Here is a 72,089-nt window from a genome sequence, read left to right on the forward strand (position 1 = left end):
AGAAGATTTCATGTAAATCATTCCGTATTACCTGGGCGTAATTGCAGTATATAAAAAGGTGTTCCGGTGTTTCTATATTTGAATAACAAAAATCGCACAATGAAGACTCTTTTAATTGGATTTTAAATAAACGGTCGTTTGTATATATAATTTTATGGAGGTATTTAAATTGAAAATTTTGTAATCTAGTATCAGTGCTCGTTTTATAGACCAAATTGAATATACATGAGGTTTCACGTTCTTCAAATATAAAACTATTCTCTTCTTCCCATTTACTTATTGCTAATGGTTTACTATATTTAGAATCTACTCGTATTGAATAAATGTCTTTTGCTTTAATCTTATCTAGTGATTTTTTATATATATTTATACAGTTGTTATTAATAATGTCAAACACGCTTTGTTTTCTTACTATAGGCGTAGGTTCGTAGTCGATTGTATCCAAAAACTCTTTAACTGCTAAGCAAACGCTTTTCATTCTTAATATTTTATTACTATTCATTATCCTATTGATTAAAAAGTCTTCTCTACAGTCAACCAAAAATAAAATATTATCATTCATCAATTCTTTATCTATTAAAGGTTTTTTGTTAATCTTTATATGCTTATTGTTCCAGATGATTTGATTTTGAGGGCTTATTAACATATCGATTTTTGAGGTATAGATATGGAACCAATTATTGAAAAGTTTTTGATAGAAGGGAGATAATTTTAAAAAAGATGTTGCATAATTACATGCCGGTAATATTTGTCCGTCATACTCGTTTAATATATAAGCGTACGGAATTTTCCATGATTGAACATCGTGTGATAGTATCTTTTTTATCCAGAATACGCTACGGCATATCATCATTTCTTTCAAGTCAATCATATTTAGCCCCCCTTTATTTATATCTTGATTTATAACTGTTCTCTTTAGTTTATCAGGCCCGTTCCATATGTAGTTATAAAATAATTTATTAATGCCTTTAATTACATTTTCAGGTATAGTTTTAACTGATGCAGGGTATAATATTTTAGATACGCAGAATGTTTTTATTATATGGATTTTCCCTATTAAACTTAAGTTTCGTCTTTTCCAGGTATTCAAAGTATCTTCAATTTGGTCTATACAATTTTCAAAATTCATTTTTTCCGAAGTTTTTTTGTCTAGTGAATAGGTAATGCCTAATATTTTTATATAGTTCTCACGGTAAATAAAGCCTAAACCTTTAATATTATCAGGTAGTTGTGCGTCGCCACTGTTTAGATCGATCGCTTCAGTTTTAGTAGCGTTAAATTCTAACCCAGAAACCTTACTAAATTTTTTTAAAACCTCAAATACAGTATTTGTGCGTGCCTACCGATTAGGAAGCTTTGAGACATATAAATTAAGATCTGAACTGTAATTTTCTACATGTCAAGTTGTTATTTAAATTCCATGACTCTATATCAACCGCCTATATCACGAAACTGTTTTGTCACTCCCGAATCTTCGAGTTTCCGGAGTTTATTATGAGTTTTCACACATATTAAGCCACCCAAAAATGTTAATGACTTGTATGTGTATATCTTATGTACCCGAAAGAACATTGTATCTACATACTGATTTAATAATTATTTAATTTAAACAGTTAAAATTTCACAAATTGTCATTTGAAAATAAATAAACTATAACTGACTCCGCCGGCGTTCTGAGGAATGCAACAAATTTAGTGGTCCTCAAGCGAATAATAACGAAAATCTATTTTTAAAGAATAATTAATGTAAACGTATTGGTTTTAAACGAGTCCTTATATACGCGTTTTACCTGTATCCATTCATTTCTAGTTTGTAGCCTCGGGGAAAATGTACAAAAAACTGTTATTTAAAAGGTTTGTGTAAACATAATGAACCTTTAATATTTCAAACATAAAGTAGAAAATTTAAAATTTTATTTCAGAATATGTAAGTAAGTTTCCACGGATCTATAAACCAACTCAAATAATGAAAGTGGGGGTCATCTTTCTAAATAATTACAATGTAGACTGATCTAAATGTTTGGTTTGCTAGATTATAAATTGCACTGTAACCTAAACATGTTTGTAAGAATTGCCCGTGGACTTTAGGGCAGATGAGTGCTAATTAGATTTCGTACTTTCTGGTTATCTGTATGTTTTAAATACATATCTCTATATATCCATCAATGTATTATTTTTGTGTAACATTTGGTATTATTTGGCATTAATCACAACCAGGATGTATTGTTAATTTTTAATAAAGGTTATACAGAAATAGTTGTATGTTTTGTAGGATTCTAGTAACAGTTATGTACATGTATATAAATATTTATTACTCCAAGACACAATCAGTGTTATTGCTTCAGAAGAATAATTATTATAGGTATCAACGGTCATATCCAACAAAACACTGATTGGAAATTGTTAGACAATAAAAAAAATTATAGAAATAGCAACTTACAATAAAATGTAGAAACAAGAGTAAAAAATACTCCCAGCTTGACCAACATCCTTAGCATTTTATGTGCATAACAGAAGCTTAATGCAACAAGGAAGTAAATTAATATAATATAATAAATAGACACGATATTTCATTAAATAAATAAATGGAATAAAGAAGGTGTTCACAATAAACTTGCCATACCTGTATAGTATGATTGACAGTATCCCATTTAATATTATAATTTCTATACTTAAAAACCACTCAGACCAACAAGCTAGACATGCATGAAAAAGGTGGATATTGGATTATAGTTAGACACCTTTACATCATCTTCAAACATGTAGAAAATAAATGTTAATCCCGAGCAAGTATTTAAGGAACACATACTGCTATTTTAAATTACAAAACTTATGGCTCGCATGTACACGCATTGTGATGCATAATAGTATGTATCGTCTCCACATAGGTAGAAATACAACGTATAAACAACACAAGATAATTCTCTTCATGTCAAAAAATATTTATTTTACAAGAGTCCCTATAATTTACAATATATTGTGAATAAGACGTCAAGGTTTATCTTTGTCCAGTAGAACAACGACTTCTATCTATAGAAATGAGATGTCCTCACTGAATCCCCTTTACATTATTCATTATGGAATTATTGAAACAAATTGTATTATACTTTTGAGAAAATGTATCCTGTTTTAGCTAACTTTTGGATAGATTTTATTTTAATAATTCACGACAGCATCTGGTGGGGGAATGGGATGTTTTTTTTTTAAAGTCTCGTCAGCACAATAAGTAAGTAAATAATTGTTTATTAACGTGTCACACATTGGATACAATAAAATACATACATCTTAAATTTATATTAAATAACAGCAGTGTCCGAACTATATGGACCCATTTATCACTGCTTATTAAAATCAATTCATTAAAACGTCAATAATTAATAAAATACATTAAAATAAAACTTATTCCTGGTCTTAACGTGTTAAAAGACAGTTTGCAAGGATAATGTTATTATTGACAGTTAAAATACTTCAAAATCCTTCTTCTGAAGAATTATATTTACAAACAGTTTGTTCAGGATATCTGTGTAGACTCACAGTCAATTAAAAATAGATTTCGTTGTCGACACATGATGAGCACAAAGGACACAAACAATTATTTAGGAGGATAGTAGGCTGGTTACAATAGAGATCCGTTTCTATTGCTAAAGGAAATATGACGCATCTGTGTTTACTAATTACACTTCTTTGAGATCTCGCCCTGGATTCACAAAGCATTTTCAGACTAAAAGAAACATTATTCAAGAGCTAAATCTGCTTATTGCAAGTCTTTCTTCAGACCTTAAATGTTATATAAATTATTAATTAGGCAATGATAACTTGCCAAGACCATAATCAACTCTCGATGCCATCTGATCCTCGAGGTTTTCAACAGATTTAAATATGAATGACAGGTAATGATTTAATTTACAAATGGATAATCTTAACAACGATAACAATCGAGACTACACTGTTCTTCTAACGGCGATAACTCGGCGAAGAATGAAGTAATTTGACGGAAATTTCCAACATATTCCCTTTTCATTAACGCTTTTTAAAACTGTTATAGCGAGGACTTACATACATCTTACATAATGTCTCTATAAATTAAGAATTTACTCAACTTTCAATTACTGTTTATGTGAAATATCTTTGAGAAACAAGAAAGGTTTCCATAAAGGACTATATTTTAAATAAAATAAGGCGAACAATTTTGAGTAAATTCTTAACATAAGTCTGACAATGTCTTTTTGAAATCGGGACCTGTTTATGTCACAAATATAATCCTCAACTCTTAAATCTTTTTAAAATAATCTTTATGTTCTCAATTTATTCTGGTTTGTTGAGTTTCGATCATCCCACAGTTTAAGAAACCAGCTAGATTCTTTAATTATAAATATTTTTTACACAATTTTACTACCGTTACACCGATTTTCTACTGATTTTAATACGTTCCTTTAACAAGATTTTGAACATCTTTCAGACCATCTTCCGTAATCGCAATACTGAGAGCAACATGTATTTTGTTGTTTGTATGGTTACGTATGCAATGAGAGCTACGAGAAATCTGCCGACACTACAGCTTCTCCGTCCCCTCTTCTTTGATTTTCCGATATTATCCCAAATCTTAATGGAATATAATCCCTCTTGGGTTGTGGGTTAACCCTTTCGTTTATGATGCCCGACTATAAATTCAAATACGCTGGAAATTACCGAAATATAAGGGGGAATGCCGAATGTCAGCTCGCGCTTTATCGAAATATTAGTACATGTATAAAAGGTTTCAAAGCACACACTTAATTCAAATATTACAATTCTTATAATATTGCAAATAAAAATCAAGCTTTAAAACTTCCCAAAAAAAAGAGAATATTATGAATAAGAGAATATTATAGATGCTTAAAATGGTGTAACATGCAATAAATATGAAATATAAAATAAAAAAGTAAAAATCTTCAAATTGCAATGACGTTTCCTAAAATAAGACTGTTGCATACGTCTCTAAAATACTCGAAACTTCAATAGAAAAATTACAGAACAAATACTTTAAAGTTATTGTAAAATACATTAACAACGCCTCGACACCAGCTTATCCAAGCGGAAAACATGGATGTTGACCAAATTTCGACAAAGGGGGTGAGGGGGTGTGCTGAATATTGATATGGGTAGTCATCTCTAATGACCACAATTCTTCAGTTAAAATGTGAAAAGAATCCATTAAAAGCTGTAACCTATATTATGTTTACAGGTTTTTTTGCAAAAAAGGGGTGGGGGATATATCCAGATGGAAAGGTTCCGGAACGCTGAATATCGGTAGGGTTCCTCCTCTTATGGTAACAATGCTTTACACCAAATTTGAAAAGAATCCGTTAATAACTTTTTTGTCAAAGCTTGGGTGGTGGGTGTACCAAAATATAGAACAAGGTTTGAGATCGACCCAAATGCTTCCACAAAATCTTGAAAAGAAAAAACGCAGCCCCTATCGAGTTCACAAGTTTCGACAAAGGGGCATACCGGAAAGTCACGGAACACTGAGTATTGATAGGCTATGTCATATCATGACCCCAATGCGTACCACCAAATTTGAATAAAATAACCCATTTAAAACTGTAGCCTCTATCGCATTTACAAGATGTTTAGCAAAGTGGGATAATTTCGGAACGAAAGTCACCGAACGTTGAAAGACGATAGAGTTCTTCCTCTCACACCAAATTTGAAAAAAAAAACCCATCTGTTAAAAACTAAAACCTGAATCGCGTTAAGAAGGTTAAACGGAAAGGGGCGGGGGGGGGGGGGTTCTTGGCACCAAGAATCCGCTAAAAACCGCCGCCATCACACGCGGACTGATGGACGGACAGACGGAGTGGTGGACAGCGTGCCAACAAAATACGCCTACGCTGCAATGTGTTTGTATAATAAAAAATAAGTTATCGATTTTCGTTCTTTATACAAAATACGTGAATTTGTGTCGAAACTTAAGTAAAAATATAATGCTATTAAGTATAATACAATAACGTATAGTGCTATGAAAAACTATGCCTGTTATCTATATCAATAAGTAACTACCGAGTGTTATATCGACTAGGTTGTTTTCTACGTATGTTATGATGTAACAGTAATCAGAATATTAATATATATTCTATAAATTAGCATATACACTAGATGATTTCACGTATTCTGCTGCAAATCTGTGTAAGCTGAGATACTCATCCTGAAATTCAACAAGAAAAATTATCATATTAAAACCCAATACTGCAGGAGGTTTTACACACTATTTATTGCAAGTAGTTATTAAGAAAGGGCCTAAACAATTACTTTAAATTTGTTTAGAAAAAATGAAATGAAATGTGGTTTAACGTCCTACTGATCAGCTCCGACTGGGCTAATGAAGACGGGCATACGTCATATAGTGTGCTATGAGGGAAATTTTGCCCGGATAGTTGCGCTACGGACTACTCTTCTTTTGAATTCCAACTGTCAAGAGATCTTTTACGTGCACACCAATGTGTAGACGGTTCTCAGGCCCTCTGTCCTGCACCACTGACAATCGGAAACCACGCCGGAAAATCACGATGAACGTTCTCGGTCAACACCGGAAGCGAACCCGCGCCCTCTAGGCTAGCGAGCCAGCGTCTTAGTCACTGAGCCATCGTGGCTCCCGAATTTGTTTAGAATGCCATACTTTTAGTTTTTATATATATGAATTCAGTACATCCGGAAACCAAGTTATTTGCTTGTTCTGATTTCCTTACTCCGGGAGCTTTAAACATACTATTTATTGCAAGCAGTTTTTAAAAGGGTGTGAACAATTACTTTAAATTTGTTTAGAATGCCATACTTTGAGTTTTATATCGATGAAAAATAGGGTGTTTATTTTTATGTATATATTAAGAACATCCGAAAACCAAGTTAGTTGACTGTTCGGGTTTCCTTACATTCAATGAGCGTACGAACTATATTTGATTCAGAACCGATTTATATCAAGATCTGGGTCGTAAGAAATGAAGAAGTCAATTACAAGCCAAACCATGAAGGTAAAGGTTAACACAGGCTGTAATATCTCACCTCCGATTTTACCAAGCAAGAGATCTGTTGATGCATTTTTCTAACATTTTCAAATATCTCAACTTCATTGTCCAGTTTTATTCTCTGTATGATATTTCTTATTACACAGAATAATTGACCAACAGAAGGTTCACTGAAAATAAACGACAGCCATGAAAATACTAAAACGTCTTAAAGACGACTTCAGATTTCTGAGATCAGTATGTTAGTAAGGACAAGTAACATTCCACTTACTTAGAGAAGACAGCAATCGGGTGATTAGCGTCACAATGTTGAATATCTATCTGTTCAATCAACTCTTTCATCTGTTTAGCCAATGGTAAAAACAGCCTTGAGTCACGAATATTCATTATTAATACTTGAACAGATTTTGCGTCAGCTCCCTTGAATAAAAGAAATTTGAGAATTCATAATATTCTATAGTAAATAATTAATGTCATATTATAGATTTAAAAATATGATGTGATCATCGGGGTCATGATAGAAAACGAAACTTCAACGTTCATTGAATCTATCTCCACTAGACGCAGTACACATCAACGTTGCATTTCATCCATATTAACATATATATTTATTACTAATTAATATACGTACTTCTTGACAAGTTGAAACACAGATTATGTTTAAATCCTCTGATATACCGACATCAGTTTTACTTTCAAGTTTTAATGACCCAAAAGTTTCTTCTGTACCAGCTTCTGGACATATAGCCACTTCATTCTGAAACGTAAATAAGGCACAACACTGAGGTTTTTATGGACTCAAATTTTAGCTTTTGTCAATTTAACTATGAATGACGACTATCAAAACAAATGAAATGAAATGAAATGAAATGGGGTTTAACGTCCTGCTGTTCTGGTCCTAACCTGGGCTAATGAAGACGGGCATACGCCATACAGTGTGCTATGAGGGAAATTTTGCCCGGACAGCGGCACTACGGCCTACTCTTATATCGAATTCCAACTGCCAAGGGATCTTTTACGTGCACGCCAATGTGTAAACGGGACCTCGGTTTTTCGTCCCATCCGAACGACTAGACAGCTTTCCTTGTCAGCCCCTCCGTCCTGCATCACTCTATCAAAACAACAAACAAAGAACTAAGCATATAAAGTAGACATTTCCCATGGGCAGTTGACTATGTGTCTTCTATACCAACTTCTGGACATATAGTTACTTCATTCTGAGAAAAAAAAATCGGTGGTGGTTTTATTTATCGTTATTCGAAGTATAATGGAGCTCACAGAAATAATAAATATCCAATCTAGTCTGGGACAATTACTGATGAGTTTTAGAACCCATCAACGCCAATAAGTATTTATAACAAAATGATTTTTTCTTCTTTTGAAGAAAGCTGAATTCGCGCTTTATTAAAGACTAAATGAAAGTATAAAGGATGCACACAATTGACACATCTTTCGCCAATAACCTTAAGTGTCAAAACAACAGAAACGGGCATTTCCGACCCATAGGCGAAACCTATACACAAAATTTCACAATCTACATTAATATAAGATAGTAAATCAAGGACTGATTACCTCACTATTCAGTAAAGCCACAACAACAGAACACTGTTTATTTTGTATCAGCTGCCATATTGATTCTGTATTATATCCATTTAGAGCAGCCACAATATAACCATTCAGATTTGTTCTAGACTGAAAAAAAAATCATACTAACTCTCCGTTTCTGTCGTAGGGATTGGGCAGGGGGTGGGGTATTAAAGGGGCTGGGGGTCTATGAAGTCATCGTCTGTCTAATCTAGTTGTTTCCCTAACTTCTCTACTTCAACCGCGATTGCTAAAGACGTCTACTCGTAAGTATATTATTATATTAAAATTTACATACGTTTGTCTCAAAATGACCTAATATTTCTTTCAAAATTCTATTCCTCTTCAAGATAATGTAGCTTTATTAATCAAGACGTTTTCCAGTAATAATATGAATTACATAGAAAATAAAAGCCGTTTGATCTTACGGAAAATGAAACTGGTAATGATTGAGGATGACTGTCCAAGGAATCTGTGCTCTCTGAAAGTAGAAATCAAGAATAGTAAACAAAACCGCAGCTGAACATAATTCCAATAAGTCAATCTAGCAATATAAGAATATTGATTATTTATCGATATAACAATATTATGGATATAAGAATATTGATTATATTATATGGATATAAGAATATTGATTATATTATATGGATACAAGAATATTGATTATATTATATGGATATAAGAATATGGATATAAGAATGTGGTTTCAAATAATCTATCATAACGGTGAAGCCAAATATTAGTTTAGTGAAATTTTTATAATTAACAATATTTAGAAAAGCTGATAATCAAATCAACCACAACTTACTTGTCTCGGGTTTAATTTGTCTTAAGTATTCATATTGTGTTTTTAGAGACAATGTTCCATCCTGCATAGGTTCTTGTTTAAAATCGAATTTTGATTCATAGACTGCCTTGTTTGATCTAGTATCGCCATATTTAAATCCTTGGGTTAACGCCTCGAACACAAATTGAAACTGGCCCTAGAAGTAATCAAGAATAAATATATACCAAAAATAAATATAAATTGAAAATAAATGAACGGAAATATATTTAACAAAATATAAAATAATAACTTTAAAATCTAATGTGTTATAAAACGGTAGCATTGCACTTACCGCTGTTTGTATCATACCCTTCCTCTGATTTCTCATTGTTTTAGTAAATTCAATAACATCAAAGCTTCCTGTCTCTTTTCCTTGTTTTAATCCACAATCTATAGCTATATATGTCCCCGTTCTACCAACACCAGCACTGTAATATAATAATATAATCTATAGATATATATGTGTTCCTGTTTTACCAACATCAGTACTATAATATAATTATATAATATATAGATACATGTTCCTGTTCTATCAGTACTGTAATTAACCAATAGATAGCAATGTTCTAGATCTACCAACACCAGTACTAATAATATAATCTATGACTATAATATTATCCTGTTCTACAAGCACTGTATAATAATATAATCTATAGCTGTAATTGTGTATATAGAAGATAATTATGTACGTACCTACAATGAACAATCTGTGGTTTATTTGAATTAGGTTTATGTTTATTAACCATGTAGAGAAAATCTAACAAATCACTGACATTAGGAACATCATGATCAGGCCAGCTTGTATAATGGAAGTGGTGAAACTTGTGTGTTTCAGTACCCTGGCAATCAAAAGCAAGTCTAAATGTATTTTTCTTCATGTAGAAGTTTTCTAATACAAGTCACGGCAATGGGATCATGAGTGGGATAATATTTCTAGTGGTAATTTGACGTTCATGAAGATTCTGCACTTATGTACTTATCTATTCTCGTAAACCATTTATCATTTATATACCGTACGATATTTTTTAAATCCCATATTTCTTTGTCTTCGCTGACAATGACAAGAAGTTAATTAGTTTGAAAAAGTATAATTTGGAAAGAAAGGACACAAATAGCTTCATATTACCTCTGGTGATAATTAGCAGAAATATATATGATTGCATATAATGTAATATTTATTCTAAAAAGAATAATAAACCAACATTTCAATATTACCTTACTCATAGTTATACAGCGTACAGTGAAGTCAGCTCGCGCTCTTTCCTCATTTAATGTCAGATTTATTTCTCCAAATTTTTGAGATCCTTTTTCTGGCCAGTACTGTTCACATTTGATCTGAGAATACAAGGCAAGATGAACATTCTTCATATGAACAATTTATATAACTTAGAAATGTATATATTGTGTGTAATTAGCCCAAAACAATGTCAATTTACCCTGTGCTTAAAAAAAGATATCCGTGTCTTAAAAACAGATTCCCGAAATTAGAAATGGAATTGCAACAATATATGTGATTAGGAGGTACATGTATTTAAGTTTTCATGCATCTCACATGAGGACTATTCTAAATCATGCGATAATGTCTTTCTCATAAGGACGTCGTATTAATTGCATCTGAAGAAAATAGAGTTTTCCGTAATAGATTAAAATATATGAGTTTTCCGTGAACCCTACAACAGGTAAATATGTGCAACTAATTGAATATTTCACACGCCTTATGTGGGAAGAGTATATGTTAAGGCGTATATATTCAATACAATCATACTCTACCACTGTATAATTTACCAGACTTTATCAAATATTCAAGTTTTATAATAATCCCGTGAACTCATTATAATCAATGTTTTAAAATTACACTAAAACAATTGTTTTGTCAGTGCTTACTTTTCCCTGTTCTTGTACATTAGTCAACATGACAACTTTATCACACTTCTGTTCCCATATCATTCTTACAAAATCGTATATTGTAACTTTGGTAGCACCTGCAGAGAAATAAGCACCATGGCTTCAATATATTGGTTTATTATAGTTTCTTCTCGATGCAAAGTAATGCTTTAAAATGGCCGATATTAATAATGAATTATTTTAGATTAGATAAAGAACTGACAGTTCTCGCTATAGTATAGTTAAACAATCAATAATGAAAAGGGAATATGTTGAAAATTTCGGTCAAATTACTACATCCTGAACGGAGTTATCGTCGTTTGCAGAACAGTGTAGTCTCGATTGTTATTGCTACCGTTGTTATGATAAAAACAAAGTCTAGATTATCCATTTTTAAATTAAATCATTAACTGTCAGTCGTATTTAAATCTGTTAAAAATCAAAATCATCCGAAGATCTAGAGAGTTGATTATGGGCCTGGCGCGTAAATAAATGTCTAATTAATGAGGTCAAACGATATGCGTTAGGCAGATTTAGCGCTTGAATAATGCATTAACCATCACTGTACATAAACATAATAAAGTATTTAGTTAATAAACAAAACTTGAAACTGTTATGTTATCCTTACCTTGTGCTGCTATATAGGCCTTCGATTGCTTATAGCCCTGGAAGCAAATTCATACGATGAATTATTACCGCATTTTATGATCGGGTCATAATCTACGAGATGCAAGTAGTGATTAAGCACATTATACACCCAAATGAAATATCATCACTGGTTTATTAAAGTATACAAGTCGCTAACTCAATATCATCCACTGTCTTCGACATTGCAAACACGACTTATTGGTCAAATTAAATCAACCTTAATGTTGTTATCTTACCGTGAAAAGATGGGATTCTGATATCCAATATTTGAGACAAAATGAAAATTTTAAAATTGGCACATGAATCGCGTGCCAATTTGCTTTCGAGCGCCAATTGTAATGGACGACTTGATGAACGAGGCTAAACATACCCCACAGGAGAATCTATTAGCGTATTTCGCCGAACATAACTGATCAGAAATTACAATAAAAACAGAAACGATTGAATGTTAATCAGTTCATAATATGGTAGCAACGCATATAAAAATGTATTATATAAAAATGTACTATGAATGTATAATATACATTCATAATACATTTTTATATGCGTTGCGACCCATTTGTGTCGATTTCTAGGTGCCAACGAATATAGATTTAGCTCCTTTAAATGGTGCGACATTTTGAAACATGTGCATGGAAACGATAATAGAACACTTGCCGATACGTCTTTATTTTTGGACTGGTTTAAAGATAAAACAAATGAACATATTGCCACTATCTGGTATTATATTCCGATCAATATAAATAAAATGTTCTGCCCCGACTGGGCTAATGGCGACGGGTCAATTATTTATATTGAGAGATAATAAAGATAGTTTCTATATGAAATGGATTTTCGAATGTGTATTATTGTATTTAAATATTGGTTAATAACTATTTTTGCGAATATCATACTTACATCAATGTAGTTGGCATTAATGTAATCAGAATGTGGATCTGTTTTGGATTTTTGGAGTACAACTCGACTGTAATCATCTATTACAATATACAGAAAGAATTTGATAAATGAATAAAATATCAAGACTTTAAAGTCAAAAGCATGAAATAATAAAGGTAGTGTTAGACTGACTAAAGTTCTTATGATATTGCTGAAATGTATTCGAAAGAAATTATCTAATATTAAATTTACTCATTTTGCAATAATGAACATAAGACTATTTAATGACAGTCTTAGATTAGACTATTTAAAACTCACAAGGATAATATCCACGAAATCGGTTCTTAGATCTGTTTTCAGGTTTCTGTGATATATCATAGCTAGCAGTAAAGTCATTTGGCAAAAACTGAAATAAATATGTATGTTGGTAACAGAAAAGTCGTAACACACGCGACATTTTATCATTTCGTGAATTATGAATTTTTCACAATTAAAAAAAAAGAATAATAATAATATACCCCCCCCCCCCCGAAAAGAAAACAACCAAAAAACAACCTAACAGAACATAATTTAAAACTTTCTGATAATTTCGCCCCAGCTCCAAATTAACAAAACAACAGCTATCAGGTAAGGAATATTGCAGCAAGCAAGCAGAATTTAACATACCAAAAAAATATGTTTAAATCCGTTGACATCTTTTGTTTTAATGACGAATGATTCAAACTGATCTAATTTTAGATCGGTATTAATATTGAGCAGATTATAATAATTAGAGTCTTCTGATTCTATTGGTGGATCTGATGACCTTTCAGCTTGAACTTCTGTTGGAATATATGTGTCCATTGACGCTAGAGATTTGTCATCATCGTCTATTGATACTGTTTCATAATGGTTGGCGCTCGTAACAGGGTCAATTTCTTTGTCAAAGTTAGTTACTTTATTTGCTGGCAACTCAAGCTCATCATCATTTATGGTAGCATATACTCGTATGTTATGATGTTCTAAACAGAATAAATATGCACAATAAAAACAAAAAAATATGCATAATAGATAAAGTTGAAAAAAATATGCAAAAAAGAAAAACAGATTTTAATTTTGTGAACAGTGGCACCATGCGTACTAGGAAGAATGACCACACCCTGCCTCATGCATGTCTCTGTCCCCTAGGTCCAGATTTCAGAAGTACATGTAGAGGATAAAACAGACCAACAACCTCAAACATAATACTAAATCACTGGTTTTGTGTATCTGGCTAATATTATTTAATAGGGGTTTACACCACATTGATCGCTGTCTAAGTTATAAGCAAATTCAACCTTCATAATCCTTTTCTCGCGGACGTCTTGTTGGCTGAACAATCGCTAATCTTGGATTTGTAGTATCTGCAATATTGACACCATCCACGTCTTTAGTCTGACTACCGGTGCGTCTACGTCTTCGTCTACAATTAATATAAAATTTTGCAGTATAAGATAGTGTTACAAACTATAGTCAAAATTCCATTCTTAAGATCTAAAAGACACAACACTTAAGTAGATCGGAATTGACCAAAATAAAATTTATCGAGTAACTATATGGTACATGATTATGGTACGAGATGTGGAGTTATTGTTGGCAAATCTGTCCGCCCGTCGGACCACCATCTTAAATCCATCGTCCGATTGACTGACATATGACTGTATATCCATGAAATGTCGGAAGTGTTCAAATTCAATTACCCATGAAATAGCATGTGAACGCCATAGCCTTTAAATTTCGGTACCCGTATGATCTCAACCGAACTTGAATCAAAACATCAATCTACAAACATTCACATGGTTATTGACCTTGGTGGCGCTGTGAACATAATCATGTCAGAAATAGTTGCTTTCGCCGTTTAAGACTAACTCCCAAAACAAGCCCCCTGTTACCTATATTTCCCGTGACGTACATGTCATGTATACATATATAACTAGGTACCTGATTAAGAGAACAGTAATAATAAAAATAACCAATAGGAGTACAACAACACATGTAGCAGCTGGAGCTATAATTTCTACAGGAAGTGACATTCCGTCATGTTGTTTTTCAGCTACAGAGTAAAAAAAAAAAAAAATTAAGAACATTATTATATGTCAGATATCACTACATGCATCCAAACTGCCATAAGGGTTGGTATTTTCGAAAACATTTTTTAGTGTACATGGATTAATTGCAAAGCTTTCAATAACTTTTTAAAAATGAATGTTTTATTAAATGAATCCGGTCTCGTCGACACAGATGACGTGTTCAAATTGATAATTGGGATTGGCAGTAATTGCTTTATTTCTTGCCTTTATTGTTTTAACATGCGCTTTCCCAGATTTGATATCGTAGAAAATACAGTAACGTGTTTATATTATTTTAAGTAATTAATAGATGGAGATTAATGAACCAAATATTGATTTGTTCATAGAATATCCCTTGTGTATTGGTTAACCATACATTCATACCCTTCTTCACAGCCTTTATCACACTCGCCACTAATATGGTCACATGATGACGTAACATTCAGACATTTTCTCTCTGAACATTTATAAACACAACCATCACCATAAAAACCAATTTCACAATCTAAAATAATGAATATGCCGATCCGAAAAGGGTCTGGAATCCGAAAGAAATGGAAATCGGGGTTCTTCGAATTACTACAATAGGTGGATTGGTTTCTTTTATTGAATGTGATTTTTTTTGCACAGGATTATAAATATATTAACTGAAGTTTGGGTGCATTTGGTATAATTGCAATACGTACTTCTTCAAAGAACCAAAACGTTGCTGATAACCATTACGAGTAGAGAATTCAAATGCTCATATTGAGGGTTTAATTCTTATTATTACAGTTCTGAAATATGTTGTTTCATCATAATAAATCAAGTAATGATGATAGTTTCTGATACAAACAAGAAAAATCCAAGTTGTATTACCTAGAGTACAATCATGTGATGTCCAGCCAGCTTTACAACCACCAACACAAGTTCCATTCACGTGATCACAAGTTGAATCACTTGATTTACAGTTTCTATCAGAACACAGTTTTTGACAGCTTTTACCATAATTCCCTTGTGAACACACTAAAATACAACAACAAAATCATCGAATATCAAGAGGAACCACGAGGAGTGGCTTATGTAGCATAAACAAACGATGCCCTATGTCTCGGTGTTTACACAACAATCTGAGTGGACTCTAAATACTCAGGCTCGGACACGTGAGTCATCCGTCGGAATATAGTATTATAAAGTGCATGATGATAGATGAAACTCTTATTGTATGCCATCGCATTTCACATTAGGTCCATCAGCTTGAAAATGACATATTCGTGTTCCGCATATCCAGAAACTCATGAAACAACACACCACATGTTCATATTTTTGCAGATATTGACAGATTATTTTTCTCGCCAATTTCGGTCGCCATTTTGGGTTATGGGATGGATAGGGAACTGTCAAACAACAGTCTGCCCCCCCCCCCCAAATATATTACACAATATTTGTCAAGCTTAATCTCAGACCATTTCCTTTCCTCCTGAAATTCACCCATAGTTTTCTGAAGTAGCAACCGTCGTGGCTTCATGAATTTGCACTACCATAGATACAAATTAATTTATTAGTTGATTTTTATATCACCAGATATGCATGTATTCCCATACCGGTATATTACTATGAAATTATGTGAATTCTACTCCACTATACCCTGGGTTCATTTACGGGTGAGACACGACACATAGTCAATCTATTCGCAATTGATATTTGTGTTATTTTTTATCGACCAATCGAGGAAGTAAATCACATGTTATTATAAGATTATTGTGGTGAACGTAAACAATGGCGCTAAGACTGGTATGAAAAAACTGTTTTTTAATTGGTTCGTTTGAATTCGTGAAACCCCATTAATGACCCCTGAGTATGGTGGAGTAGAATGGAACGATATCACTGGGGATACCGAGGATGCAATTCTACAGGCTGCACCATCTATCTATATTACAAATAATTATTATGATTTGACTTAAACACTCGATGCATGGACAAGCTCTTTATTAATCAAATATTGCATTCATGTTCATTTTCCACCAACAAAAAGTAATTTCAAATCTTGTAGCACACGTAGAGTGTATTTCAGACCTGATTTATAGAATTTGTTTTATTCAAAGGTGTAATAAAGTTTTAGTATTAGTTTCATAAGCTCGAAATTAAAAACACTACTGACAGTGACAATTACGCTTCCTACTTGGATCTGCGTCTCGATTTTGACAATTGCCATAAAAACCAATTTCACAATCTAAAATAATGAATATGCCGATTCGAAAAGGGTCTGGAATCCAAAAGAAATGGAAATCGGGGTTCTTCGAATTACTACAATAGGTGGATTGGTTTCTTTTATTGAATGTGATTTTTTTTGCACAGGATTATAAATATATTACTGAAGTTTGGGTGCATTTGGTATAATTGCAATACGTACTTCAAAGAACCAAAACGTTGCTGATAACCATTACGAGTAGAGAATTCAAATGCTCATATTGAGGGTTTAATTCTTATTATTACAGTTATGAAATATGTTGTTTCATCATAATAAATCAAGTAATGATGATAGTTTCTGATACAAACAAGAAAAATCCAAGTTGTATTACCTAGAGTACAATCATGTGATGTCCAGCCAGCTTTACAACCACCAACACAAGTTCCATTCACGTGATCACAAGTTGAATCACTTGATTTACAGTTTCTATCAGAACACAGTTTTTGACAGCTTTTACCATAATTCCCTTGTGAACACACTAAAATACAACAACAAAATCATCGAATATCAAGAGGAACCACGAGGAGTGGCTTATGTAGCATAAACAAACGATGCCCTATGTCTCGGTGTTTATTTCGGTCGCCATTTTGGGTTATGGGATGAATAGGGAACTGTCAAACAACAGTCTGCCCCCCCCCCCCAAAGATATATATTGCACGAGTTATTTCGTCAACAATATTTGTCAAGCTTAATCTCAGACCATTTCCTTTCCTCCTGAAATTCACCCATAGTTTTCTGAAGTAGCAACTGTCGTGGCTTCATGAATTTGCACTACCATAGATACATATTAATTTATTAGTTGTTTTTAATATCACCAGATATGCATGTATTTCCATACCGGTATATTACTATGAAATTATGTGAATTCTACTCCACTATACCCTGGGTTCATTTCCGGGGAAGACACATAGTCAATTTATCCGCCATTGATACTTGTATTATTTTTTATCGACCAATCGAGGAAGTAACTCACAGGTTGTTGCAACTAAGATTATTGTGGTGAACGTAAACAATGGCGCTAAGACTGAGCATGAGCGAAAGGAATTCTTAGATGTTGACAAAATGTAATATGATCTATTGAGTTTACAAGATTTTCTTGTAATAGATAATCTTTGATGGAAATCAACAGGATATATCCTTTCTGATTCCAATGCCAATGCTTAAATAGGGTTAATCGTCTCACAGTACTAATGATTCACACATAACTTATTTAAAAAATCATATGTGTTAAGATTTGTAGTCTTTAACACGAGAACATTGGGTGGGACGGAAGCTGAATAGAAGTTCACGGGACAATGAATATCAACTGGATATTCTCTGGTGACCACAATGCTTCGCAACAAATTTGAAAACAATCCTTTAAGAAATGTAGTCTCTATGGTGTTTACATGATTTTCGGCAAAGGGAGGGGATGTGGGGGTGACTCTCGAATCTAAAGTCGTGAAACGGTTAATATCGATAGGATTCCTCAGCTCATGATCCCAATGTTTCAAATGAAATTTGAAAAAAAAAAGTCTGTCGAAGTCTTTCGCCCCTATCACTTTCACAGGGCAATTGTTGGCCGACCGAGGGACAGGGTGATGACAAAACACCCCAACACTGAAATGTGGACGTATAAAAATATTTCAAGATATTGTGGATAACCGAGGCTAAAACAAACGCACCCCCTTCTATCGAGTGGATATACATACATTTAATTGGAGTTAAGTTACACACAGTTCGTTTTATCTCTTTAAATTAAATCCCTCAAGTTCGTAATAATATTCAACCGGATGGTCCCAAATGAAACGCATATTCTTAAAAGTGGGCCTTTATGTCCATAATATGTAGGCCATACAATTACTAAACGTTCAATGGTTGTTGTTTACTTTAACTAATACATAAATATTCGATTCTGGGTCGTAATTATTTTGAATTAGATGAAACATTATGATTATACTGACTTCGTCAAATGTATCCAAAATATTGCCCACCAACATAAACACTTCTTACACGAAAAATATCATGGAAATTAGTATGTTAATGAATACATTGGATGTAATTATGTTTACCTCTTGTACAATCTTGACTTTCCCATCCGTCTTGGCAACCATATAAACATGTTCCAGTCACCTGATCACAATCTGATGTTCCATTACATTTTCTCTTATCACAATCAAATTTACACCCATCACCATAGCTGTTTGTATCAGAACAACCTTTAAGTATAGAAATTTGACATATACACAAATGGTTTCAGGCAGTCAATAAAATTTTCCTTAATACCCAATTTAAAATAATGGAAATGGGACATATATACAGTGTCAAACAGTATGACTTCAATTATAGGATAATTAATAATCCATATTAATTTATGTGTATTCTAATACTAATAGGTCATCTTAGTTTTCGTTTTATATTTATAAGATTTTAAACTCCGGTCCATTCTACAATTTACATGTTTTATTCTTACTTTTATTACAGCTGTTACCATGCCATCTTGGTAAACATCCATCTTTACAATACCCGGTGATGTCATCACATCGTGTGTACTGAGAACAATGGCAGAATTCCGTACAGTTTGCACCATATGTACCAGCTGAACAGACTAAAACCAAATAAATTATAAAGAACACCATAATGTGGCATATAATATCCACGTCAATAAATTGTAGATAATTAGACTTTCGGCGTTTTGTTTATTTTAAATGTAATTACAAGAAATCTAAAGGTTTAGGTTTATGATTTTGTGTTATTGACCACACTCCCCACCCGACAATTCAGTACCAAAGTTTTAGTTGTTTAGAATTATAAGAAACATCATCAATGAATGTTACTTTAATTAAAGCTAATAAATAGATAGTTTATTAAATAGAATTTATAGTTACCGTATATTTCCACTTCGCTTAAATTTAGAATTGCTTTGTTGGTATCACTAGTTATATTGACATAACGACCAGTGCTATTACATCGTATCTTATATACAAATGTTAAAGTTTCATTGGTATGATGATAACATAAAGTTGATACTAAATCTTCATTAATAATATATACATAAAACCCTCTTAACCTGTGTAACACTGAAGTAACAAAACAAAACACATTATAACACAAACACAGATGACATTATGTTTACCGGTTCTCTGAATTGGTGCAGCCATCTCTTATAGAATTATATGACACTATATGTCGACCATTTTCTGTTAAAATGCATGGAGTGATAATCATGCAAGCTATTGAAAGGGAGTATTTGTAAAAACACAGTGAAAGCGTTGTTGAAATAAATAGATATAAAGAAATTATTTACAATTAAATAAAGTTTATTGTTTATTATTGTCATTATGTATTCTATAAGTATAATCATTCCCGAAAATGATTTAAACATCTTCATAAAATTCGGAATAGACGTACGCAAGTTATTTCCATGGCCATGTTGATGGAATACATCACCTTGTTTTTCTTTTTAAACTGTATTGCCTATTAGGATTAGGATTAAATTCAAAATTTAAAATTAACATGCTTTTCAATTTTCTTAAAAAGTTGTTAAGGAAGATCTAAACCCGAACATCACAGGGATGGTTTATGGTAGAGTTTTGTATACTGAAAAGTCATTTTCCTTAAACAAATGAAACTGACAATCCTTAGGTTACCGGGATCAGTCTTTCACATGAAATGGTATTCATAGATGCCTGATGCCCAGGGGTGTTGAATGGTCGCTTACGAAAGTAGATGTGTAAGGAATCATTTACCAATTTTCTCTACATAGAATAAAGCGTGCTGTAATCTAAGTTGCATTTCATTAACCGAGAAAACGTTTGCTAAAATAAGCACCAATATCAGTTTGCTGGGCTATACAGCGTTATAATTTGCATTAGATTTACAATTATACATTCGTAGAATGTCTAGAAAAGGCCTGCAGCATTCATTAAACTTGGTTGCTGCTTTATGTGATGAATTTGAGTTAACAAAAGGTTGCAATGCTGTATATGCATCTGCAGATGCGGATGTCGGCATAGTAAGGGCAGCTAATGAAGTGGCAGAGTTGTATTCCACGGTATCTTCTGATACTGCTGCTGTATAATGCAAACACCCGTGCAAATGATTTTATTTCGTTCCGACATACAGAGTTCTAAATATTTGATAGTTTGTCTCAAGAAACTTCTGGGATCTTGAGTATCTTTCCAAATCTTTTTTCTTCACTCGTTTAGCGGCTGTTATAACACATACAGCACCCAGTATCCATGGCATTGGCAAAAGATCGTTGTTCCACAAGCTTATTAACAGAGCCCCTGCAATAATATAACTGTGCGCAATATAGACCGTGTATGACGCCACGTCTTCCTGGGAATGATCATTTAAAGCTCTATAAGTAATTTTCTCTCGTCCCAAAAGGAACCGTGTTCATGAACTATCATGCTAATATTTTCAGTGCGGTTTACAATAGCAAGCTTACATCCATAAAAAGACATGGCGTAATAATAAATCCTAAACAGTTCATATTTCGTCATTGTTATTTCAGGTGTATCTTTTTATGTACTAAAGACTATTCAGTGTCATGTTCCGATAAGCCCAATTACGGGAATAGAGCCAACAGTTTCAATGTTTTATTACATAAATGTACCGGTTTTCATAGTGTGTCATTATATGTCTATATGGCGTTATACTGCATTTAACGGACTAATTTGACATTTTGTTAAATTCCCGTATGTTTATATGGTCTTTAACCAACCGTTTAGGATTTTCTGGGCGCAACTGAGGTTTCACTATGCATTGAAACATTTGTTTCAATATATATATAATATATATATATATTTTATATTGATAATATCAATAACATGAAGGACTAACCGGATTTATTTATTTAATTCATTACATATATAGTTATAACTGAATCATAACTATATAATTATATATTTTATATATAATTATAACAGAATGTTTGCTTACACGGATTCATTTATGTAAATTTTATATTATAACAGAATGTATACTTACACAGATTTATCTATCCATGTTATTATATATATAATTATAACAAATGTATACTTACATTTGTTTCTGTGATATAAAGTGATATCTGTTATTGGATAATTTTGTAGTAAATCAACCAGCCACCAACCTTGTTTAGATGCCATCATATCAATAAACGTATTTATATCCCCATCAACACCTCGTGAAGATGGCCAGTATGATTTATAATAAGAACTCTGGTTAGCTGGTTTATGGAGAGCTACATTTTCTGAAAGTATATAGTTAGCAAATACATTTAAGGTTCTTCATGACATTAAAAACTAATAAGTCAGGACACAACAATCCAACATATTCATGACAATAAATCTTTTATGATAATTTCAAAAAAAACAACCCTAACAATATAATGACGTTTATAGTTTGCTTGTAGCTGGTCAGTAAGAGGATGATGATGATTAAATAGGGTTTAACGTCCTACTGTTCTGCTCCTATACTGGGCTAATGAAGACAGGCATACGCCATACAGTGTGCTATGAGGGAAATTTTGCCCGGGCATCGGCACTATCGCCTATTCAATCTGTCAGGGGATCTTTTACGTGCATTCCAATATATACACCAGACCTCGGTTTTTCGTCTCATCCGAAGGACTAGACAACTGTCCTTGCCAGGCCCTCCGTTCTGCACCACTGACAAGGGGAAACCACGTCGGAAAATTCCGATGAACTTTCTCGAACACCCGACCTCCAGGCTAGCCAGCCAGCGTCTTAACAACCTAGCCACCGTGGCTCCCCAATAAGAGGCAATCATGTTTCAGTTATATTATAAATAAAGCGCTAGTAACACCTTCTCGGTATTTGACCCCAATGCTGCTACGGTGAGCAAATCCGTTTAAATCGTTGTGACCGGAGGCAGGACCGTAATAAAATTGGGGGGAACTAGGGCCATCCGCGGATAACCGTTGCACTGTCGTCAGTCACTGTGAGGCTGTCATGACAGAGACCATAGTTTATCAAGATAGGACAACGGTAACTCATACATGTACTAAATTACGTGACGACCCGTGGAGAAACCGTGGAAGCCCGTAGTGTCTCCTTGGCGAAGGGTGACAAACCGTAATCAAACCTTGACAAACCGTGGTGATGCTGTTGCCAAACCTTGCCTTGACAAACTGTGGTGATGCTGTAGCCAAGCCTTAAAAAACCGCGGTGACACACGTAATCGAATCTTTACAAGCAAAGGGTCATGGTGGCAGACAGTGATATAGCCAAACCATGACAAACTGTGGTGGTGCTGTAGTCAAACCTTGCCTTGACAAATAATGGTGATACTGTAGCCAAACCTTGGCAACTCGTGGTGATGCTATTGTCAAGTATTGGCTTGACAAACCGTGGTGATACTGTAGCCAAACCTTGTCAAACCGTGGTGAAACTGTAGTCAAACCTTTACAAAGACCGTGATATAACCGCAGTAGTACCTGCAACTGTCGAGGCTACGCGGTTGAGTCAAAGTAGACAGACCGTAGACACTGTTTGCCGCCACCAAAATGGGAGAACCTGAGTAAACGAGTGGCCAATATCAAAATGGATCTAGGCTTTAGACGCGATTATCCCGCTTAAATATATCTCTATCAATGTCCACATGACCTTTTTACTAATGCTAACCTATTCCGTATGCATATGATATTGTTTGTAGTTATATAATAGCAAATATACAAACCTTTTTGACAAGTAGGACCAGACCATCCTTGTTTACATCCTCCAGTACTACATATACCAGAATCTTGACAACTTTCTTCACAGTTACAGGTTAAACTGTTGTTATAACCAAACGTACTACCTACAAATATAATAACAGTTACGTGTTAAACTGTTGTGTAACCAAACGTACTACGTACAACAGTTACTTGTAAAACTGTTGTTATAATCGAACTTCCTATCTAAATAATATAAAAGTTACATGTTAAACTGTTGTTATAACCAAGCTGTGTACCTGCAGACAATATTACACTTAAATATTAAACTCATTCTGAACATAAGAGATACGTTTCCTGCGAAGACGTATCTCTGAAAATCGTAACACGCCATTATAGTCCGGGGGCTAAGTGGGTTTTTTTCAACATGGAAGGTGCGGAAGGGTTGGGATGCTAGTGGTGTACGGCTTGGTTAGGAGATCCCAGAAACCCAATTCTTAAGTTGCACCAGTGGTGGGTGTGGTAGGTGGAGTCACCCATAGTACCCCCCAAAACTGGTTTATTCAACATAGAAGGTGCAAGTTCCACTTCAGTGGCATTTGATAGAGGAATGTGGCCTGAATTAGAAAATATAACTTAAGAATGAGATTTTTGGTGGAAAGGTCACTTAAGAAGAGGCCAAAGGTCACCAATTTATAATTTTTCGGTTTTACTCAGAATTTTTTTCCCGTTATCGCGTGATCTATTCCAGGTATGTTACACAAAACTACATGGACATGTTTTATGGAGCAAATGTATTAGATATAAAGATAAAATTAATGGAATTATATCTATAAGTATGACATAGTCTCAAATATAAAAATAATGAAGTTTTAGATATAAGTATGCTATAATCTCAATCAACATGAAAGGTGCGAATGTGAAACCAAGTCAAATTTAGACGTAATGATTTCAGAAATCATTATTATATATCAACTAGAAAATGATATGTCTGGTGGTCAGTGTACTTAAGAAGAGAATAATGCTGGTTTGCACCGAATGACTCCTAATTAGAAACTTAATTAACATGAAAGGTGCTACATTGGAACCAGGAGTAAAATGTAGGGAATGATCATGGGATTCACAAACACAAACTTAAGAATGAATATTTTGGTAGTAAATGAACTTAAGAACAGCAGACCAATGCCCATAAACGATAAGTGACAAACAGTAAAATACGACCAGAATGCTAAGTGTACTCGTGATTTCTGATAGTAACAGTGATATATTAATTTCTACCCACTTCCTTCATTTTAATAGTCATTTAAAACATAGATCTATTTCATGTCATTGCAGACATCAAGACCCAATCAACCAGAACCTAACTTAGGAGAGGCAACTGTCTTCATCAGAGGAAGCAATGTCGAAGTCATTATCAGAGGTATTTTTCGAGAGATGGATAGAGAACAAGCTAAAAAAAAGTAATTTTTCCTACAATCAGGGGCCATAATTCAGGAAATTACAATTCGATATAGGCAAATATCGAAAAGAACCAAGATCTTTGTGTTATAAACTTACATTTCAAGTTTCAACAAAATCGGATAAAAATTGTGACCTCCATAGGATCCACAACCTTGATATACCATATTTTTACGCTATTTGAGAACGAAGGGCGGCCATTTTGTCTGTCAATTTTGGGCCGATTTTCACGAAATTCAAACTCGGTCGTCCTTAGGGTGTAACCAGACCCTGGCTTTCGGCATTCCTTCGTCTGATGAAAACAGTTGCCTATCCTAAGTCAGGTTCTGGTTGATTGGGTCTTGATTGGTGTCTGCAATAAAATGATATAGATCTATATTTTAAATGAGTACTAAAATGAAGGCAGTGGGTAGAAATTAATATATCACTGTTACTATCAGAAATCACGAGTACACTTAGCATTCGAGTCGTATTTTACTGTTTGTCACTGATTTTTTTTATGGGCATTGGTCTGCTATTCTTAAGTTCATTTACCACCAAAATATTAACTCTTAAGTTTGTTTTTGTGAATCCTATGATCATTCCCTACATTTTAATCCTTGTTCCAATGTCGCATCTTTCGTGTTAATTAAGTTTCTAATTAGGGGTCATTCGGTGCAAACCAGCATTATTCATACTTATTTCTAAAACTTCATTAATTTATATCTCATATTTGTGCTCCTAGCAGTATAAAACATGTAGTTTTGTGTAACATACCTGGAATAGATCATGAGATAACGTAAAAATAGTTCAGAGTAAAATCGAAAAATTGCTAATTGATGACCTTTGACCTTTTCTTAAGTGGCCTTTCTACCACAAATCCCATTCTTGAGTAATATTTCCTAATTCAGGACACATGCCTCTATCAAATGACACTGAAGTGGAACTTGCACCTTCCATGTTCAATAAACTAATTTTTTGGGGTAATTTGGGTTGCTAATCCTACCACACCCAACACTGGCACAACTTAAGAATTGGGTTTCTGGGGTCTCCTAACCCAGCCATACACCACTAGCATCCCAAACCTTCCGCACCTTCCATGTTGAAGAAAACCCACCTAGCTCCCGGACTATTACAAGGTCACGGCTCATTAGGTAACGCACTCATTTTCCTAGCAAAAAAGTTATTTGTAAACAAATGGAAGGTTGTATTGCAGGGCTGAATGGCATGAATAGAATATAGAACTGATGTGAGTTAGAGTTGTTTTATAAATTGACATCTAGTTCATCTTTTCGCAGTTAGAGTTGTTAATACCCAAACTATTAACCGTGTGAATGTAAGCTTTTTTTGAAACCAACCTATGTTATTTTCCTTTGAAATCTGTTTAGTTTCGGGTAGTGAGAAAACCAAGAAAGAAAATCTTTCGATGAAAGTTTGTACAATAACATGAGAATTTTGACTGGACATTATTTTGAACGTCTGTCAACCATCATTGCATCTTTATATTCTAATGCTTTATAATAATAATAATAATAATAATAATAAATTATGAATTTGTAGAGCGCAATTCTTTCCAGTAAACTGATCAAGAGCGCTAGTCATATATTTGCTTGAAGATTGATGTCTTTAGCTGTGATTTAAAAGTGCTCAATGTTTCGGATCTTTTGATGTCTATGGGAAGTCTGTTCCACAGAACTACACCACGTCGCAGAAAAGCACGATCTCCATATTTGGTTCTTGATTTTGATGGCACTGCTAGCTGTAGTTGCTCGACTGATCTTAAAGCACGCGATGGTTGATAAAAGGATAACTGATCTTGAAAGTAAACTGAGCCAGTAGGCCCTACCAGTTGGGACATGGATACTTCTCGAAGTTTGTAATGAAATCTAATCGGGTGAAATATGTATGCCCTTTTTGCTCCCCCTATGTCTTCACATTATTTTGTTATTAATGGAATACAACATGAACACAAATTGATGTATTTTATTTCATAATGTACAAGCATGAGACCATGCGACATAAACGAATTTTAGGAGATTAGATAGACAATGACTGTAAAGACAGCACAGCCAATAAAATTTAATCAAATAACACAGTGTGCTGTACACCACGAGAAACAATACCCAAGTGTAAAAGTAGATATACACTGTTCTTACACGACACTTGTCACAATTTATAGAGAAATGGAATATAGATTTCGATTACTCATGACCCCAAGGTTTCACACCAAATTTGATAAAAAAAAAAACAATCCGTTAAAGGCTATAGACTCTATCGCGTTCAGAAGTTTTTCGGTAAGGGATAGGGAATATATGGGGTGGGGTAACTCGTGAATGAAAGCTCGCAGAACCCTGAATATCGGTCTGTTTCGGCCTCACATGTGACACTAACGCTTCACATCAAATATGAAAAATATTCAGTTAAAAGCAGTTATTCTATCAAGGTTTTCGGAATAGGGAGTGCAATTCTGGAAATGAAGGTATCCGGAGGATTCAACGTTTGATAATTGGAACGTTTACGTTAAAGTTGGAATAGGTATAGGTCTTTAATCCAAATACAGCTGTTTTGATAGTGTGACGCCACCCTCACAATTTAAAAGAGAGAAACGGAAGTATATTAGAATTTAGTGATTTCAACTTATAGGCTGTGGAACTATTGTGCTCTTAATTTCTATCTGGACTTGGGGTAACGATATTTTTATCAACTACCAACTGAACTGTATCTATCTTTAACTATTTAGTTTGCAGTTTTTGTATTTCCGACCTTATAGATTTTTCAGACTTTGTCAGTTTCAAAGGATGGGGGCTGGGGGGAGGCTGTAATCTAAAACGAAAAAAATACCCGGACCCTATGCAAATAAAGCATACTACACCAATGTTAAGATTAGTGATACTATTGAATTAAGTGAATTATAACCACACAAAGGATCATATAGGCGTGCACAAACGCCATACATATCAACCGTGAAAGATCTTATCTCGACATAACCTTTGATCTAAAGAGTGAAAGGACTGTGTGTAATAAACAACATGCCACACAATAAATGTAATTTAATGGCTAATACCCGATTGTCTACTAACATACGAATTACTTTGTGAATGTACGACATTACTGATTTAACAAAATATTGACATAGGTATCTGAAATATATTCAATAATGTTATAAGGGTGAAGGTCACAATACCCTTTGTTTTATGCCAATGATGCACAGGGCCCAACATGATTATTATAATCTATTTATAATATTTGTTACCAACAACTAAATATAAAAGAAGTTTTAAAATTCTTTTAGTGTTTACAAAATGTACAATTTGGCATTTTCATGTTGCTTTTTTTCCCACAATTTTTATAGATTTCTGTTTCAATTCTAAAAACAGGGTTATCAAAGAGGATCCTTTTGTTGGTTAATCAAATCGTTCAAATTGCCCATTTTGCATTTCGCGGAGAAATGTGGAAGTAATCCAGATTTGAAGAACGAGGCTGTGTGATAAATCCTGGCCAATTTATATTTGTTTTGATCGCTTTATAAATTGCAGTCTATGAATTTATATAGATAAAATAACTTACAATATATTGTTGAAATCAACATTAGACCTATTCCAAGAGTACTTAACGTCGTAGCCATCTTTAGGTAAATAATACTTTGTGTTCAACAAGGAAGTAAATTGATAGTATTTGCCCAGTAGTAAAGTAGGCTAAATGATATTAAAGGGTTGATTTAAGTATTGTATACTACTTTTTTTCCAACAGGATGAAAGTCTATTTATATTTTAAAGGTAATACCATCATTTCATAATACGCACAGGGAAATACACTGTAATTTCTTCTCACATATATTTATTAAATATTTTTAAAATGAAATTCTCTTAGCCGAGAAAGATAATTGCATACTATTAAGGAAATCTTTCACATGGGCATACAATCTTTAGAAAAAAAACCCAACAAAAAACCAAAAAAAACCCCAAAAAACAAAACCATTCGCCATTCGAAAATGCAAGATGACGGCCATTTTCTAGATGGCCACTCTTTAAGGGTACAAACTATCTCTTTGTGCAATAGAATCACGCTAAATTGTCCTATTTGATAGATTTTGGGGTTAAAGGCCTGGGTAATGGACAATGGTAATTGAATGTAATCATTACATTTTTGCAGTAATGGCTATGTAATGAGTGTTTGAAGATTTCAAAAGTAATGAGTAATGGAAGATTTCAAAAGTAATGAGTAATGGAAATGTAATTAATTATATTCCAAAAATCATATAATCATCAATTACATTTAAATTACTGTTCAGTTACATGTTATGACATATCAATATTTCCAGCTAGTACAAGCTTCAATACATTTGTCAAAACCAAAAAGTTAATGTATACAACAAAAGTTTTTTGTCACAATTCCCTCACTTGAAAATTTGCATTTGCTTTAATGTGATATTGAATAGCAAAAAAAAAAACCAAACAATTTATACCGACAACTTTGTTAATACAAATTCAAGATCGAGCGCGATTTCAGAAAAATAAGGTTAACTTTTTAATGTCTGTAAAAGGGTCTTACGTGTATTTATGTATTCATTACTTTTAATGTAATGGGCAATAGTAATGCATTGCATTGCTAAATATCAGACTGTAATTGTAATGATTAGGCCTACATTTAAAAAGTAATGTTAATGTAATAATTGCATTCCCAATGTAATGGCCCAAACCTCATTAAACAACCAAAAATTAGATTTAGAGCAGTCGAATCACATTGGCCTATGGAAGCTGCTTGTACGTAGCATTGACCTGTCCACATTCGCCTGCGAGTGTTGAACACACGGTGATTATGTGTGTTTTGTAGTATTTCGGACACCGGTACATCGATAGTTGGCTAGATGGGATTATCAATTACCGAAGTTTATCAAGAGAGTCGATATCCAGGCGCAACCAAGGCGCATTGGCGACACTACTGTTGCATGAGCTTACTGATCAGTCATTGCTTATAATAAGCTAGTTTAGCTGTCGGTACTAGAGATTATAGCACTCTCAGGTCCGTAGGCGCCCTTTCCATTGGACGCAATACGAAGCCAACGACCAACGTGGCCATATCAGTATGATCGGCCCATAAAATTTATCATAAAAGTCGATATGCAGGCACAACCAAGGCGCGTTGGCGACACTACTGTTGGGGAACTGAGCATGACTTTACTCTCATTGCTTATAATAAGTTAGTAATAGTAGTTTGGCTGTCGGTTCATATCAACCACTGATGACGTTGATGATCGAAATAATACAAAGAACACAGAAATAATTTTTTATTCTTTTTACAATTAATTTTTTTTATGCTAAAGTTTGTAGCATTCGGCAGCGAAATAGACGGCGCACTTAGCTTTCAGAATTTTCTTTTCGTTCACATTTCGATTATTTCTCCACACTCCAAGACTTGAAAGTATTTATGGCTCAAGAGTTCCTTTGTAAAGTATTTTTTGGCACAGTCCACTTAACACAGTCCGTCAAATCCTTCTCTGAACATACCAAAAACCTTCACGGTTCACTGTTAGAATTATCGGAAAAGATTGCCTTTTGATGCAAATTTTCTTCAGCCTTTGACTAGCAACTAGTAGATCCTCATCGGAATTTGCATTCACATCTATTCCATCGTCAATCTATTGGCTAAAAAGAATTGATTATTCGTCTGATAACGTATTACTATCCATTTTGTTTTTGCTTTCAATTCAATTGAACTTATATTTACTCCAAAATGGCGACAGTATAAACAATGCATTCACGTGATTAATTCGGTAATTTTCGTTATTTGGCGGAAACTATGGAGCAATTATCCAATCATTGTTGACTTTTGATGGAAGATTCCATTTAATTTAAGAGTGATTAAAAGTATGACGTATTATTTGTCGGGTATAAAACTTCTCTCCCTCGGATGTATATGATAGAGAACACTCGGGTAGATTAATATCCTATACTTATAGCACTCTCAGGCCCGTAGCTAGCGGTGTGTGTGGGTGTGTGTGTGTGTGTGGTGTGGGGGGGGGGGCTGGACAAAATCGCCGTGGACTATCAAGTGTAGGTACATCAGAGCCCCCAGAAGCCCCATCGGCGCCCCAGAAGTCCTTGCCCCCCCCCCAACAAACATGTTTTGGCTAGCTACCATTTCATATCTATGCGAGTTCATGTGATTAAATTCACAATTAGTACATTATTTGTCATATCTTTATTATGTTAATACACAATTTAACGTAGGTAATCTTTACATATTCTTCACAATTAAGGTTTTTGTAAATGAATTCAAATCAACATTTAACATTGTTTAGACAAATGAGTTTCTTGTGTATACAACGCGCTGTGTAACACTTTCAAATTGTTTTACTTGACTGATTTCTGATCAGGCCTTAGATACAGACACAATGTATTATAATATGTGTACATTTTTCTCTCTCATAGACCTTTTAGTAAAACAGTTTAAATTGTAACATGTATCGTGTATACAAAACGTGCTTTCATTGTGTACCTTTGATCTACTTGCTAGGTTTTAGAGACGTTTCTTAGGGACTGCACAGGTACTTATTCACATCTGTATTTATAAAAATTGATGTAACCTATTTTACTCAATAAATTTGAATAGAGAGTAAACTGCATCTCTTACAATTTTAAGAAAATCAAATAGTTCTATACAAAAATAACGAACTAGTGACGTGTATGTATACTCAGACTATATAGAAAGGGTCCTATATATGTAACACAAAGCCAGTATAATATTTTAGTCGTTTAATACCCGCGCATAACCGCGTATAGAAAAATGAATGCCAACAAGACAAACATGGAGACCAGATATAAGTAAACAATTGTAGAGAACTATGAAAATGAGTTTAAGAAAGGTGATTTTTTAATAAGCTCACCCTGTCCTGTGCACTACACCCGCTAAAGCTATAATGGAATATCCCATCAGTGTTGCTGAAATGGATATGAGCTATTGAGTTATTAGGAATGGTATTACAATATCATTGCTCGTTAGAAATACAAGTTGGTGGTTAAGGATCATGATTGCATTCTTTGTGTGAGATATAAACATTTAAAATATAGATATGACGTCACCCTTTGATGTTGGCGTACCATTATTTCAAATAATCGTACGGTCAACTTGCCGATCGTACATTTATACTAGTGAAATATTGGACTCGCGTGACGTATTTCATTGTAAAAGCACATGTGGAGTGTTTGTATTTTAAGTTGTTTAATGTTCTCGAGCTTAAGATATTGCGTAATATATTAAAACAACACTCGGGCCTCGTGGCCCTCGTGCCGTTTCAGTAAATTACTTAATGTCTCGCTCTCGACCATTAAACAATACGTATAAGCCGAGTGTCACCAGCAGCACAACTTCGATTAATCTCCAATGTGTATAAATAAAGGACAATATCGAGCATCAATTGGCCAGCGGGACAGAACTTTTATTTGGATATTTTTTCCTTATGTTACCTTTTTTATACATCTCTCCAAAATCACCATTGATTAATTCTAAGCACAATTATTAAACACCAAACGTTTTAGACTAGACACCTGTTTCGGTCATGATGGGTGGATAATTATACCCCTAACCGCCAAGCAGTATACCTCTTGTAAATTCATTACCTCATAAAGTCGAATACAGTTTATTGTCGGGTTTATTCCCGGGACAATGGCCTTTGTGACTACTCCACAAGTTTTAATACGCCAACATTTTCATGTGGATTTATATTGTCATCACCGTGGGTCTGTTCACATTTTGTATGTGGATACTCTGCAGGTCAAATTTTTATCCAACTTCGACAAAACTTTAAATATAGGTTTATCCCCCAAAGACATCGGTTCCTGTCGAAATTGGCAAGTATCGGACCGTAACTTTGTGGATTATGTCCCTTGATTGTACAAAACATGTCACAATTTTTATCAGATTTTGATGAAACTTAAATGTATGTTTATAACCCATAGATCTCGTTTCCTTTCGATATTGGCGCATATCAGTCCGTAACTTCCTAGATTGTGAGCACTAGTTGTGTTTAGCCTGTGAACCCTGGATGGTCATAATTTTCATCCAATTTTAAAAACCTTTCAAAGATATCACAGTGACATCCTAATTACGATTGAGTTGGAATTTCGTGAAAATCGGACCAAAACTGCCCCACCAAATGGCCGTTCACTGAACGCAAAAAGTGTAAAAGCATGTAATACAAGTCATAATTTTTATCTGATTGTGATGAAACCTAAAATATATGTTTATATCCCACAGATCTCGGCTCCTTTCGATATTTCCGTGTATATCGGACCGTTTATTCCTGGATTATGGCCCCTGATTGTACGAAAAATAGTGTTTTAAACTTGGTCTCTGTCCATCTTCAAAACGTGGGCGTATCATGCATGACAACCGCTTGATGCTATAATATTTGATCTGCGCATAATAAAATGATTGTAAGTCTTATTATGTGTTAATGGATTCTCTTTTCTATAAGATTGTTGGGTCCGTCTTCATTAGGCCAGGACTTAAAAACCCATTTCATTTCATTTCTTACACAACCTCATTGTTATGAATGGGTGTAACCTCTACATAAACCGGTTGCCGTGTTGAAGGCGTGATGAGGAGGTGTAAAAAGGGCCATCGTTATGGTAAATTTTGGTATACCCATTTTCACAATGTCAAAGTATATCACTAGACTCATCTGATGCTTGGCAGTCTTCTGGTAAGTAGGAGAGTGATATCGTGTAGAGCTAATGCTATAAGCACACAGCAAAATATTTAAAGTCCCGATGTGCCATTTTAAGTACTAGAAATCACTTACAAACTACATTATTGTGAATCTGTAACAGAAATACCAGTCTAATAATGGTGTATTCCGTTTAGCATTTAACAGAGATATGTGGAATTGAAATGCTCTTTATGCATTAAGCCCACGTAATCAATCTTATAGTCCATATTAGCATGGATTATCCGTGAGAAATTTGAAATATAAGCGACAAATGCCAGTGGCGTAGGATTGTGCATCAGTGCGGCGCCGTAGTGTCAAATCAGAATTATTTAAAAATGACATATATAAATTGGAATACAATTATATACTGTCCCAAATTACACAAGTTTAGAGAATTCCGGTTCAGTCTCAGCATTAACAGAGAATGAAAATTGTAAATACCGTGTGTAAAACACTAATATTTCAGTGTAGATTGCAGGTAAGTAATAAATTATGGTCAAATCATGATAAAGTCAAAATGCTCAATTTTAAATCGTTGAATTTATGATGTGGGGAAAATTAGATGTTTCACTAATTGTAAATCACATCATAATATGTTTTAGATATTACATTTACTGATGTAGATATATAGTTACTATATAATACAACTCTGCTTCTTTTATCCAAAATCCTCCTGCTAAACAAAGTATATGTACACCAAAGATGTCATAGCGGGAATTTAAAATTCCTTACACACAATATATTCATGCATGATCCCTTTTAATTGAAATAGAAAACAGTTCACTCTCACTCTCACTCACAGGTGTATAGATGGTGTATATAGATAGTGTTTTGGCCTCTCTTCTGTTCCCATGACTCCCGGATCACTTTTCACTGTTCGGAACCCCGGATAGGAGGTCGGTATCCCAGAATTCCAGATTCATCTAATTTTTCTCGCTTACAGGTTCGTTAATTCTGATAGGGGTGTAACACTTTGGATTTTTCATCATCGTCCTATCCAACCTGAATTAGAGTTTTCGGGTATTTTGAAAACTTTTAGGGCCGGCGGAAGCAATTCTTGAACGGGCGAGGGGGGGGGGGGCTACCACCCTAGGGCTTTAGGCGAGGCCCCAGCAGCCCTTGGGGGTCTAGATCGTCAGAGACGCTTTCTGTGTGATTTCTGGCTAATAAAATTACTCAGCAATGAAGTGTAATTTTATTTCTTTTTTAAATACCTTACCATGCAAACACTGTCAATTGTGTTTTCCTGCGATGTTGAATTTGACAAATATATGCATAATGATACCAAGGTTGTGGACACTCTACAGATCACAATTTTTATACGGTTTTGATGAAACTGACAATGTATGGTTATAACCGAAAGATCTCGGTTTCTTTCCATATTGGCGCATATAGACCGTCACTTCATATATATATATACATATGTATAAAAATTCTCATATTAAAAAGATGTTTCCTGGTATAAGACGGTTATATAAGTCCATAAAAATATACAACTTGAATAGACAAAATTACAGATGCTAAATACTTTAACCTAATTGTAAAATACAATAATAACAAATATATGTTACTGAGTTTCCTCCGTTCTTTATACAATATACATGAAGTTATGTCCAATTGTATTCAAAAATATAATGCTGCGAAGCTTAATGCTATGAAGTATATTGCTACGAAACTACCGAGTGTTATATCGACTAGGTGTCGTTCTACGTATGTTATGATGTAACAGTAATTAGAATATAACATACATTCTATAAATTAGCATATAAACTAGATGACCTAATGTATTCTGCAACAAATCTATGTAAGTTGAGATAGTCATCCTGAAATGCAACAAGGAAAATTATAATATTATAAAACGTTATACAATAAGAGCTTTAAAATCCCTAATTATCGAATTATAATTAGCTATAAATCATCAGCCATTCATATCTATGGCAAGTACCCACAAAGAGCTGCCAATGTAACTATTTCAACTTTGTTTTGGATGGCATAAATGTTTATTTTTGTTTTAATCTTAAAATTGTAGAAAGTTAGGATGCATTTTTTTTTATTAATCAGAAAACCATGTTTGTTGGCTGGGTATCGGTAGAGGAGGGTTGTTAAAGGACTATCATGCGACATCTATATATTTTAAAACTGAGTTATAGCGACTCCCAAAAACAATGGGATTTGGAGTCTAAGAAATGTAACAATCAGAAGCCAGCTACATACAATCGCATGAATGTATTTGCTAACACAGAGTTGTTTTTATATATTTGTAATGCCTCACCTCCGATTTTCTCACAAATTCAATTCGTTGATGCATTTTCCTAACATTTTCAAATATCTCAACTTCATTGTCCAGTTTTATTCTCTGTATGATATTTCTTATTACACAGAATAATGGACCATCAGAAGGTTCACTGAAAAACAAACGACAACCACAAGATCTTTATGCTACTAATAAAGGCATGTAAAACCATTTTCGATTATTATTAACATTTTTAAACCGATCATGATTGCGCGTAAATGACAATTTTCTGGTAAAAGGCAAGAATGGAGGTTTGGCTTCTCGCTAATAATGAGAATCTGGACATTGGATGACAATATGGTAACAAGTGACAACGACCGCCCTTGTAGAGTAGTCTCAATACTGGATACATGCGCCCAGCTGTCACAAAAAAGACCAAGTTTGAAAGCCAACTTTGTTCCTCGCACAGAAAGCGCGGATTGTTTCATCTTCAATAGAAGGCTTGATCTCGCTTCATTTCCGTATATCTTATCAGGCCCTTCATATTTCGGCACTAATTTCGATTGGCTACTAATCCAGCTGGGGAGTCTATCAGATTCCTCGATCATCACGTTTCCAGCTAAAATGTCAACCTGTGATAATCGAGTTACAAAGTTCAAGGTTCATTCAAAGTCAAAGTTTCCGTGGAGGTCGCCATGTTTAATTTTAGTGTGTTTGTGTCACAACCTCTGATTGGGCAGTCTGCGTTAAAGCGAGATAGCGTAGCTATAAGTTCGGGAATTGCAGACCAGTCTAGCAAAGTCTAGATGTTGTAAAACTCGCGGTCGTTGCCCCAGGAACATGGGGTTGTTTGTGATATGATCACAAATCCCCAGGCGTTGGAAACAGCAGTATTTTCAAGATAGTTAATTATGAATTCTTATTAATATTCAGTCAACTGCCTACTAACCTTGTTTTAAGCATAATATTATCCGCCTGGTACAGAATATTCCACTACGTTTAACACAGTTTCAAGAATTATTTTAACATGTATATTATGCTGGAATGTGTTGCTTCTCATCTTTTCAAAAGATTTTAACATTATGCATAGTAGTATATGGCATGTAGCGTGAATTGACTAAGTATAAAATATTATAATGTATTTCACTTACTTAGAGAAGATAGCAATCGGATGGTTATCGTCACTATGGTGAATATCTATCTGTTCAATCAACTCTTTCATATGATTTACCAGTGGTAAAAACGGTTTTGACTCACCAATATTCATTATTATTACTTGAACAGTTTTTGTTTCAGCTCCCTTTAATTAAAAAAACCCACAATAAAATGTAGATTGAAAGAGCCCAAATGGCTATTACGCTTATGAGGTTCCTCCCAATCTCCAACCCTCACACTAGAGGAAGATGAAAGTATGTCTTAAACACAATTGAGCAAAGCCAAGATTGATGACGGATGCTGAAGACTACAGTGTATAAGAAAGGCTTATAACAGTGTCAAAACAATATACAACTTAGCAAGAGCCCCCCCCCCCCCTGGATCTTGAGTCCCAGGGCTTCGGCCTGCCAAGGGTAAATCCGGCACTGCTTTCATAGCAGATAGTATCACATCTATGGTTCATCTAATGTCAGCTAAGGGATTATAACAGGGGGCGTAACTTCACCCGTCTGAACAGAATAGGTTAAGATTTGATCTAGTCTGTTACCTTAGACGAGTCGAGCCGTAATTAACTTGTTTTCAAGCCGATTTCTATATCTTAATTAGCTTGGTTTGTAGACGCTTCTGTCATCGACCTATAGCGTAAACAGAATGCCATCTAGATTCCATTCTGAGCTGTCGAACCTAGAATATATTGAACGATGTTTCCAAATCTTGTTTACATAGTTCATATTCGAACAACTTCTTGCATCAAGTAATAGTAAACCGCTAACCTCGCTTACTAGGGGCATAAAACTTATAAGAAAAAGTGTGTCATACCAATTTATTCTCAGATGAGGGACACATCTTTCTGTTGAGCCACATATATAGACATATTATTTAGAGTTCCTATAGACGATAACAAATACGTAATATCAAAGCTGTTATAAACTGTGCATTTATGATAAGTTTTACCGTTTCAAGACATTTTATAAACAACATGGTTTTCCTGAGTTTTGTATTAATAGAACACAAAGTTAAGTCAAAGATATGAGAGTAAGAGAGCTGTAACACGAGATTACTATCAATCTGATTTAGTGCCTATTTACAGAATACTGTATAAAAACGGGTCAGTGTTACACGTCCGTGACTCCATTGCCAATGGACGCAGTATTGTAAATTGGATAAATGAATGTCCTACTTTTCTATACCTACTTTTCCGAAGACTGATGAATCGGATAAAGCTTGACGTGGCATTTCGTCGATGCTAACTAACTACTGCATTTATTATTTAGTATACTTACTTCTTGGGAAGTTGAAACACTTATCATGTTTTCCTCCTCTGATACATCGACATCAGTTTTACTTTCAAGTTTTAATGATCCAAATGTTTCTTCTGTACCAACTTCTGGACATATAGCCACTTCATTCTGAAACAGTTCATTCAAAAGTTTTGGAACCCAGCACTGTCTATGCAATAGTAACCAATATGTATATCTAACAAAATGAAAACTATTTGAAGAAAGGATAATCGGCCCACAAGCGTATACAAGACTAAATGAAGTATAAATCAGGAACCAAACTGATATTTATATGGACTCTAATTTCACTTTTCGCCAATTCAACTATGAATGACGACTGTTAAAACAACAACAATAGGTATTTACCAACAGCTATGACTAAGTGTATATTTCTTTTCTATGAATTAAAGACGAGCATAAATTCTAAATGTTTAACACCTTTATACTTAACTTAACTATATTACCTATATAACCATTTCTTATATTTCAAACTTCAACTATGATAAGATACGTTTTATTTTAGTTAAATACATTTAACGTCTAAATAAATCTGAACATTTTGTAAAGCATTATCTTTCACATTTATGGTATTCATACTGTGGTTATAAATAAACTGTTTGTTTGTTTGTTTGTTTAGATGGTTTATTGAAACTTAATTGTATGAAGACTATTCGGCTGAAATTGTCCAAAATTTGACGGGAAATGACTTAATATTAATACTACCGTGTATATTAAAATAAGATAATAAATCAAAGGCTGATTACCTTTCTATTCAATAAAGCCACAACGACAGAACACTGTTTATTTTGTATCAGCTGCCATATTGATTCTGTATTATGTCCATTTAGAGCAGCCACAATATAACCATTCAGATTTGTTCTAGACTGAAAATAAATGATGCAAATTTGTAGTAAATATCTTTTAACTATTTATTTATTTCTATTGTACAGGAAACTTATGGGTCGGGTGGGTCTTACGCGTGCGCCCAACCAAGATAATTATTAAATAACAAAATACCACACTATAATCATTTGTTTACTAGTTGAAGGAATGTCTGGTAGTTGAGCTAAACACTGCTTTATAAAAATGTTATCTTGGTTTTATAAAATGAAAGTTACACCAATCAAAACATTTTCCAGTAATAATATGAAATACATAGAAAATGAAAACCGTTTGATCTTACCGGGAATGAAACTGGTAATGATTCATCAATGCTATCCGGGGTATCAGTGTTTCCTGAAGGTAGAAACCAAGGATAGTGAACAAATCAACGGCTAATTACAAATGATATGGGGTTTAAGGTCGTATGTTTTTGCTCCATCCGGGCTGAAGAAGACGGGCATACCGGATGCTACTATCTACTCTTCTTTCGAAACCCAACTGTTAAGGGTTCTTTAAAGTATACATCTAGGTATACACGGGATCTCGGTGTTTCGTCCCATATAAATCTACCCTGCACAACTGACATTGGAAAATCAAGCTGGAAACGGCTAGTTACAAGGCGTAGTGGAGGCACATACAGTCAACCATGTTGTGTGTTTTCCTATTTATGGATATAAGAATATTGATAAAGCTATGGCCTACTCTTATATCGAATTCCAACCACCCACTGAGCCACCGTGGCTCCTTATTTATGGTCTATATTTATGGAAAAAACAATATTGATTATGGACACAGCACTATTGCTTATGTATGGGTATTGAAAAATTGGTGCCATTATAATCATAATTATTGTGAGGTTTTTAAATGTATCTGACTCTGCATTGTCTGCCTTCGTAACATCATGATAAAAAAGTCGTGCGGAGAGCGAATGAAATTTCTAAAATACTTTTTGAACAATAATAATCAACCACCACTTACTTGACTCGGGTTTAATTTGTCTCAAGTATCCATATTGTGTTTTGAGGGATAATGTCCCAACCTGCATCGGTTCTTGTTTTGAATCAAATTTTGATTCAAACACAGTCTGGTCTGAACTATTGTCGCCATATTTAAATCCCTCGGTTAATGCCTCATAAACAAACTGAAACTGACCCTAGAAGTATTCGAGAATAATTCAAAATTAAATGTCACCAATCAAAAAACAAAATTGAAAAAAAAATGAGAAAAAAATATATCTTAGACCCACTGTACATTATTAAATCTACCATGTCTATTAAAAAAACTAAAATTGCACTTACATCAGTTTGTATCATACCCTTCCTCTGATTTCTCATTGTTTTAGTAAATTCAATAACATCAAAGTGTCCTGTCTGTTCTCCTATCTTTAATCCACAATCTATAGCTATATATGTTCCTGTTCTACCAACACCAGCACTGTAATATAATAATATAATATACGGATATATACGTGTTCCTGTTCTACTAAAACTGTAATATAATCTATAACTATATACGTGCATGATCCTTATAATGATATAATTTATAGCGATAAACTTATATGTTCATGTTCTACCAGCACTGTAATATAACAATATAATAATATAATTTATAACTGTATGTAGAAGATAATTATATACGTACCTACAATGAACAATCTCTGGTTTATTTGAGTTTGGTTTATGTTTATTAACCATGTAGAGAAAATCTAACAAATCACTGACATTAGGAACATCATGATCAGGCCAGCTTGTATAATGGAAGTGGTGAAACTCCCGTGTTTCAGTACCCTAGTAATCAAAAACAGAACGCAAAGTGTTTTCTTCATTATGTTCGTCCAAGAAAACAAAGGTTGCGACAGTTTGGGTTTACAATAATTGTCGGTAATTTTACTCTTTTCGATATCAATTGGCTCATCGGTGAGATTGTATTTTTGGTGGTAAATTAACGTTTACGAATACTCTGCACTTATTCATCTACATGTATTATAGTAAGTCATTTATTACTAATATCCTAACATGGAATTCTGAAATCACATATGACATATCTTTACCTGTAACTGGTATGATTGCATAGAAACGTAGTATTTATTCAAGAAAGAATAATAAACCAGCATTTCAATATTACCTTACTCATAGTTATACAGCGTACAGTGAAGTCAGCACGCACTCTTTCCTCATTTAATGTCAGATTTATTTCTCCAAATTTCTGAGATCCTTGTTCTGGCCAGTACTGTTCACATTTGATCTGAAATGAACAATATATATAAACAAGATATGGAAAATATGAAAAAATATGGAATAATACCTCGCATCTTAATTCAGACATATATAAACCTTGTAGGGATTATGGAAAACTCACTTATTTTCAACCATTACACTATTTTCTTCAATCTCATCCAGTGCATAATTTGCATATTCTTAAACGGTATATGCAAGCTTAATCCGGCGTTCTGTTTTGCCCATATTAACTGTTGTATAAGTTAGAATCTACCAGTTATTGGCGATCTATACCAAATCTTCAAGTTTTATAATAATCCCCTGTACTTTATTACCAATGATGCTTTACTAGCAAATGCTTACTTTTCCATGTTCTTGTACAGTAGTCAACATAATAACTTTATCACATTTCTGTTCCCATATCATTCTTACAAAATCGTTTTTTGTAACTTTGGTAGCACCTGAAACGACGATGGCTTCAATAAATTTGTTTAGACGGTTATACAACAATGACTTCAAATGACGAAATTAAGCATTAACATACATCATAGTGTTGTATTCATTTAATAAATAAACATGAAAATATGATAATGCCATCCTTACCCTGTGCTGCTATATAGGCCTTCGGTTTCTTAAACCCCTGCAATAAAACCCATACGTTGAATTATTACTGTACGTGGCTTATAATCCTTGGGTGGCATTTAGTAGTGATTGAAAAGACGGAAATACCATTTATATGGAATATCATGTGCTTTGAAACGATAACAAAACACTTGCCGAAACGTGACACCATATAATAAACCAATGATATTATTCCATATAATGGTCTTTATGATTGGGTGATTGAATTATTATTTTTTTTTTTTAAAGAAAGCCAAAATTATTGAATTTATTGACTCTAACTAATATTACTTAAATAATGCTTAATAATTATTTGTGTGAATTTTATACTTACATCAATGTAATTGGCATTAATATAATCAGAATGTGGATCTGTTTTCGATTTCTGGAGGACAACTCGACTGTAATCATCTGTTACAATATTCGGAAAGAAGATGATAAAATATTAACACTTTAAAGTATAAATCCACTGTACAGATTGACTTTATACATGTAAGTTTAAAAAAACAATTATTACTAGGAATAATATTATTAAATTTACTCATTTTGCGTTAATGAAATCTTAATAAGTCTGTTTAAAACTCACAAGGATAATATCCACGAAATCTGTTCTTAGATCTGTTTTCAGGTTTCTGTGATATATCAAAGCTAGCAGTAAAATCATTCGGCAAAGACTGAAATAAATATGTGTGTTGACTTACTCTTCATAATCATTACAGATGCCATCGAAAAATACGAAACATTTTAGCATATTATTAGGAATTATAAAGTGACGAAATGATGTTTTTTTTTACTATAATAGGTCAATGCAATCCAGAATAATTGGTCATCTTAATTAGCTTTTTCAAAATCATATTGTAATGTTGAATGTGGATATAATTTATAAATTCTAACGACTTAACCCCCGGAACTTGCTGTATACAAACGTTATCTTGAAGATTTGTGGAGGTTTGTAAGATTTGCAAATGACCATAATACAGTATGATTTAAATCAAGCTTTTAAGAGTTAATATCAAAAATCGCGTACGAAATAACAGTATAAAACAATTTCAGACTTTCTAAAATATATTTCATTCTATATCTATCAACAGGACCCTCAATCCGCAATTAACAAAAACAACTATCACGTAAAGAATATAATATACAAAAGTCGACTTACCAAAAAAATAAGTTTAAAGTCGTTGCCATCTTTTGTTTTAATGAAGAATGATTCAAATTGATCTAATTTTAGATCGGTATTAATATTGAGCAGATTATAATAATTAGAGTCTTCTGATTCTATTGGTGGATCTGACGACCTTTCAGTTTGAACTTCTGTTGGAATATATGTGTCCATTGACGCTAGAGATTTGTCATCTTCGTCTATTGATACTGTTTCATAATGGTTGACACTAGTAGCAGCTTCAGTCTCTTTATCAAAGTTAGTTATTTTATTTGCTGACAAATCTGGTTCCTCATATTTTATGGTAGCATATACATGTATGTCATGGTGTTCTGTATAGAATAAATAAACATAATTATTTTTTTTTCAAATACCAAAGAATATTTTATTATCTATCGATCAATTATCTGTGTACGTTATTTTTCATAAATTTTGTTCGAAGTTATATATATATTATATTCTATTGCAAATTAAAAAGTCCCTTTTTAATAACACATACTTCATATTATCCTAAAGAATTAATATAACATGCAGCGAACGCTAAGGTAAGAAAATCAACCTTCATAATCCTTTTCACGAGGACGTTTTCTTGGCTGAACAATAGCTAATCTTGGATTTTTAGCCGCTACATTGACACCATCAACGTCCTTGGCTTGACTACTGGTACGTCTACCTCTTCGTCTACAATGAATATAAAAACTTTCAGTATTATATAATCTGCAATAAATATAGTGACACTCTCATTACATGGTTACAAGCACAGGCACATGAAGGGATTAAAATAAAACTTTTTACTACTATTTGACTAGTATTACTAATAACACAAGGTCAATCACCCACCATATTGTTTTGAATCGTTGAAGATAATTTGTCTGCTATCATCTCACAATACTCACCAGTTCTAACACTTTCCGTCATTTTATTGCCGACGAGACTTTATTTGATCATTATACACCTTCCAATGTAAACAAATTGGTCATTTTACAGCGTTACTAATTACAAATCAAACTAACAATAATATTTTCGTTTCCATACGCCCTTATTTAATGTCGACGTTTTGTCGTCCCCCAATCCATCTGTTGTTTCACCAGATCCACTTTTTGAATATTCTTGCTTGTGAACACAATACATTTCAGATTCGCCGGTCTATTGGTATGTGACTTTATATCTACGTCCGATGTCCGATGTGTTCGAATTTCATATACCAAGAAATACGTCAAAAATAGCTTCATGTTTCATTTGATTTGAATGAACCTTGATTGTTTTGCGATCTCAGTCACAAAGTTATTAACCTTGACATCGTGAAAACAATTATGCCAGAATTAGCTTTTGAACCTTCATGTTACTCCGTGTAAAATAGTTGCTTACACTATATAAGGCTAACATCAGAAACTAGCCAGGAGTAACCGCTACCATTTCCATAACCTGTACGTGGGGCTATATTTTACCCTTTGAAAATCAATACATACCGTACTAGTAGAGTTGCAACAACAACAATAACGATTATGAGTACAACAACACCTGCAACAGCTGGAGCTATAATTTCCACAGGAAGTGACATTTTGCCATTGTTTCTTCTAACTATAGAGCAAAAATAAAACCACCATTACAATTCAGATATCCTGCTTACAAATTGGTATAAGCTTGAGTCTATTCGAAATGTCAAGAACTAATTAAACAAGATGACTAGTCATCACCATCCCGCGCCATTGCACTTATTTGTAAGGCATAAGGAAAAACAACTTCTTGGAATATCAATGGGACTAGATTCATACTCTTCATCACAGTAGCTCGGCAAGGCAGGGTCGCTACTTCCTGTAAGGTTTGCACAACAGTTAATTATATACTAAAAACTAAGTCAAATATATAGTTAAAATTCAAAAATCATTTAACAGAGAAATTGTTTGCATGGAAACACAAAAATGATTAAATCCGAGAAATTCCTAATTAGCAAAAGGTACAACTACTATCACAGTATCGTGAAGATATCTTGAATGGTTTATGAGATAAGCTCCGGAAACAAAATTGTACACGAAAAACTAAGTCAAATTTGTTTCCATGGAAACACAAAACGTATGAATCCCAGAAATTCCTAAATAGTACAACTACTATAATAGGTTGATGTGTGCACAAAGTTTCAAAAAGATATCTTGAACGGTTTATGAGATATGCTCCGGAAACGAAATCGGGACGGACGGACGGACGGGCGAACTTACAGACGCATTGACGGGCGGACGGGACCCATTTTAATATCCCTCCCTAACTTCGTTCGGCGCGGGATAACAAGCATGTTAAATAAAGCTGGAGGCTACTGGTGGGCATAGAAGATTAAGGTTTGATTAAGACAATCACTAATTAGGTGTTCTGGAAATGTGTTATAACGTTTAAGAATTAGGACTGGAAATGTGTTAAGTGTAATGGGCAGTGTTTTATTGACAATTATTTAAATTTTGCCCTCGAGATGGAATGACAATTTTGAAAATTTTGCATGAATAATGATGTCATAATTTATTATTTCTTGTATTCATAGCATGTTGCATAAATGTTGCCAGTGGCATGTAATATTGCTAAAACGTTATCGAGATCTCTCATAATTCTAGATCATGTCAACTCATCGTTGGCATGTCCTGTGTGATGGGCGGAATACAGCACTGTTGGGGGGGGGGGGGTACCGATATTGATATAATGGTAATAATGACCACACAGTGTGTTCGGGCAGATATCCTCATCTATTAGTCTTTGCATGTTGAAACATTGACATGGAGGGCGGTTTGGTAGATATTCCTAATCCGTAAAGTCATGTGATTATCGAGTAGCACATTGAACTAAATGATGTGGGCCCACTATCAACAGGATCAATAGTGTTACGCATAAGTTATCCATATTAATATACCTCAGTCTTATATCTATTTTGATTTGTATTTTCGACGGCTATCTATCTTTCCTAGTCAGAAAAAAGTACGAGTAGTATACTGAATTATTGAAATTACACAATCGCTTATCATATTATCTTATTAAGCAGAAAAATAAAACAGAACAACAAAGCAAACACAAAGGTCGTGAAACCAAATATTGAAACGTACCATTTATGTATCGGCAAATTAAATGGGCTTACCTAAACCTATACAATCAATCCCATCATAACCTTCTTCACAGCCTTTATCACACTCGCCATTAATATGATCACATGATGACGACGTAACATTCAGACATTTTCGTTCTGAACATTTATACATACATCCCTCCCCATAGAAACCAATTTCACAATCTGCAAAATTAATATTCTTTTCTGACGTTGCCGCACTGAAAAACATCTGCTTTCCAAACGAAATAGAAATTGTATTATGGTATCTGTTAATATAATGGGTAAAGAAGGGGCATGCAGGTTATTGAAAACGATTAGCAAAAATCTGGTGACTGGATGTTTTATATTGCTGCTGAAAATACAGATTTTAAGCTTTATTGGTTTGTGCCTTGAGATATTATCCGACAAAGTGCCCGTGTGTTATTTTTATTTTTTCAGAAAATATTAAATTCTTTACGACTTAATCCACGTAGAAATTGTTTTGAATATTTCCAGCAGGAAAACAAAATGATTTATTACCTAGAGTACAATCGTGTGATCTCCACCCAGCCTTACAACCACCAACACAAGTTCCGTTCACATGATCACAAGTTGAATCACCTGCTTTGCAGCCTCTGTCCGAACACAGTTGTCGACATCTTTCACCATAATTTCCTTGTGAACACACTAAAACAGATGGACAGACTAATCAGATACTAAGAGATATAACCTTCAAAACAAAGAACGAGATGGAGCTGTCTAAGCAAGTTATAAATCTATATAGTTTGATTTCTTCAAATATATCCACAATTTAGTCATTTTAAAAACTCAAAATATCTTACACCAAATAATTTCGTAGAAAATTGTCTTGTTAATGAATACATCGGATATAAAAAAAATATCTTTACTTTTTGCACAATCTTGACTCTCCCATCCATCTTGACAACCATATAAACATGTTCCAGTCACATGATCACAATCTGATTTTCCATTACATTTTCTGTCATCACAATTATATTTACAGCGATCACCATAGCTGTTCATATCAGAACAACCTTTCAGTATAGAAATTTACAAGGATACAATATGTATTTCCGAAAGTATTTATTATAAATTATCACCCTATGCCATAAAAACAATGCCCAAGTCGGAACATGTACATAGTACATTACAGGAATGAATCACTTAAATAATTAAAAGGCATCCATCAAACATCCTGGAAAGTTTGAACTATTGTATAGTGTAAGTTAGTACTACTTTCAGCTATAGAATAATTAAAAAGGCATATTCAAAAGTATGACATCAGGTATAGAATAATTAAAAATATATTGTATCACGTAGTACTGCTTTCAGCTATAAAATAATAAGACACATTGGAAAGTTTGAACTGGACACAGTGTCAGGTACCGGTAGTATTACTCACGGCTATAGAACAATACAGAAGACACCGGGCTGCGCATCAACTCTGAATGGGGAAACTTGCCGGTTATGTCCCAGTCAGACTGGGGTGGCGTCTGTTATTAATAACAAAGCTGAAGGTGAAAATAACACTCACACATCGTACTTTTAAGTCTATGGGGTGTAGTAGCGGCACGGACGTATCCCCAGCACATATTCTAGTAGACTGTGATCGCTTCACAGTCGAAATTAAGGAAACCGCCTACGGATAAACTGAGTTCCATTCCCACGGCTTTCAGTGTTCCGAATCTACTCTATTCTAGGGTAAGCAGACACGAGATTATGAGATTCGTATTCAAGACATTGTAGTTTGAACCCCGGGTGGGGGGGGGGGGGTGTTCAAGAAGAGTGTTCTACTGTGACGACTTGAGGTTTACCCCAAGACTCAACGGATGGGATCCATAAGTGATCATCCAGAGGGCTTCAGCTAGTAGGACATACCTACGTGAAGGAATGTCGGGTGTCCTGGTGGGGCCTTGTTGTATCTGATAAGGTCAATAGCACGACTACGCCTGGCCCGATGAATGTTTGCTTTCATCATTTTAAACCTAGCCCAAGGCAAGATCATAGCATTAATGGCAACGTGAGCCAGACTGTGCATGCTCGCCTTTTATTTGCAATACCCAGAGAAATTCCTTTGGGTGAAATTTTACCTTGGACGCTACCAGACAAAAGGCATTGTGTCTTTATTAAGGAAACGAGATCGAACAGGCCTTCTAATCAATCTCATGTCTCCCTCCCAAGCTAGACTAGCCTATTATGTGGCTTTTTTGACAATTTTCTTAGGAAACACTTGTCTTGCGATATTACCCAAGGTAGAAACAGGCGTAAAACCACACGAACGAATGCATAGAAGACATATTGAAAAGTATTTTAACTGTATATAAGGTCAGATAGTATTACTTTCAACTTCAAAACTATAAGTATCAATTTATTTGACATTTAGTTTAATGGGTATCTTTTTTTTATAGTATCTATCCTGTAGAAAAATATTCTGCTGTTATTAGTCTGGATGGGTTGAGAACATCTGAGAACAACTAAATCATTGGCTGGATTATCCTTCTTTTACATTATCATGAACAAAATCTAAGAGAGGTAGCTAACCAGAAAACAGGATGTCGACGCCCATGAAATTAATTTAAGAATTGCAATTTCAGAAAATCTATTTGCTTTACCAGTTCAATATCCAACACTCTTATATTAAAATTTATCTCTTCATGGACCATACCGATGTTTTTTTATTTATTAATCCTAATTCGTTGTCACGATTCATATTTGTTTATAATAATGCGCAATTCCAGTTCCGCATGGGCAATGAAACTTTTTAGCTAATGTTGTTAACGGACCCAGACCTTCCGTACGTTGAAGACTAGGGGGTTCTGGGTGACAGAGACTAGTTTAATAACAGGATGTTAAACAATTTTCCGTTCTATAATGTGCATGCCTTTTTCTTACTTTGATTACAGCTGTTACCATGCCATCCTGGTAAGCACCCATCTTTACAATATCCGGTAATGTCATCACATCGTGTGTACTGAGAACAATGGCAGACATTCGCACAGTGTGGACCGTATGTACCAACTGAACAGACTGAAACCAATATTTATACCACCATAAATATTGTAAAAGAGAATTATTTGGATAATTTAGCGTTTATCTAGATTAATCATTTTTAGATAACTAGAAGAAATTCGTTAAATATATTGTTATAAGTATGCTTACAAAATATAATTACAGAGATATTGGTTGTTATTTTAAAATTGAATTATTATAACCGTCTCCCGAAGATTATTCAGTACCAATATTTCAGCCTTGGAAACCATAATTCTGAGCGATTTACTAATAGATAATAAAACATACTTTATTGCAATTGACTAAGATATATTTACCATATATTTCCACTTCACTTAAGTTTAATATTCCATTAGGATTACGATCTGTAGGATACTCTGGGTTGTTAGCACTTCTTATAACAACATAATAACCAGTACTGTTACATCGTATCTTATATACAAGTGTTAAAGGTTCATTGGTATGATGATAACATAAAGATGATACCAGATCTTCATCAAGAATTTGTATATAAAACCCTCTTAATCTTTGTAAAACTGAAGTAACAAAACAAAACATATAGTACTAGTTATATTAACATAACGTCCAGTAGTGTTACATCGTATATTATATACAAGTGTTAAAGGTACTGTTACATCGTATCTTATATTCAACTGTTAAAGGTTCATTGGTATGATGATAATATAAAGTTGATACCAGATCTTCCTCAATAATATATACATAAAATCCTTGTAATCTGAAAAGGTCTGAAGTAGCAAAAAAAGAATATTATAAGTTAAGCCCTGCTTATGCCGGCCTTGCGATCCGATGCGATTGTTTGCACCTCGAAATGCTGACGGCTTATATCGCCTGAGCACGTTTAGTTGCAATTACACGCAACTGCTTGTAACTACGAAATGCACCGAATGCCTAAACATTCCCGCTGAACTAGTTGCAACCGATCGCATGAAAGAGGAACGTGTGCTAATAACTGCTAACTGCAGGTGGCAGTTTTCACAGTCGCATTGGATCGCAAGACCGCGTACATAGCCTTGGTATTTTTTTTATGTTTCTTGCTGTTGCAGCAATATTTTGACCACAGCCCATTGATATTGGTTTCAAACTCGTAAACAAGTATTATGAGAATATGAGATAGGTCAAAAAGAAATATGATAATACATTGAGTAATCAAAAAGATTCAACTTTTAACAGAGTACAGAGATTGGCAAATACTGCGACTGCCTCTTTTGTTTATCAAATAATACTATTTCCCCTTGTTTTGAAACTGATATTATATGCGCGTTGAATAAACAAAGTGGGAATTTACTAGAAATGATGTCAGAGCTAGCTGTCCAAATTAGGAAATAATTTCAGCTAATTCGCAAGAAAATGTGCATGCCCATCTCTGTATTTAGTACTATGGTTGACCAGTTTCTCTCCCTCTCCATATTATATACCATGCATATTTCTTGCATAGAGTTAATCAATTAAGTAATTGGTATTTAGTGACGTATTCCCGGTTGAGAACCTATTAGCCTTTCAAAAGAGAGTTGCACGTTTATAAATCCCACGACCATTCGATCTTCCTAGATGGACAGTATGTAGCGGTTTCAGAAGTTACCCTTCTGGTGAGAACGGGTTAAAAGAGTCCGAACGGCATTTTATTTTTGAGTTCATAAGACTTATGTTTGCGATTATGTATTTTTTATAAACTACGCAATTAAAGAGTGTACTCCTGAGTTTTGTATTTGAAATCAACGTAAAGTCATGCTGAAGCCCAAACCTTGAGAACAGTAGCATTATACTACGAAAGCCCAGAAGGCTCATTCCAAATTCCAAATTCCAAATTTCAGATTCCATATTCCTAATTACAAATTCCTAATTACAAATTCCTAATTACAAATTCCAAATTTGCTGTAGCAAAAAAAAAAAAATATGCCAGTCCTAGGATACCGATTAGCAGAGTAGCTCACTGCAGGGGAACTTTGCCCCAAACTGTTCTCATCTGCCGAAGCAAACCCGAACTGGAATATTGTTATACTCTAACTGATTAGTCAAAAGCAAAAACCTGATCCGACTGGTCGAGTCAGATTTGGAATTTGGAATTTGGAATTTCGCATTTGGAATTTGGAATCTGGAATTTGGAATCTGGAATCTGGGATTTGGAATTTGGAATCTAGTAATTTGGAACGGGTATTTATCCGGCCCAGAGAGGTAAACTAGAAGTAATTAGTTGTGTAAAATTACAATTTATATAAATTCTAATTTGTTTAATTGAGGGGGGCTGCCAATTTGCTATTTTATCGGCAAGACATGAATTTGGAATTTGGGATTTGGAATTTCGCATTTAGAATTTGGAATTTTGCATTTGGAATTTGGAATTTCGCATTTGGAATTTGGAAGTTCGCATTCGGAATTTGGAATTTGGAATGAGCCTTCTGGGCTTTCCTAGTATACACGTTAGTCATACCTAGACAATTCGTGGCCATGACAAAAAATGCGTAGCAGAGATAGTGTTACACGTTAGATGTGGTAAGCAAATGACCACGTTTAATTATAAAACACCACAAACTTAATCATTTTAACTGTCTGGTATATTAAACAAAGTCTTCTTGATACTAGCGGTTCAGTCACATGGATATGCATGCTTAAATTAATGCTATTTCGGCTACAATATGATAATGTTCATCATACTCGCGTGTAGGACTAACAAGAAAACCCCATAAAACACAATCAAATGTGTGCTTTTCTTTGTGTAATTAGCTGTTTATTAAATTATATTCATCATGTCTGACATTATTCAGCCGCATAAACGAACACCAAGGCAGCAACACAATACTTTACGAACTGAAACAGCACCATCGTATCGTAGTGAATTTCAGCCACTATACCCGGTAACCATAGTCGGCATGATAAATTGTGGTAAAACATCGTTTAATTGCAAAGGGCATAATATTAGCTGGCGCGTCGATAGAACGACGCCTCCATTTGTCTCGCCAACAAATTAGATAACGTTCGGGCAGGATGTCTTGCCCCGGGCGCTGAAATAATTTTGATTTTCTGCAAACCATTACGGACGTTTTGGATGCGAACGCCGTGTGATTAATTGTGTTGCAGATGTGGTGTTTACTACCTAAATATATACTTACTACCTCTCAAATGGTACCAAAAGCTCATGTTTGTCAGCTGACATTATTGGTATCGCCCTACTGCTTCCTTGCTGTTCACAAAGAGTTGGGTCAATTTTTGCAATAGGGGGTTCAAATGCCTCACTATTTATTGTAGGTCTACTAAACCATGGCCTGATTCTATGTATCTACACATCTGTATGACTTACACACTTTCTTGTGCAGTCTGTTGTACTTTTGACATATAAATAGACATCGGAATTGATGAACTAGCCGGATTTTGATTTCATTTAACAAAATGCATACTACACCCAGGTCTGTGATGCAACGTCATATGTATTTAATTTTATTATTTTATATATAATTATAAAAAAATATATACTTACGCCTAGGTCTGTGATATAACGAGATATCTATGATAGCATAAATTTTATTTTATATATAATAATAACAAATGTTTACTTACATCCAGGTCTGTTATATAACGTGATGTCTGTGATGGGATAATTTTGTAGTAAATTTACAAACCACCAGCCTTGTTTAGATGAGTTCATATCAATAAACGTATTTATATTCCCATCAACACCTCGTGAAGATGGCCAGTCTGATCTAAAATAAGAACTCTGTTTAGATGGTTTATGGAGAGCTACATTTTCTGAAAGTATATGCAAATAACTACCATTAATAATTTAAATACAAAATAGAACCCCAATCCCCTCTGAAATTATAAGCATATGGTTTCTTTTGGAATAAGCACAATATAGAGAAATAAAATAACAAAAACAAAGCCGGGCCCAACGCACTCTCTTAAACACTGACGGCAACACAACAATTTCAAGATGATGTTCATTACAACTATTCTTTTCTAATGATCTCTAAAACCAAAAGTTGTCAAACAGTTAGCGTGTAACTTGTCACTAAAAGGTAAACATATATTAGGTATTTAATGAGACGCAGTGGAAATGCATCACTTTTATAAATGAGGGATTGTATTATCGCGTTTGAGGGGTAAACTTTAAAGCTGCAGTTCTGAAAGCATAACTCTGTGGAAGACGTACGGACATGCAAATGACGACACCTGAACAGTGCATCAATTCAAAGGGTCATGCGTATACTGCAGTCAAACAGTCCCGGCAAAGAAGTCATGCAGTGGCCTCTGTCCTCCATTAGACGGCGTTATATGACGTATTTGACTGATAGAGGTTGTTGTTTTTTTTCTGTTTTCGGTAATTGCCCCGCCTACAATCATGCCAACAATCGTGCCACTTCACTTGCATAATGTCTCGCCAGTACCCCCAGTCTATAGTGCGTTTTCTTTCATTTCCTCGATATGTTATTTATTAGACTCTATTAGAGTACCAACCAAACTCCTGTTATTGCACTCTATATGGCAAATACAAACCTTTTTGACAAGTGGGACCAGACCATCCTTGTTTACATACTCCAGTACTACATATACCAGAATCTTGACAACTTTCTTCATTATTACAGTTACATGTTAAACTGTTGTTATAACCAAACTGTCTACCTACAAATATAATAACAGTTGCAGGTTAAACTGTTGGTATAACCAAAATTACATTATAATCAAACTGATCACCTACAAAATTTATAAATATAATTATATCATTTTCAAACATCCGACTTGCAAAATGCATACGTTAATTCAAACTTCGACCTGTAATTCCCGTCTGTGCTCCTTAGTAGCAAAATATGTCACAATACGCCAGAAGAAGATTTAGAAAGTTTTGAAGGTACTATTTTGCCTGTGTCATTCATTGTAAACCAAACTGCCACAGAGGCGCGATATAACTTCTTTATGAGAATAAATCAGTCATTATACGAAGCTACGTCTTAATGTATAGGCAGACTCCTCTTTTCCCATACAGTGTACTCTGTCCAATCCGACATCATACGGGGTCGTTACAATGTGTCGGAATACTCAGTTTTCTCAAATCCAGAAGTATTATTGTAACTTCGAAAACCGGAAGTATTATTGTAAGGTAGCTTCGAATCCCCAGAAGGTTATTCCCTTTAAAAATGATAAACTTTTCTGTACATTCAAAATTTTATTACATTAATTTTTATACGCCCACATTTTCATGTGGACGTATATTGTCGTCGCCCCTGTCCGTCAGTCCGTCTGGACGTCCGTCCGTCCGTCGACAATTTGTTTGTGGATACTCTACAGGTCACAATTTTTATACGATGTTGACGAAACTTGAAATATAGATCTATCTCCCAAAGATCTCGGTTTCTTTCGATATTGGCATGTATCGGACCATAACTTCATGGATTATGGACCCTGATTGTACGAAAAATTACGTTGTTAGCTTGTGGACACAATTTTGATCGGATTTTGATGAAACTTGAAATTCATGTTTATAACCCAAAGATCTTGGTTCCTTTCGATATTCGCGCACATCGAATAGTAACTTCCTGAATTGTACGAAAAATCGCGTTTTTAGCTTGTGGTCCTTCTAGGGGTCACAATTATTATCCGATTTTGTTGAAACTTGAATTGTCAGTTTATAACCCAATGATCTCGGTTCCTTCGATATTCGCGCATATCGGACCATAACATCCTGAATTATGGCCCCTGATTGTACGAAAAATCTCGTGTTTAGCTTGTGGACCCTATAGAGGTCATAATTTTTATCCGATTTAAAAAACCGTTTGAGTATATCACCGTTACACCCTAAGGGTGGTTGGATTCGAATTTCGTAAAATTCGGACCAAATCTGACAGACGAATTGGCCGCCCCTCGTACTCAAATAGCGTAAACATATGGTATATCAAGGTTTTAGACCCTTTAGAGGTCACAATTTTGATCCGATTTTGATGAAACTTGAAATGCAATTTTATAACCCAAAGATCTTGGTTCCTTTCGATATTCGCGCATATCGGATCGTAACTTCCTGAATTATGGCCCCTGATTGTACTAAAACTCGCGTTTTCAGCTTGGGGTCCATTTACAAAAACGTTCGAATGTATCACCGTTACACCGTTATGTTTGTGGAGTTCGAATTTTGTGAAAATCGGGCCAAAACTGCCGGATAGTACGCAAATAGTGTATAGCATTTAGTATATCAATGTTGTGGACCCTCTAGAGCTCACAATTTTGATCCGATTTTGAAATACATATTTATAATGTTTATAACCCAAAGATCTTGGTTCTTTTTAATATTCCCGTGTATCGGATTGTAACTTCCTGAATTATGGCCCTTGATTGTACAAAAAATCACGTTTTTAGCTTGTAGTCCCTGTAGAGGTCACAATTTTTATCCGATTTAAAAAAAAACATGTGAATATATAACAATTACACACTAAGATCTTGGTTCCTTTTGATAATCGCACATATCCTAACGTAACTTCCTGAATTATGGCACCTGATTGTTCGAAAAATCGCATTTTTAGCTCGCGGATTCTCTAGAAGTCACAATTTTTTTTCCCGATTTTAAAAAACATTTAAATACATCACCATTCCACCATAATGAAGGTTGAATTCGAATTTCGGGAAAATCGAAATAAAACTGTCCGACAAAATGGCCGCAAATTGTACGCAAATTGTGTAAAAGTATGCAATACGAAGGTTGTGGACCCTCTAGAGGTCATAATTTTTATCCGATTTTGATAAAACTTAAAACATATCTTTATATCCCAAAGATCTCAGTCCCTTTTGATATTTGCGCATTTTAGACCATAACTTTCTTGATTATTGCCCCTGATTGTACAAAAAATCCCGTTTGTTCTTAGCTTGTTCTCTATCCATCTCTTGCAAAATGTGTGCGTACCATGCTTGGTACCTTAAGTTTTTGTGAAACAGGGCCTTGAACCTGCATATATATATATATATATAAACACCTGTCCGGTCTTCATTATAAAATAATTGTAATTTGTTGTTAATAAATATGCATTTAGTACGATTTGGATTTCTCCTATTTAAGCTACCTTCTGGCTAATTCCTAATCTTGTCTCTTGAAGGGGAGCCTTTGCATTTTGCTTGCTTTACCCGACGAGAGTTACCTCCCTTCGCCAACTTCCTTTGCAATTAACGATTTATGGGATTGGTCGAAAAAAAGGGCGGATAACTTGAAAACGTGCCCCTCCCTTCCCCACATATATTAATCCAGGGGTTAGTGGAGTAGAACGGAATGAGACCACTGGGGATACCAAGGATGCATTCTACATGTATTTGGCTAGATCGATTCCTGTCTAGGACCATGCTTCTTTTGTCCGTATTCCAATTAAACGGGATATATCGCATATTCTCCAAATTGTTTATAATCCGTTTTTACAGGTACATGCACACAAATTTTATTTTGTGAAACATGATAATTCTTTAAAAATTAAAATTATATAGAACGTTGTATTACAGTATCATCCACGTCAGATTCTTATCTAAGAACTTTCTAGCCAGAGTATGTTAATAAACTGGCCTGTCTACGTGTGGACGAATGGTACACCATACAAATGAATAGTACACCATACCTCATATTTTGAATAGGTCCCTGTGTAGTAGCTCTTTATGTTTTGATTTAGCAACTCGCCTTAATGTTAGACGACTGTTCACAGATTGCCCAGATCTTTCTGTCAGTTTAGTGATAAATGGCAGGCAAAATCTGAACGTGTCAGCGTGTTCAGTTAGAAACATATCTGTTGTTAATCCCCGATATTAGCTATACAGTCTATAATTTTATATGCATAAAATAACTTACAATATATTGATGAAGTGAGGATTAGCCATATTCCAAGAAGACCTATTATCGTCGCCATCTTAACGTAAATAAGATTTTGTGTTCAACAAGGAAGTAAATTAACATGGCCTGGTTTTCCTCAGCAGTAAGTAAAGTAAATAGAGCAATACAACCGCAATAAAACGTATATATACCTATAAAACAGGTTTTATATAATTTTTGTATGCTGATTTCATTCTAACCAGGAAGAAAAATACAATTTTTTAAAACGTGTAGGGGATGGCACCTTTAGTTCTCAACTCATTACAAAATTTACAAACTTAAGTTATTTTGGGTGGTATGTAAAATACGAATTTTTAGACGATGATTTTGAGAGTGTGAAATGGTTGGGGTTTTTTTCTTTTAGATATCGGTGAAGGTTTATAATATCATATATATAGTAGTTCGCAAACATATTATGAGGTTTATCTTTCAAATTCTCACAAATCTCCTTGGGGACTACTATTTTGAAAAATCCCATTAACCATTCGAAAATCAAAACTTAAATGCAGGCGTTTAAGCCGTGGTGGCTTAGTGGGTAAGAGTAATTCTCGCTATCCTTGGGATCTCGGGTTGGCTCCATGTGTTGGCCGAGAAAATTCCTCCGGCTTATCCGGCGAGGTTTCCCCTTGTCATTGGTGCAGGACGGGTGGGGGGGCTTACAAGGACAGATATCTAGTCGTTACGGTGGGACGAACAACAGAGGCCCCGTGTACACATTGACGTGCACGTAAAAGAACCCTTGACAGAATTCGATATAAGAGTAAGCTAGCATGACATATCCCCGTAAGTAAGACGTTAAACCCCAATTCATTTCGTTTCACTTATAAGAAAAGTATTATCTCATGCATATGCTCATTTTATTACAGCCTATGGACACAATTTTTGTACTCGAAAGCAACAGATCAGGTGGTAGTCATTGTTCAGTATTTCTATATATTATCAAGTGCAGGAGGACTGCGCCACACATAAATATTTACACAAGACAAACCCATTGAGACGTTTCAATCAATAGACAACAATCGCATTGGTCAAATCCAAATATTACAACATCCTTTACATATACGCCAAATACAATTAGATAAATATGACTCGACATAGACACCAATTAAAATTACAAGAGGAAAGTTTATATTTGCAGTTTCACGATTTTAAATATATAATGACCAGAAAACACCAATTAAAGTCATAAGAGGGAACAATTTTTTAAAGTGGTTTCACGATTTTAAATACATGTAAATAAAGATCGCACGATTGTGTTCTTTCTATTAAATTGAGAATAGCATTGTCATTTATAATCCTTGGTATTATATTGCAAATATTTTACAGGCCTCAAAATGTGAAATATATAATAATACTACAAAAACAACATAAACAAACTAAAAATACTTAAGAGAGTGAAGGGTGCAGGTGGGGTGATGGGTGCAGGTGGGGTGGGTAATCATTGTTTTATATTTGCGATCTATCTAATGACGCTCATGCTTTTAGTTTCTTTGTTGTACAGATATCATTATATTTAGTAAATCAATGCTACGATTTTCGATAAATCGGTATTATGTAAGATATTATATAATTTAAAATAGAATATTTTTATCGTAACTGTGATATAATAATGCCCCTTTAAAGTAGACATGCATTGGCAGGTTTAATAACTTGACTTATTATTCATGATAAAATAAATGTATTCGTGTACATTTGTTTCGCCGCGGGCGGTGTTACAAACATAGATAGTTATAAATAGTAATACCCGTCTTGTAAATATCCCGCACCCGACACGTTTGTGTCTTCCTTGATTTTTAAATTACTTGTTAAATAATGTGTGATTTGTCTCCATAAAATTATTTCATTTAGTAATATCAAAGAAACTAATTTTATATCGGTGGAATTTCTACTTTAAACAATAAACAATGTTTGTATAAAGTTTCAAAGAACAGCACGGACCTTCCTTGTACCTTGTTTAACATTCATCTCAATCCATGTCAACTAGTATGCTGTTAAACACGGTGTAAAAGGGGCCCCAGGATGATGAATGGCAATTGCTTTACATAAGGACAATTTGTGTGTGCATCTGAATTTACGTCAAAGATAAAATCAAATCTACTGGTATCTGCATATACATTCGATACACCTAATGTGATGTCCTGATCAACATAATGAAAACCGCACATCTTATCAAAAGACACACTCATGCCCAGGGCCGGATTAATGTTGCATGGGACCACATGTCTGAAAAAATTACCGGGGCCATTGCATCAAACGCGAAAGGAACCTATTCTGGTCATTGTCCGTCACACTCTCGGAAATGTAATTTTTTGTGTCAGTACGGTAGATAGATAGATTTATTTGGAACAAGGTTATACAAGATAAGATATCTTATTTGGGGCCCTCTCAACAGTATTGGTGGACTTTTGGGGTTTAACGTCCCGCTGAATTAATTTATCATTTTGTATTTAGAAGGTACTGTTTTTTAGATGTATTATGCAAATCGGATATCTAAGTTGTATTACATATAAAATCAATGCAACGTTTTCACAAAAAATGTAGAAAATATTCTAAGTTGAAAAATGTGACGTCCTGTTACCGATGCTTGAAATATGTTTGAAAAAAGGCATGTAAATGTGATATGACGTTCCTTCACTTGACCACAATAAACATTCAAGATGATAAAAATGGTGTTTTGTATTAGTGTTGTTGTATCAATTGTTATTTGAATATATTTTGATTATTAATGTGGGTGTATATAAACACAATATATTATCCGGTAATGCTCCAACTTTCAACATTTATCTGATACGTAAATGTATAGTGGATACAGTGATTAACAAGACAACCCGTTTACGATTCACGGTGAGGTTCTCTCCCCTGAACTAGACAATCGGTAATGTTCAGGTACGACCAAGAAATCGCAGTGCTGTGATATTCTAGATATCTTACTGGGCATTACGCAAATACAACACTAATTTTTATTTATATGAATATTCACATTCGGCGGGAGAATTTCATTTCTCGTGTTTGCAAGCATACATGCAATGAAATAACATTTCGTATTATTTTCATTTTGAGGGTTTAAAAAAAAAATTAAAAAAACAATAACAGATGATTCAGATTCAATGAGAAAGAGCACTCTAACACACGCTCGCCAAATCTTTTGCACACCTGCTAAAAATAGTAGTCTATATTGGTCAATGACTATGAATTCCATTATTGTTTTTTTTACTCTGATTAGTGTAATGATATTTCAAAGGGTAATCCGCTTATATGTATTTGAAGTTATTATCGAAAATCAATGTAAATTCATAAAACAATCGAATACGTCTATACATTAATTTATAGCAACGGGTTCGAACCCTGGAACTGATGGTTGAAAATATATTGGTGCCGTCCAATAAGAATTAAGATGGGCAAAAAAAATAGATAACACATAAATTTCGAAAATATTTACTAATAATTGTGGCTTCTTTAGAGCGGTTGGTCTAAATTCAAAACCACAAACTATAAACAAGTTCTCGGTCATTTTGAGTCTTGGATTGATCATAGTGGTAAAAGGGAAATGAGTTATATTATGTAAATCATTCACTCCTTATTTTGTTTAGAAAACCAAAGTTTAAAACTGAAATATGACCTTATCTTTGTAATTTAGTTGGATATGTTATTTTAAATAATAGTGTTATGTTAAATACTTTTGTGTATTGCTAACTTCACATTTCATCTCCCTCCTCATGAATAAATGACACTGTACACCATCCGTGTTTTTTTGTGCTGAGGATATGTTATTAGTAGGCCTACAGACTACAGATTTTAGCATATACAAAGTCAATATATTCCAAAATCTAAATTTCAAACGCGCACACTGACGACGGAATGAAATCGATACAAATTAATCTGAAATGCATCGATGGTAGGACATTAACAAGACACTTCAAATCTGTTTCCACGAAATTTATGTTCTGTGCTAAAAGAAACACCCCAGAAATCGAAAGATTGAGTGTCCACTATTTTTCTCAGTATGACAACTCGAATGGTTTATTCATAAGCTTGCAACGCAAATATAATTAGTCTAAAAAAGTCTTAATGCTGTTGGAGCCACGGGTGCTAAACTAGTAAGGCACTGGTTCGCATGAAGTCCGTGGTTCGATTCCGGTTTTGACCGAGAACATTTCCTAGGATTTTGCAACGCGGTTTCTTTGTACATGTGGTTAGAGTGATAATAATAACTGATGTTCCGTTTACACATTGGCGTGCACGTAAAAGAACCATTCATAGATGAAATGTCCGGACACAGTTGGCCTCAAAGTACAATGTATGTGGTATGTCTGTCTTCATAATCCAGGTTGATACAGAACACTTTCATTTCATTTCACTTGGCTTTTTATTTCGTTTCTTTTTTTTTAGTCTTCCGTGATTCCAGAATTTAAACAGTTGGATTCTGTATACAAAGGTTAGATCTAAATATTAAGGCCACCTACAGATTTCGTCAAGGTCACGAGATAGATGGGCAGATTTGTTTCATGTCAGATCTGTAGTGGGTTTCTGGAGAAAAAGCCCGATACTCCAAAATAATCCCTAAGTCCTTAATGTATTTGCTAATGTCTTTTGAGTTGATTTATTTATTATATTTAGTTGTAATCTATCGTAATTTAGCCCAGTGCTGTGAATTCGGATCTAATCTTACATAGAACTTTGTGAACACCAGCAACTAAAGCAATTGGGAAAATCAATACTTCTTGTCTTCTCATCTTTTCAAGTTAATCTGGTCAACATATCAACGGTGAAGATATATTGAGGTAAACTACCCGGATAGATTAAAGGAGATCTTCCGTAATCTCTGAACTCCATATTAACTACATTAAATTCACATATGGTGCGTTAACTTCACATTTTATATTACAGTTTTTTGAGACTGAACAAAAACTCAACATTAAGATTGCATTTTTTCTACGGTTAATTTCTGGATGATAAAATCTTGTTTCATTTACTTACATAATAATAATTGGACTAATAATACGAAAATCAATACTTTAACAGTACAAGAAATGGTTGGAATTTAGTTTTTCACCAAGGGCTAAATGAAAATAGACTCCACCACTATTATTACAGATAGTGAAGTGGTATTTCCCGTTGGTAGAAATTCTAACAGGCTAAAAGAAGGCCAATTATATTAAAAGTTTTTGAGTGTAAAGGACGTGATAAATGCAATTTATTGTCAAGAGTCTTTCACCTCAAATTATTCGCTTCTTTAATATTTATTGTTGTATCTTTCACAAAGAAATGGAGTTTTAGAAGGCTAATGAAGACGTGAGGGAGGGGGACACTTGGTCCATACTACTCGTATTTCAAACTCCAACTGCCAATGGTTATTTTACGTACAATGAAATCAAGTGATATTCCAAAACAAACAGATAAAAGAAAATATATTGATTTGAATTATCAGTGTCTACAAATCTGAAAAAGCACAGAAAACGGTTCAAAATGTTATCGTTTCAATTTAATCGAATATTCGAATAGCATTCGAATAATTACTTAAATATTCGAAAAGCAAAATAAGCATTCGATGCGACCACTGTAGTATTTAGAATAATCATTATAGCATGTAACAATAAACATATACAAATGATATTACATGTATTGTGATTCACAATAAAATTGACAAACCATTTAGCTGATTGATGTTCGAACGCAGAGTAATTTATAGAGAGCATTAGCTTCTATTGATCTTGTTAGTGCCATAACAATAATCAAAGGCAATCCGTAAATGATTTATATTAAGTGTTCCCTCACCTTTATCATGTATTTTTATACTTTTTGTATCAAATATTGCTAATGCACGACACAATGTACATGGCTCAGTAATTTTCAAAATACTATAATACTTTACTCGTTGGTTTGGGAATTAATTATTTATTGTATTGTGGGTGAAATTGGTTTACACATATTAACGTATGTGCACACAACAGGTTTTTTTTTCGTTGGCGATGATCTGTCGTACACGACATTCAGCGTACATCATACCGGTTAGTAGACCATGGGGTGTGGGTCGCTATGGTGTGCGGACATACCTCATCGCCTTCATGGTTACATGACCATTATTGTTTAAACGACCTCCCATAATAATTGAATGGTTTATACAAACTCCAACATGGTGGTCCCCAATCTGTTCAGTTACAAAAGCGCACATTTGGAAATAGATTTAGCAAACCGACGTTTTTTTCGACCGGTGGGCAATAAAACGACCTTGCCGACCAGTATTAATATTTGATGCGGGGAAGCCTTCAATAATGGGGAAATATTTTTTAAAATTTAAACTCCATGAATGCAATCGGCAATTTTATTCTGGGTGTGGTGGAGATTGTCGGCCTTTGATAGTCATTTTGTGATTATCATTGCTATAAATGTAATCGACATTTTGATTTTGTAAGATGCTTATGGGTGGTGGAGTATTTTGATCATTGGTGTAGACTAGCCTTTAGTAAGGTGAATATATTTTTTTAATTGATTTATGTGAATGTAATCCACATTTTGATATAGAAAGATGTTTAAGTGTGGTGGAGTATGGTATCCTCTCATTTTAATATTAAATATACAACGTTCCTTAAAACTACATTTGCTTGGTAAGTGTTTAGATCACCTTATTGTTGTGTATTTTTAGTTAATATTGTCAGTGGTTATTTCAATATTCCGTGTTATTTCTAAACCATAAAATGTATGTAAAGACATTTTCAGAAGTCTCAAGAAATTGAAAACAACTTTAAGGTCTCAAAGTATATCAGTTTGTTTTGGGAAAATCTGTATGCGTCAATCTGCAAAAGCATCTACAATTTCGCGCCTATAACCTTCTTTTCATTGTTAGAGATTTCATTTTAAGCTCCTCCGAAGTTTGTCTTTGACATTTTGACAGCATACTTTTAGTAATAAAATCTTTTTACAATTTTCTTGGACTTTCGAAGGAAATAACTTTTACATGGAACCCCAACTGATTAAATTGGTTTCATAACATCTGATAAGAACGTTTATAAAACGTAATAACAGATCTTATTATTACGATATGGAAATGAAATGAAATGGAGTTTAACGTGCTATTGTTCTGGAAAAATGATATGGAATTACATCCAAGAAGAAATTGTTTGACGTATTCACAGCTTTGCAAAAAGTAAAAACACCCATGGCGTCTTTAATTAAAATCTCTTGACACGTTACTTAGGTCACACTGTTTCCATTCTTTATCATGTGTTCGGTTATTTGAAACTGTGGCAAATGAATCCTGTATTTTTTACATTAATACATAGAAATAAAAACAGTCGTGCTTGATGCTCGTATTCAAATAAGGTACATTGGATAAAAACATTTACATAGACAGATTCTTATATCTTGTACGACACTCTACTATCATCTTGAATTCGATAATATTTGGTTTCAAGCTATTTTTGTGACACTCTAGGTGACACCAGAGGATACATAGAGAGATACTATCTTGGTATTATTGATACAATGTTCTCCAAATCCTGGATGCAAAGCTTAGACATCTAAGGCTCTCTAATCAACAGATCGATATTCAGACGACAGAGAGCTTTATAGAGTCAGCGCGTGACCATGATGCAGACGATATTTGTTAGTATTAAAAAGGAAGCAAGATATATATTAGTTATTTGCTTTATCTGACATACGTTATAATTTAACAGTTAAAAACACACCAATTGTATTAACGGTGTCTCCCTGTGTACATATGAAGTCAAATCAAAATGGATGCCGGAAAATTTTCCAGGTAGGACCATTACCTTATTGACACTTTTGTATGGGTGTTTTGGGAAATGTCATGAATGATGGTTGGGGTTTCTGTTTGAGTATGTTCTCGATCACAGCCATCTTATCAGGGATCATTATTATTTGACGAAAATCCGTGTCAATTGGTTTGATTGCCATCAATAGGAAGTAAGCACGCCCGTATAAATCCGACTGATACGTGTTAAATTTGATTTAAACCTCAACATGATTGATAACAGTTATCTTGAACTGATTTGTGAGGTCTGGGGTTGGTTTATTTTGTTACCTAGATAACTGTATGTAGCAGTTAGATTCCACTTTTACCTGCCCAAACGATTTAAAAAAGGGCTTTAATTGAACTGCACACATAATTCATTTTTTATCAATGAATTTTGTAGTGAAATCTCTAACTGTTCCTATAAAATGCTAATACAATTAATTAATTATAATGGAACCATTAAACCGTGGTTTAAAAATAAAGACAAAATTATTTGACACGATTAGTAAGACATGCAATCAATAAACACATAAAGCATAATAACTTAAGTTTAAGAGTAGGATTTGAGTACATGTGTATTAGGTTGATATCGCATACAATTAGTGTTGTTTCCTAACTCGCTTATTTTCATACATGGTGTTTGTTGGGTTTTTTTTAAAATTAATGTATCAATATCGTTATGGTCTATATTAACCAACATCGCAATGAGTCTTTACGTGGAGTTAAAACATATCATATAATGGTCATCTACAAACTTATTAATATCCTAACAAATCTCCACATTTTTCATATACAAAGTTTGAAAACTCTATTTCTTAAATTGCTTGGTAAGTGAGGATATAGCGAGATAAACAATGGCCATTTAAGACTACTATAGCTTTATAATTTCTAAATTAATATGCATATTCAACTATTAGTATGATCAAAGGTTGATAATTAATAACGATACATTATTCTGGCTCGCATTCACATGTTTGAAATTTATTATAAGAATAACGGAGCGTGGGAAATGGCATAGCATTAAACTCATGGGTTTTTTTATTCTTCGGTGAACATAAAATAGGATTTCAACATACTTTTTCTTCACATTGACATCCGTTCAACAACTATCTAAACCTAATATGCAATTATTTCAACGGTTTTGGTAGCAATATATTATGATTAGTGTAAATCTCTTCAGGAACTAATTTACAGCTTGTTCCCAGAATAAATGTTACATTAAACAGCTAAACGTCAAAGTAAATTATCATTATGGATGGCTTGATTTATATTAGCTTCAGAATGTATCCGATATGTCATCCCATATTGTGTAAGACATCAGATATGTTTGTTTTGCACAGGATAAGAATGTTGTGTAATCACAATCTGTTTCGGATATTGTCGAGAGTCTACGGCATCCTGAAAAAAACAAGTTTATAGGAAATATTAAATGATTGGGATACTGAATACTGGTGATTTTAGTTTCTGTGCTCTGTTTCTCGAAATCTTAACTAAAGATAAAATCCAAATTTTAGTAGCTACTTCAATTTTGATTGGCTAAGCACTAAAATCAATCTAATATTATCCAGTTAGAGGTGCATTATGGGAGTAAGATAAAGAGATGGCAGTTCTCGCTATAATAGTTAAAAACTAGATAGTGTAAAGGTAAATTTGCTGAAAATTTCAGTCAAATTGATCCACTATGAGCCGAGAAAGAAGTGGGTGAAATTTTTGCATAGTCTCGGTCATCATTACTAAAATCATTAATATAAACAGCATAGTCTCGATTATCCAGATTTTTTTAATTTAAATATCAATGGCCGTTAGCGGCATATAGGAATCTAATCCAGCCAACATCGAAGGCTAGCCTTGACATCGAGAGTTTATTATGGTCTGGATAAGTTAATTAATTGATAATTTAGATAACATTTCAGGCCAAAAGAAAGACTTGTAATAAGCAGATTTTGCTCTTGCATAATACTGATTCTAGTAGCACAACCGACATGCCAGGCTTTCGATTATCTGAACAGCGGCAAGGGCCATTAACCTGCACTATAAGATGTTAAAATAATACAGATGTGTGAAATCTACGTTCCTGATAATCCATACACGCTCTGATTCTCTATGCTATAAACCCCTACAATGTCCAGGTTAATCAGAGTATCTATGTATGAACTTAAGATTGCCAGATCGGAATACCATGAAAAGACGTGGCCATGTTATTTATCAGACAATTTATCAGGGTGAAAATTAAGTTCAAATTCATTCACAATTGGAGGGTCTAGAGCACAAGTGATCTAACAACCAACTAAAATGGTTGGTAGTTAGATCACTTGTGCTCTAGACCCTCCAATTATTCTTGGATTCCCTTCTCTGCGAAACACTTCCCTTTTTCTCAAATTATACTTGGAATTATGCGGTCAATGAAATAACAAGAGACAGTTCAAAACATTATTCAAAGCCATCAATGGGTTTATATGAAATGGCAATTGGGCCTGGAAGAATGAAAATACTAAACGACAGTGGTTATTTAATTGGATGTCGGTTGTTATCGCAATACTGAAGTCTCAATGCGCCAGAAGATTAATGGGCATTTACCTTATTAAATTTAATTTAACAAAGAATGGCTGAAAGGTGTTCTTTAGATAATATCTGATACGATTAAGTTCCAAAACAGACATGAAATGGAATGGCGTTTAACGCCCTACTTTGATACACCTGCTGGATTAATGATGACGGGCCGAACGCCATACAGTGTGCGATGAGGGAAATTTGCCCAGGCAGTGGCACTATGGCTACTTTTATGTCGAATTCCATCTGTCAGGGGTTCTTTTACATGTACTCCAATGTATACACGGTACCTATACACATCCGAACGACTAGACACTGTCCATGTTCCGAGACAGAAAATAATGAATTCTTGAAATCAGTTAAAAGTAATGGACATCTTAGATTAAATTTTTTTTTAAGATTTCTAGATTTAAATAATATTTCGACCAAGTCAACCCTCTCATTTTTGTCCAGTATTTTTCTAGTAAGACTGGGTATTTCTACTTTCTATATATACATGTACATGTACCACTACCAAGATTGCCATACTTTTATTTGAATAAAAAGAAAACACCCGATAAATACTTTTGTGGGAATATCTTTAAAGTAACACTAATGTTATCAAATCAAATAACTCAAATCATGTCCAATCTGTGTACAGTGTAAAAACATAACATGCTGATCGTTTACAGCTTATTGTATCTGAACCCTTTAATTTACAATTAAATAATAATTTCCTCCCACTGCTAAAAATCCCTACGCGCAAGCGAAATATTGAAATAAAATTAAACCATATTATTATGTTAGTCCCGAAAAATGACCTAGTTTGTGTCGAGTGGACGTTAAACCCATCTCTCTCTCTCTCTCTCTCTCTCTCTCTCTCTCTCTCAAATAAGCGTTTGAAAACTCAACTTCTAAATTTAGTTGGCTATTCAAATTGCATTTGTACAAATTTAATGTTATCAAGAGCTAAACAATAGCTATTACAAAAGGTAAAACTGTTAGAAGTAGTTGGAATTTAGCAGTAAATGTGATTAAACGCTGATTAATAACGGTAAATTAATCCGATTGGCATAACCTTATTTCCATTTACAATCTTTTATCCGGGTCGTTTCGGTCGATCAATGTTCTTGGTCCTACCAATCACTGATAGCCCAGTTAAAGGAGCTAAATCGCTAACATTTGGGACCTAGAAATTGACAAAAGTGGGTCGCAACGCATATAATACTGTAATATGAATGTATATAAACTGATTTACATTCAATGGTTTCCGTTTTTACTCCAATTTCAAATCAGTTATGTTCGGCGAAATAAGCCAGCAGTCTCAAGCGAGTGCAAATTTCTAGCGTCTGGTTATTCCAGTCTATGTACGCCGTTTGATTTGGTGCAATGTGTCTAGCCTCATCCCTCGAGTCTCTTGATACAACTGGGGCTGAAGCGCATTATGGTACACGATTCGTGTACCAATGGTTAAATGTTTATTTTTTCTTAAATATTTGATATCAAAAGCCCATCTTTTTCCGGTAAGATCACAACATGAATGTTGACTTAATTTGACAAATAAATTGTGTTTTCAATGTTGAAGATTTTGGATGATATTGAGTTGGAGACTTAGCTACTTTAAATCTGGCTTTTTATCGTCTTAAGGGCGATTATAAGTCCAGATTCAACGTCGAACCCTCGGTTTCATTATTACTCCACTCTCTATAACTCAAGATGTACAATTCTGAGTTGCTGATATACACCCCCCACCCGTTTATGTAGTTAGTATGATTAACTATTTCCTTAAATTAATGGAGCATTGGTATGTCATCAGTCTGTCTCTTAGTAACACAAGAGATGTAAACCCATATATAATGTACACCATTTTGGATTATGACTGTTCATCTTTGGAGCTTTGTCCTTCACTTGTAATTAGAACATATTAATTACATGTGGAATTAATGAGGGTTATCAGTCCTTTTCTTTACTGTGAAATCTCTCAATATAGTCATTTAATTACGCAGAGCCGCGTGTCTCTATTATCAGCTGTGGGCATTAACGTGTAACAGCTAATGACTAAACGTGAGAAAGACATTTTGTAATAAACTAGAATGAATTTCCTTGTAAGCAGATTCCACGTTTCATCTTCTAGAGAGAAAATGATTAATTCAATAAAGTAGACAGTATGTCAACTTATAGAAATGTGTATCTCACTGAATAGACAACAATAGTTCATATATTGAAGTTCTGTTATTTTATAACTTCACGTGGAATTGAAATTAAATGGAGTTTAATGTTCTTATTTTACGTGCACACCAATTTGAACAGAGACCTCGGTTTTACGTCCCACTCGAGCGACTAGATACTGCACCGCGCCCGAAAATTCCGAGGCACTTTAATTTCTCAGCCAACACCGGTAGAGAACCCGAAACCTTCTAGTTAGCTAGCCAGTGCCTTACTCGCTCAGTCATTACGACACCCACTTCCCGGGGAAATACGAATATCACGCCAGAGTGATTTGTCGTCATTAATTAGCCTTTTACTAATAGTTGCATGTATATTTAGTTAGAAATTTTAACTATTTCATCAGAGGTTTCAAACGTTGTATCTGAGAACTGATGTGGTTTATATAAGCTTGTTTTCAGATCCCAGATTTATATAATAATATTGTATTCTTATATTATGTAAATGTATTGAATAAATAGTTTTAGGTTTGTAAGATTCGTTAGGTTTGTAGATCAGATGACCACAATATGGAGTAAAAAAAGATAAATTGTCCCGAAAGTATTTATCTGGTGGCTATTTCAAATAACTGGATTACCCGAAAATCACCCATGAGGCAAGCAGTGGGTAAAAATGTCAGGGTATCACTAACGGGCAGAATGGTTAGGAGGTTGAGGGGCGTCAACGTACAAAAGACTCCGCAATTAAACAGCGGAAAAAGAAGTTGACAGAAAATAATTAAGAATTGACTTAGGCCTTTGTTAAGTATTATCTTTAAAAACGGCATCTCCCCTTGTATACAAAGGTTTGAGAGGGATTTGAAGCAAATTTATAATAAATTAATTAGTTTGATCATGTTTTTAGTCCAAATATAACATCAAATCACACAGTTTGTACATGGGAAAGTATCTTTAAGCCAATGCAAAGTCTGGATGCGGTTTGTTTAGATAAATATATAAAATAAATTGCTACTTTATTAAAAGATACATAGTATGCTATTTCTTTAGTTTACATATAGACCGTCGACTAATTGGCTTAATTCTACAAAGATTTTACATGTACGCAAAATGAGAATATCCCAGAGTTCCCGTAAGAAAAACCTAATATCATTTTTTTTTATGGAAAAAAAAAACTACCCTGGCAGAATAACCGGTTACAGGTTTAAAGAAACACTTTCTGAAGAATAACACCAAATTCCCCTGTATATATCCAAACCTGCCCCCTGCTTTCAGACCGCAAGTTATTCCGGGCATATAATATACCCCAAAGACCAAAGAGATTTACCGTTATAGGTTTATAACTTGGAGAGAAAACACAACAATAGAAAACCCTGCTTAGGTTTAATGCGTATACCTTTGGTATAAACTACTTATGTGTTGTAGTGTGTATATCCTTCTTGAGTTTCCTTCGATATACGACCCATTTAAAAATACAGCTCCCAAACCTGTTTTAACAAATTTTGAGGTTTAAAATGTCAAACCATTGTAATATAGGGATTGCTGTCATATCTAAATCTAACATATCAATATGATAACAGTCTGGCATCTGTCAAGTTGCTTATTTATTTAAAACGGGTTTAATTTCGTGTCAAATTATGATTCTTATTCAGCTTCCTTACCATGAAAACACCATCTATGGTGGTTTAATCCTGTGATGCTGAACTTGACATAATTTATATATGCATAATAATACCAAGGTTGTGGACACTCTAGAGGGCACAATGTTTATCCGATTTTGATGAAACTTGCAGTGTATGTTTATTACCGAACGATCTCGGTTCCGTTCGATATTGGTGCATATAGGACTGCCACTTCCTGGATTATGACCCCTGATTGTACGAAAAATCACATTTTGGTTTGTGGACCGTGTAGAAGTAAAGTTTCTTTTTGATTGTAAAAACCGTTCAAGTACATCAGGTCACAATTTTTATCCGATATTGACGAAACCTGAAATATAGATCTATCTCCCAAAGGCATCGGTTCCTTTCGAAACTGGCATGTATCGGATCGTAACTTCATGGATTATGACCTCTGATTGTGGGAAAATCGCGTTTTTAGCTTATGGACACTCTATAGGTCACAATTTTCATCTAATTTTGACGAAACCTGAAATGCATGTTTGGTTCCTTTCCATATTCATGCATATTGGATTGTATCTTCCTGGATTATAGCTCCTGAGATTGAATATA

At 34.2% G+C, this 72,089-nt stretch overlaps 3 protein-coding genes across 6 annotated transcripts; all 3 read right to left on the reverse strand.

Moving 5' to 3' along the window:
* Positions 1-2,939: 2,939 nt before the first annotated feature.
* LOC126818967 (receptor-type tyrosine-protein phosphatase epsilon) lies at positions 2,940-14,895 on the reverse strand. Of its 3 annotated transcripts, XM_050546688.2 has the most exons (17): positions 14,781-14,889; positions 14,138-14,262; positions 13,488-13,822; positions 13,140-13,227; positions 12,843-12,919; positions 11,926-11,962; positions 11,298-11,395; positions 10,629-10,748; positions 10,107-10,252; positions 9,706-9,841; positions 9,396-9,570; positions 9,016-9,068; positions 8,576-8,695; positions 7,635-7,760; positions 7,275-7,423; positions 7,041-7,173; positions 2,940-6,186 (listed from the first exon to the last, which is right to left on the reverse strand). In XM_050546688.2, the coding sequence occupies exons 1-17, from the start codon at positions 14,870-14,872 to the stop codon at positions 6,115-6,117; spliced, it is 2,082 nt and encodes a 693-aa protein (XP_050402645.1). In that variant the 5' UTR covers positions 14,873-14,889; the 3' UTR covers positions 2,940-6,114. The 3 variants fall into 3 exon arrangements, with proteins under 3 accessions (XP_050402645.1, XP_050402646.1, XP_055956571.1); XM_050546689.2 differs by having other exon boundaries at positions 13,488-14,262; positions 14,781-14,895; XM_056100596.1 differs by lacking the exons at positions 13,488-13,822; positions 14,138-14,262; positions 14,781-14,889 and having other exon boundaries at positions 13,140-13,284.
* Positions 14,896-15,676: 781 nt separating this feature from the next.
* Positions 15,677-28,886, reverse strand: LOC130012400 (protein draper-like). The gene is made up of 9 exons (XM_056100243.1): positions 28,783-28,886; positions 23,805-23,924; positions 22,168-22,356; positions 20,006-20,197; positions 19,591-19,725; positions 19,190-19,336; positions 17,470-17,616; positions 15,767-15,913; positions 15,677-15,684 (listed from the first exon to the last, which is right to left on the reverse strand). Exons 1-9 carry the CDS (start codon positions 28,838-28,840, stop codon positions 15,677-15,679), a joined length of 1,143 nt encoding a protein of 380 aa, XP_055956218.1. The 5' UTR covers positions 28,841-28,886.
* Positions 28,887-34,580: 5,694 nt separating this feature from the next.
* LOC126817957 (receptor-type tyrosine-protein phosphatase T) lies at positions 34,581-57,492 on the reverse strand. 2 transcript variants are annotated; one of them, XM_056100593.1, is made up of 25 exons: positions 57,394-57,492; positions 54,078-54,203; positions 53,142-53,330; positions 49,886-50,104; positions 49,452-49,586; positions 47,447-47,593; positions 47,079-47,225; positions 46,590-46,742; positions 44,944-45,055; positions 44,034-44,155; positions 43,472-43,806; positions 42,899-42,986; positions 42,647-42,723; positions 42,295-42,331; positions 42,055-42,152; positions 41,600-41,719; positions 41,117-41,262; positions 40,774-40,909; positions 40,454-40,628; positions 39,777-39,829; positions 39,358-39,477; positions 38,597-38,722; positions 37,310-37,458; positions 36,198-36,330; positions 34,581-35,748 (listed from the first exon to the last, which is right to left on the reverse strand). In XM_056100593.1, exons 1-25 carry the CDS (start codon positions 57,449-57,451, stop codon positions 35,677-35,679), a joined length of 3,273 nt encoding a protein of 1,090 aa, XP_055956568.1. In that variant the 5' UTR covers positions 57,452-57,492; the 3' UTR covers positions 34,581-35,676. The 2 variants fall into 2 exon arrangements, with proteins under 2 accessions (XP_055956568.1, XP_055956570.1); XM_056100595.1 differs by lacking the exons at positions 34,581-35,748; positions 36,198-36,330 and adding an exon at positions 37,861-37,997 and having other exon boundaries at positions 37,327-37,458.
* Positions 57,493-72,089: the final 14,597 nt, after the last annotated feature.

The sequence above is a fragment of the Patella vulgata genome, chromosome 4, assembly GCF_932274485.2.
Source record: "Patella vulgata chromosome 4, xgPatVulg1.2, whole genome shotgun sequence".
NCBI classification, from domain to species: domain Eukaryota; kingdom Metazoa; phylum Mollusca; class Gastropoda; family Patellidae; genus Patella; species Patella vulgata.

What these genes read in the sequence shown, in the direction of transcription:
- LOC126817957 (XM_056100593.1), bottom strand. Translation starts at nt 57,451, where the DNA reads ATGGCGACGATAATAGGTCTTCTTGGAATATGGCTAATCCTCACTTCA. An exon ending in GATTGATTGTATAGGTTTAG is followed by an intron (nt 45,056 to 46,589) that starts GTAAGCCCATTT and finishes TTTGCTCTATAG; the next exon opens with TTAGAAGAAACAATGGCAAA. An exon ending in TGGCTTTATTGAATAGAAAG is followed by an intron (nt 38,723 to 39,357) that starts GTAATCAGCCTT and finishes GAACTGTTTCAG; the next exon opens with AATGAAGTGGCTATATGTCC.
- LOC126818967 (XM_050546688.2), bottom strand. Translation starts at nt 14,872, where the DNA reads ATGTCACTTCCTGTAGAAATTATAGCTCCAGCTGCTACATGTGTTGTT. An exon ending in GCGAGAAAAGGATTATGAAG is followed by an intron (nt 13,823 to 14,137) that starts GTTGAATTTGCT and finishes TATTCTGTTTAG; the next exon opens with AACATCATAACATACGAGTA. An exon ending in GGCCTATATAGCAGCACAAG is followed by an intron (nt 11,396 to 11,925) that starts GTAAGGATAACA and finishes ATTTCTCTGCAG; the next exon opens with GTGCTACCAAAGTTACAATA.
- LOC130012400 (XM_056100243.1), bottom strand. Translation starts at nt 28,840, where the DNA reads ATGGCTACGACGTTAAGTACTCTTGGAATAGGTCTAATGTTGATTTCA. An exon ending in TGGTCCTACTTGTCAAAAAG is followed by an intron (nt 22,357 to 23,804) that starts GTTTGTATATTT and finishes ATATACTTTCAG; the next exon opens with AAAATGTAGCTCTCCATAAA. An exon ending in ATCACATGATTGTACTCTAG is followed by an intron (nt 15,914 to 17,469) that starts GTAATACAACTT and finishes GTTGTATTTTAG; the next exon opens with TGTGTTCACAAGGGAATTAT.